Here is a 69,905-nt window from a genome sequence, read left to right as displayed (position 1 = left end):
GAGCACAGAAGAAGATTGCATGTTGGGAAGCCTGTTAAATTTGTGGGAAAATGTAATGCCCGGTATAGGATGATTAAATCTAAAGAAATTATCACGGAAAACAAACGGAGGAGAGGAGACGAGGGACATGGGAACAGGAAAAATTAAAAGCACAACCACTAATACCGGGGACTTACATATAGAGCTTCGAAAAGCATAGGATCAATTTTGCCAGCCAACACCGTTGGAGCTATTGCACAGTATCTGTGTTAAAATGCTAAGGAGATTGCAGGTTTAATTTTCGAGACGAATTAACAGTTTAATGTCAAAAATAGCAAGAAAAACAAAATTAAAAGAGCTACATACGAATGTGTCATTATGCATGTGCTTATTTGTTAGAAGGAAATTTGAATACTATGGAGCAGTTCAAGGATACAATAAGCCTCTGATCCATGTCTTTATTCCTAGAGGTTGAGAAAAGTAATAGATGATTGCTACAAGAATTATAGCTGCAAAAATAAAAGGAACGAATATCAGTAGATGAAACACAGAGAAGAAATGATAAAAAGATATATGATTTTATACCAAATTGCTTTACAGATGTACTCTACTACCTTGTTAACTTCCGTAGTCATAGATTACACGAGGCCTATAAAGAGTATGTTAACTTCCGTAGTCATAGTTTACACGAGGCCTATAAAGAGTATGTAAATTTCTGTTGATCAAGCTCAAAAGATTAGCTTCTTCACTCCTAATAGCCAATAGCCACAATGACCAAGAGACCGAATTTCAAGGGGAACTTGTATTATAGTGATGTTAGGAAATAAACGCACAAGTAATTGTGAATATAAACGAATAAACACATGAACGGTTTACCCAGTTCGATATGATATGACCTATCCACGTCTAGGGGCAATGCCAAGCTAAGGGACTTCACTATATTATTGGATACAACTTACAATGAGAGAACAACTATGTATAGACAATACAGAGAGCCCTAATCCTAATAGGGATAGGAATCGTATTGGGCCTTAAATACATGTATAAAAGCACTCAAAAATTAGAATGTCACCCTGGACTGATTCACTTCCTTTCAAGCTCCATATTCCAACAAATGAAACACAAAAAGTTTGTTTTTGTACTTGGTATAACAGAAAAAGGTAGTTACATCAAATTTTAGCTCATTATAATAATTCTTTTTCCAGTAATTTTCTTGAATTTTCTGCAACCAAGCAACAGTAAAACTTGTTTGATTTCTCTTTTTTCCCCATTTTCGGTGGAACCAAATCGGGGCCTTTGCAACAGTCACAACCTACAGTTTGTGACTTTTCTTGCTTTTGCTCCATTTTATTTATATTAATAGAAAGATAGATAAAGATTTGCTGTACGTACCCTGAATCAATAGGAATGCTAGCTCCCCATAAGCTGAAAACGGAAGCCCTTTGTGAAGACAGTATGCCAGGGCAATTGTGTAGCCAACAACTTCAAGTTCAAACGCCACAACACTAAGCCCTCTGACACTACTGTTTTGTAAGATTTTTAGAATCTGAAAAAAAAATCAAAAAATTATTTTTCTTAGGGAGAAATTAAACATGCATCTTCATACAAATTATTATGGCGTCTTGACCTATCATTATAAGACAAATGCTACAAATTCATAGTTCTGGTCAGGCTATTTGTTAAACAACCTATAATTGTTCGTGTCAATGACTCAATATATTTCAAACTTGTCACATCCCATCTTTCCTCATGCACAAAAAGGCCCTACTTTTTTCAAAAGTGATAGCATATGACAAAAGATTCACCTTGACCTAGAGAAACATTTCAGATCCATAACAAAAAATACAGATAAAAACCTATACCAAAAAATGAATAAAATTATAGACAATTCATCATTAAGCAAAAATGAATAATTTCTCAAACTTTGGCATCCAACAGATGTTCAAGTACATAACCGCATTTTCTCTTCATTATTCAAGAATGGGGAAGATGCTTCTGATTAATATCTTAACCACAAACATGCTTATTGATGGCCGTGATAAAATTCCAGGAAGAAACTTATCATCTCATCATCATCATCATCATCATCAAAAGCTATTCCAGCTATTAGCTGCGATCTCTCTCACATGCCATCACTTAACCCAAGGTCTAGAAGGTCTTGCTGGTTGCTACACGAACAAATCTTAATTTCCTATGGCATACCCTTCTCAAAGGCCTTCCACAAGCAAGTCAATCAAGGGAGAATTGGAGCTGTGTTTGATTTGCACATGACTAAACCCTTTTGAACGTCTCTATGTTATCTTATGGTCTATGGAGATGTACCAACTACCATTGTAATGCTTCAATTCCTCTCTTAACCAAAAAAACAATCATGGAGGAAACTAATGGGACTGAGATTCAAACTTGCAGGTTGCGGTATCAGATACTAACATAGAAGTTTGATGGAAAAAGGTTCTAGTACTCACTTCTTCTCATTTTTTCACACTCTAAGCTTCTAGATTTTGTCACACTGTCTATCGCCACAGAGCTACGAAATCCAGGTTACTGTGAAGTTAATACATAGACAACCTTACCAATCGACATCAAATTTTAATTTCAAGACCAATTAGCCATTCACGAAAGAAATCTTTTCATCGTATACAATAACTGAAAACTTCCAAGGAGCACATAAAAAAATTGTGATAGTCCATACAAATGCACGAACGGATGACAGTCCATTATGACCAAGGGATTCTATATTTAGCCCATCATCGAGTTGGATAAGTGAAGAAACTAAATTACAATGATTTGTTCAAATCCAAGTACTCTTTTTTAGGTTAGAACAAATACCTATTTCAATTACCTAACGCATTCGAAGAAATCACACATTAAATTTCCATAAAAGCTTCATGAATCGCATAACTTTCCACTCAACAGCAATTCTTCAGCAGCCAAATCACACTGTAGACTCGTTATATCAACATCTAAAGACAATAAACTCAATATCTACATATACAGAACTACATCACGCCCACGCAAAAATCAAGTCTTTCTTCAAATCATAACAGAATTTCAACAAATTCATCCAAAACCTAGTTTAAAAAAGAGACAATTGTCATCAGAAAGCCTATTGCATTTACCTGCGGGAGTTTAACGGTGGTGGAAGCGGCGACGATCAAGTAACCCAATAGCTTTGATATTAACGGAAGCAAGCAATCTTTTGGTGGAATTTCACCGCTTTGCAACGAACTCAAAGCGCAGGTGAAATCCATTCCGAGAAACTTCATCTCTATCATTTCGACTAAATCTTCAGTGGTCTCTGATTATTGTCAATTACCTTTGTGTGTTAATAATTTTGAGTGTGGAATTGCAGAGATGAATAGTCTTCGGATTGCTGGATCTACACTGCACGTAGGTTGGGTATATTACTTTCACTTTATTCAATTCAATGAATTTGTTTTTTGTAATTGGAGTTATTTAGTACTACTACACTATCAATATTTTACTATTTCTTAAGTTCTTTTTAAACGTAGGGATATTGATATTTAAAATCACGAACTTTGTCCAAAATTTATTATTTTTCATCAACTTTAAAATTGGTTTAGAATATTACAAACTTTGTATTTTGTTTGGTATTTCCCACAGCATGTTTATCATCATATTTGACTAACTTACGAGGTTTTTTAATCATACTTAACACAATTAAATTAACGTCGCTTTCTACGTGACTTTTTATCCTACTTGTTATGAACTTAAAAAGTGGTTTAAAATATCATAAAACGTATCACGATTGCTCACGTAAAATAAGATTTTGATAAAAATATCTTATTTGGGTCAGTTTGTGAAATACCAAACAAAGTGCAAAGTTTGTGATATTCTAAATCAATTTTAAAGTTTATGGGAAATACTAAATTTTGGGCAAAGTTCATGATTTTAGAGACCAACATCTTTTAAATGTATCTGATTTTAATAATCAAATGCAAAAAAGAATGTAAACTATAACTGAGCTTTAAAAGTTAAAAGGATTTATGCAATTTGAGATCAAATTAGCTATAATTATCACTTATTTATTGGGAATTCGTTTGAGCTTTTTGTAAAAAAATCTTAGTTCTCAATTTTTACAAATATGCAATGGTGGGTCTAAGAGAAAGCAACCTGACCCACCATCATCAGCAATAGCAATAAAAGCCTGTCACTTAGCTTTTATCTTCCGATGTTAGAGACGACTTTCTTCGTTGTATCCGATCTGACAAGTTCTATTTCTGCCATTATAAATGCATACTAGAAAAATGGAACTTGGTCTCATCCTTTTTCTATTTCAATTGCACTAATTTATGAATTGAATATTTCATAGTACAATACAAGAATTCGGTAATCTCTATCTATTTATAATGTATGTGAACTTTCAAATATGTATTGTATTATCTATAAATTATATTCTGATTTTTCCATTTCTTATGTCATTCACCACCAAAGTTAATCTCTACCTATTTATAATAAATTCCTCTCTTTAATGAAGCGAGTAGTATTATCAATTTTGCATTCGAACTAATGTCATTTCATTTCGTATTAAGACTACTTAGTATGGTAGTATGAAATATCGAGCCAAATTAATTATAAATCAGTAACTAAAAGTTAAAGCGGAAACCATTGATGATAAACTACAAAATCTTTCCATAAACACACTGATCATGAAAATTTGCTGAAAATGCTGATATCACAAATTTCATAATATAAAAAAACCAACTTGCTGAAAGATGCATATTCAAAATTTTGAGGTGGCTGAGCTTTAATATTGGGGCGGATAGACACCGCCATTGGGTGGCGGCATACTGTAAACACCATCACCGGCAGGCGGCGGCGGCGCTTGGCTTGTATTTATATTATGTGGATAATAGTTCCAAGCGCCTGCAGATTTATTTGGTAACATTATCATCAGCTTCACAACATAAATGATTGGAAATGTTTAAATAAAAAAATGGTGATTTTAGAAACTTTTTGTTTATAGAGGGAAACATTAATGTGTTATACATGTAATACAAATAAAAAATTTCGTATAGGCTATACATTCTATATTTTGAGATAATAAATTTCATACGTGTTATTATGATTATAGAGGCTTTCATGAAATCAAATAAGGTACCAAAAATTTAATAATATTATACGAATAAAAAGTTACTTAAATCTATCCTTGCTTCTATATGTGTTTCTACCATTGCAAGTACTATGGCTCACTACAAAATTAGCACTACTAGTATATTTTTAAGATAAAAATACTCCATCTCTTAATTTAATAACTACAAAATATCCTTGCTTCACGTGTAAATTAAATTTTAGTTATTAAATTAAGAAATGTTTTAATCTTAAAAATATATATATATACTACTAATTTTGCAATCTACTATCCATAATTCAGAAAATTCGACTGCAATATATACCTGCATAACCACTTGGAGGCGGAGAATTGATTGGTTGGAGTTGTGAAGAAAGATAACCCCGCGGCGGGTGATCGCCGGTGGTCGACGGTGACTGGGAACTGCCGACAAATATAATGTTGCCAACTATATTCACGAATTATATACTATTGTATTAGTAGATTTTTAAATACCACTACTACTAATATATTCACGAATTATAGTACTATCATTTTACACAATTTATTGCGTAAAATGTAGTCCCTCCGGAATAAGTCCCCTTTTAAATTGACACGACTTTAATTTTTTTTAAAGAAAGGTGTATTGAAAATATCAGTAGAATATATATCACATTTTTATATTTTAGATTTATACTAATAAAATGAATATATATCATATTTTTATATTTTAGATTCATGTAAGTGAATTGAATTAATAAAAGGTGAAACCTATTATCCTATGTTCTTTAAAATTATGCAAATTCTAACATTGGAAAATTTTTAAAAACATGTTACACATGCATACCATTTCATCTGCAACTTATGCTAATAAAATTAACAATTAAATATTTTGTAGACTTCACTATCTACTAACACTAATAAAATACGTGCTATTTCAAAATTTATTATTTTTAAGAGACAGAGGAAATATTTATAATAAAGTGATAAAGAACTAGAGAAAAAATATTTTCCAATCTAAACATATTATGGATACTTTTTTGATACGGAACTAAAATTGAGCCACATTTTGCATGTGTAACTTTCGGAAATAAAAATAGACTCTTATTGTAGGTGGAGTATAACAATCGGGAATTTCGATTAAAATATATACCTGGATAATCACTTGGAGGCGGAGGACTGGTTGGTTCCGGGTGTGAAGAAAGATAAGACGACGGCGGGAAAGGCTGAGCCGACGAGGGAGGAGGGTAATTATTATTAGGAGCAGACGCGTATGGAGGAAAAGGAGGCGGTGGGGCAGCGGCTGAGGACGGAGGGAAGGGAACGGCGGCTGGATAAGTAGAAGTTGCCGGATTGGGTTGATAAAGGTAGATGGTATTGATAGGTGGCGGTGTTGGGTAGGGAAGGGGCGTCGAGATGGGTGCACTTGGTGTAGCGTTCATCTGAGATTGCGGAGGAGCTATATATATATATATAATGAAAGCAGAATATTAGTAGTAATTGATTGATTGAAATTCAGAGATTTGGAATGCTGAATTAATGCAGATGGTTTAGTTGGTGGTACATACCGGCAGAGGGCGGAGGCTGAGGCTGGTTGCCGGGGTAAGAAAGTGGTGCTCCGACCATGGTGGCACATATGTGAAGGGATGCTGTAATTTGATTATGATCAACTTGTTTATATAAGTAGCAAATTTTCCTATTTGAAAAAGAAAACAACCAGCGAATTAGGGGAGGATTGGAAGCACCTCCTCCTCCACTACTGAAATTACAAATGTTACTCCTAATAATTGAACTTGTTATGCATTTAATATATGATTTTGGATTGTTAATGCTTGATGATGCATCTATTAATATTATTATTTATGGTTTTTGGTTGATTGAGGTGTTATTATAATACTCCCTCCGTCCGTGTTCCATTTTTCCTTTTTTTTTCACTCACATTTTATTATAAAATTAAAACATAAAAGTAAGACACATCTTCCACTAACTTTTTTTCTCACTTTTTTTATAAAATCAAACATTTCTTAAAATCTGCATAGGTCAAAATTGGGATATTTATTGGCGCACGAAGGAAGTAGTCTTGTTCGTTTGTTGAAAACAAATTCGCATAACTCTGAGAAAAATGAATAAATTACTACTCCCTCGGTCCAACATTTAAGAATTATTTTTGGGTTGTCGACGATTTATATGACCATATTACTTTATTCCAGTTTTAGTATGCGGACATCTCATTCTATCTACTTTTTACAATCATAATCTAATATAAAAGTAATATTTTAAATGAGTCTCATATTTCACTCGCTTTTTCCTTTATTTTTCTTCACATAAAACAAAATAACCTACGGAAAACCGTTTAAAACTAATATTGGTATGTGTAAGGTTTATAGACTAACTACACCAGTCATGGTTGCACGATGTCGTGAGCTGTACCAACGTACATGTCTGTTGATGAGCCGCCAGAATATAAGTGTAGGAAACGCCACTAGCTATATATAACAAAAATACATAGTCCTTCACACCACTCTAAGTAGAGTATTTCTGCATCGATACAAAATTTAAGAAATTGTATTAAAAGTGATTTAAATAAAGGAGAAATAAAATAGAAAATAAAAAAGGTATAGAGATGAAGAGAGAATAAAATAAAAGAAAGTAAAGTACTAGTAAGTGAGAAAAAAAGTTATTTTTCGCCCCGAAAAAATGACTCGGCTACAATTAATGAGAAATCTAAAGGGAATACGGCTCCATTACATAGAGACAGGGGTGGACACACATAGGAGAAGGGTGGGGCTTAAGCCCTCACCCAAAATGTAATTTTTTTGTTTTTTTTACTTCTAACTTCTTTTATATTTTTGAAAAATCATCCATAGCCCTTACAAAATAAGTGTCTTTGAAGACTAAATCATAAAAAATTATATGATAAAAGGGCTGAAATAAATCTAAAAATATAAACTGCCTACAGAAATTGACAACAATGACCGCTGAGTATTTGTGAAGAAGATGATTCAATTTATAATATAATAATACTACTAGTGTCTCAAAAACTGTGTCAAGTTATTTATTGAATGCAAAAGACTTTTTTTTATTGTTCATTTATTGTTATAAATTAATAGTGCTACTATTCTTTTCCATAACAATACAACAGATAAAATCATGAAATACATATGATATTTTTATTTTTCTTTTTCTCAATAGATTAAATGTACTATGATGGAATCACAAATTGCATAGTACGGGTATTAATTTTCCTTCCAAATTCATAACCTATTTCCAATAATCTGTATTCTATAGGTTCCAACAAAAATAAAATATTTTCTTTTTTGAGTTATTCCATTAATAATGAAAATACCATTATTTCTACTTTTCTCTCTCTTATTTTTATCTCTCTTCATTAACTTACAAAATAACATTATATCAAATCTTATGATAAAAAACAAATGTTTCATATTTACTGAGACGGATGAGTACTATATTAACAAATAATAAACCTATCAATAGATTTAATGTTTTGGGTTTAATGTATTTTTATAGTTGCTGTGTTTGTGATTTTTAATAGTGTAATATTTTTTATGTACTATTTTCGTTGTGTAAAAGTATACAATTTTGAAACGATACGAGTTTTTAATGTGCAATTTGTAAAATAAAAGAGAGATCGAAAGAAAATGACTTAAATATTGTTAGTGGAGGACTAACAAAAATAAAAAGAATATTTACTATTCCGGAATGAATAAAAATTAAAATAGTGTTTGTTTTTATGTAACGAACGAAATATAGTAATACTCCTATATATAGCGGTTATACGACATATATATATAGTCAACCCCTACTAGGATATTTTTCTGCGTCCGCCCACGAGAGAGTATTATCCCTATATCATGAGAAGAAAGCACCTTTTGTTCATTTCCTAAGTTTCATGCAGATCGATTTGTTTATATTTATTGTTTGCTTAGTTTCATAAAATTCTTTTGTTTAGTTTTATGACTTCTCTAATTAATTTGAACTTATCCTATATATTATTCAAAATTGATTTTTAATCTATTTATTTATCATTTATATTGAATTTCACTGACAAAATTTTATGCCGAAAAATAATTAGAAAGGATTGCGAAATAGTATTGCACTACTCCCTTCGTCCCACCTAAATTGATTCGTATTCTTTTTTGGGACATCCCAACAAAGTTGAGTCATTTCATTTTTTGACAAAAAACCAAACATCTGATCACTCTACTTTATTCAATCACCTACATTACTCTCCGTTATCTTGCCTACCTTTTCTCTCTCTCATATTCTATTTTATTTTTATTTATTCATTCAACACAATTTCTTAATCTCCTCGCCAAAAAATATACCCTAACTTAATTGGGACGAAGGGAGTATGATTTAGCAGATATAGTTTCTGCTACTTAGGTTGTATCAATTTTTTGGAAATGACGATATCGAAAATACCTTACAATTATGAATTGTAAGTTTAAAATTATGGCTTCACCACTTAGATACAATAATTAAAACTTCATAATTTAATTATTTTATTTTAAACTTGGTTGGATGTATGGTATCTGATTTTATTGTAATTAATGCAAAAAGTATAGTATAAACTATAATTGATCTTTAAAAGTCAAAAACGATTTATGTAATTTGAGATCTTAGCTGTAAAATATCACTTATCTATTGGGAATTCGTTTGACTTTTTTCTTATAAATTAATAATTTTACTTGGTCTTAATTTCTAAAAATATTCAATAGTGGATTTTAGACGGAGTTGGGACTCCGACAGAGTTTAATCATCAGCCCACAAGAACGGAGAACTTTAATAAATTCAATTTTTGAAGTTGGGTGTTGACATCATCACATCACGGATTGACAATTTTTCCAACATTTTTATGTTGTGATTTGCTTTTGTTCTACGTCTGTCATCCACATGAACGTCAACAACAACGATCCATCACCTCTATTTTCGATGTGAGCTGCGACCTTCATCACTATAAAAAACGGTCTTAGTGCAGCATTAGGTTTCTTTTGTACTAATTAAGAATTAAAATAAGAAATTTATTTTTAAAAATTATTTGGATTTCTCTTAGGTGTGAGAGTGGATCCTAATTATAAATGCACTCCGAAAAGTAAAAAACGGTACTTTGCAATTGTCTCCATCCTTTTTTTTTCTTTCTAAAATAACCTGAATTTTCTTTAATTTTCTAAACAATTTCAATCACGGTAGTCAATTGAATACCAAGTCTAATTGCAATTTGCAATTTTCTATTTCAATTAAATGTAATTGCACTAATTTATCGGTGAATGAATTCAACTTTAATTTCCAACGCCAATTTATCAGTTACTACTACTACTACTACTTAATTGCCAAAATTCAAAGTTCTATTCTAAAAAAACACTTATATAGAATACTGAAAATAAGAGGAGATCTTGACTAAAATTTATTAACAAAAAATCAAGATTACTAATTACTATGATATATCGAGCCCAATAATTAATTATGAATCAATCAATAACTCCAAAATCATTCCACAAACAAGTATGCCCAAATAAATTTACGGAAAATAATTTGATATGCCATCACATATTTGATAATTCAAATTTTTGTGGTTGAGCTTCAATATTGGGGAGGATAGACACCACCATTTGGCGGCGGCGCACCGTAACCGGCGGGCGGCTGTGGAGAAATATACACCGCCGGAGTGTAAGCGCCGGCGGTCGGTAGCTGGTAACCACCGCTAAAGGGCGGCTGACTCGATGAAGGATATCTATTATGATTCGGAGCAGCCGAGCATGGAGGAAAAGGAAGCGGCGGCGAGGCGGCGGATGACGGCGGAAAGGGGGCAGCGGATGGATAAGTATAAGCCGGCGGCGGAAAAGGCGTCGGCGCCGGATTGGGTGGATATGTGTTGCTGTTCGGAGCAGTCGAGTATAGAGGAAAAAAATGCGGCGGGGCTGTGGCCGACGACGGCGGGTAGGGGACGGCGGAGGGATAAGTCGAAGTCGGCGGTGGATTCGGTGGATAGAGGTTGCTCGTATTGATAGGCGCGGATGTCGGCGGTGGGGCCCCGTAAGGCGGCGTTTGGCCGCCGTACGGGAGGAGCATCGAGATGGGCGCGCTCGGTGTGGCGTATATTTGAGGTGGTGGCGCAGCGTATCTCGCCGTCGCGTCGGGATACGTGGCCGGATTAGTAGCTACATATATAGTGAAAACATGAAATTAGTACTAATAATAAATGATTACGAATATAGTTGGTATATACAGAAATTGAATTTGAATTTGAATTGGAATTGGAATTGGAATTGGAATTGAAATATTTTAATTCAATTTGAATTAGAGCATATGGTTTAGTAGGTGGTACATACCGGCGGCGGGCGGAGGCTGAGGTGGGTTGCCGGAGTAAGAAATTGGTGCTCCGACCATTGTGGCACATATGTGAAGGAAAGGAAGAGTTGAATATTAGTAATGCCTAGTGATTTGATTATGATCAACTTGTGTATTTATAAGTCAAATTTTTCCTATTTACAAAATAAAATGAAAAGCAAATTAGGGGAGGGGAAGCACCAAAGAAATTTCTTCTCTTCGAGTTGACTTTAAATGCTTTGTTTAATAGTAGTAGTATTAAATACTTCTATTGGATGTATATGAAAAATGACAAAATATTCCATTATTAACACCGCTGCATATATTTAATTGGGAAAAAAAGAATAATTAGGTCAACTACATGAAAAATTCAAAGGCAATTTGGCAAAGTTGATATATTACAACTTGTAGCATAGATTAGTTGCATGTGCAATAAACAATGCAAATGAAGAATTAGATACACTACCAATAAGCAATTGACTAAGTCAATTCAAGCTAGTATGCGACAAGATCCCAATATTGATCTGGATAATATAGTATGCGTGACTGTAAATTTTACATATATTTAATGTGAATCAAAATAATATGGAGTGGATATGCATATTACATTTCATTTCAACTTAATTATATGTATCCAACTTCACGAATTTCATTTCTAGAATCCGTCGTTGAGCCTAGCACAAATGGCAAAGGCGAAGCATCACAATACCCTCATTAGTGAAAGGTCTTTAGTCTAAACTGGAGGTGTGCTATTAGATACTTTTACACTATCAAGTGGAGTATCAACTATCAAATAATTGGGCTTGGTTTTGGCCTGTATTTTGCTTAATTAACGTTCTAGGATGAGATTATATCATGAAAATTAATGCAGAGCACATTCATAATTATTGGTAGGAAGTCAAATTACTACTATAAACTAAACTCATGTCACAGCTGCTTTTCAAGACTTTTTTTCCTAAAATGAACCATTATTTCAAATTTTCAATTGGTTGGCGCGTTGACCATAAATGGGACAAGTTGGCAATTTTCCATATTTTATTAAGTATAATACTAACAATTTAAATTCTAAAAGATTGAATCTTGTTTAGAATTAGACTAAAATCCTAAATTTAATGACTGATCATATTGAAAATACTGTTAGTATGTTAGATGGACTATTGATCATGGGAGGTGAAGTAACTAATATAAATAGGATACAGTTTAGACAAGTAACTTTAGGAGAGGGGTGCCTCCTCAGAAAGGGGTCGCCGTGACCAGGCTCGGGCAGCTGTAACACCACGTATGAGGGTTGATGTCTACCTAGAGTCGGAAGAACAAGGAAGTTGGTGGCCTTATGACACGGGAGCTGACGACCGAAGACCCAACGAACAACGGCCCTAACTCTAAGGGTCCTAAAGTAGAAAAATATACAGTACACATAGTTCAGGGAATTATTGTTTTGTACATGAAGTAACATTCAATTATGAAATAAATGAAATTTTAATTGTTTTGATTTTTCGCGTAGTTGGATGTCTATATCACTTCACGTAGGTAACATTAATGACATACTTACAGAACTTGCTATGTGTAGGAAAAATTAGAACAATTGAAACTTTATGTATTTGTTGTAAAATGTAGTTATTACATATGGAAAACTAAATGAGGTGAATTTCAAGTAATTAAGAACAATTACTTCTATATTGATTGTATTTGGAGGTATGATACAAGATTTTTCTTGAGCAAAGTTGTATGTCTAATAAACGGCTAATGCCTAAAGGGATATCTTCTTACATCATTCTAATTTTCTCCATTAATCCAGAATATAGTTTAGTATTATTTTTATTAGTTATTTCCATAAGTTGTTAGGATTTGATTTGTTTAGTATTGTGTGGAGTCTTTGATAATAATGTGTGGAGTCTTTGCTATGAGATTTTTTTGTACTAACACCTATAATTATAAATATGTGTGGAGTCTTTGATAATTATTAAGGATGAAGAAATAAAATATATTTTTATGATTTCCCTTGAGAGACACTAATCTTTCTCAAAATCACTTTTCTATTAAATTCCACGATACATATTAATCCTTTTAAGATTTCTGTTTTTCATTAAAAATATTAAATTCTACTATACATATTAATCCTTTTAAGATTTCTATTTTTCATCAAAAATACAATTCAAGTAGGGTTTAGAGTGAGTCAACCAAAAACTAACATACACCACACATTTTAATTCCATGATCCAACATGCAAATTAGATGTATTCCAACAAGAGGGGTTACAACAGATAAGAATATTTAATTCAGGAGTCGATTTTACATCAACAACAGAATGTGATTATAGTTCTAAACTATGAAGAATTTGTTTTTTTTTCTTAACATTTCTTCGCACGTGGAGTTCTTCAAGTTTCTCAAAATCTAGTCACAACACCCGACAGAGAGTCTAGAGGTCACAAGTGTGACATAGGTGCCTAATGTTGCCTAAGCAACACCATTCAACATTCACCTCTTAGATTTCTATTACATGAACTCCTGCTCAAACTTCTGAACATTGTAATTTCTGAGTCATGATAATATTTGAAACTACTCCCTCCGTTCGGGAATATGAGTCTCGTTTTTCTATTTCGGTCCGTCCATGAAGTGCCAGCCACTTAGCACCAACAGATCTACATTTACTTTTTTTGTCCGCCAATGAGAAGAAATGTGGTATATATAACCTGCAGTGAGAATTCACTCACACAAAATTTGCATCACATTCAAATATTATGAGTTAACAAAGTTCACATCACATTAAAAATATTATGAGTCAACCAAAAACTAACATACACGGCACATTTTAATTCCATGATCCAACATAAACTTAGATGTATTCCATATTCTTTATACTCCTTCGGTCCCTAAACAATATTCACTCATTCTTTATTAACAATGTTTCAATCAATTTTTTCTTTTTATTTCTCTCCTATTTCACCAACATCTTTATTTCTAACTTTGTTAACAATGTTTAAATCAATTTTTCTTTTTATTTCTCTCCTACTTTACCAAAGTCTTTATTTTTAACTAACCGAAAGAGTAGGCTCTTTCACAGCTCCATTCCACATAAATACTACTACTTAAGCTAAACATATTCTTTCTTATTATCTTAATTAGGATGTTTTGAGTAATATGTTAAAAAAAATTGTAACCGGCGTGATAGTCAATTTCCAATTCTGATCGTATATTCCTCCTTTAAAATGGTATATATAAGACATTTCCAATTTTCCATGATTTAAACTATTAATTAATATATCAAATAAAGAGCAGTTAAGTTTGGTAAATTATTTAATGTTATATCGTATGATTAAAAGAGTGGGTTAATTAATTGTTATAGCTTTGAGATTAAAATAAGAAAGAGAATAGGTAGAGAAATTATAGAGAGATATCCAAGATTAAGAATCAAATAAAATCCAATCCCAATAATTAATAAATATAGATATGATGATAGATTACACTTAAAGATAATGCTAAATAATACTCCCTTCGTTTCAAGAAAGATGACCCCTTCCTTAGTCGGCACGGGATTTTATGCAACTTTGTTTTTTTGTTAAGTGGAAAGAGTAAAGTGAGAGAGATGGAATAAAGTAGAAATAAAAGTGTTTCCATTTTAAGTAATGGTCATCATGGTTGAGACAAACCAAAAAAGAAAGTAAGTCGTGGAATAGATGAAGTACTAATACATAGCATGCCTAATGCGGTATCAAAATCCTATTTCAGTTAGGACTTAGTTTTTGAACATCCGATTATTTTTATTTTAAATTTGTTAATTATTGTATTAATATTATTTTATTTTATGTACTCTAATATTTTATTTTATTTTATGTACTCTATTATTTAATTTATTAATTATTGTATTAAGATTATCTTTTCCATGTGAAAGGGTTGCCATGTATCTATAAAAGTCTTGTTGCATACTTTTTAATCGCTAGATTCAAGCTATGACGGAAAGTAGACGAAGAATGCACAAGGTTCGTTTACTCAATCAATCCTTGAATATTTATCATTTATGCATATGTCTAGTCTCGTTTTCCTTGTTCTTATTTTTTATTGGATAGATTATTTATAATATGTGAAATACTGCAAATGGTGCGTGAAGATAGAATTAGCAAATTGTCAAATGATATTCTGATATCTATAATTTCCAGGCTGAACATCAAAGAAGCTACTTCAACTAGCGTACTATCGACTTGCTGGCGACATCTCCATCACTAGTTGATCACCTCGATTTTCCAAAATATAGATGTGGGATTCACAATTTATCAAATTACGTAGGTATGGTCGATCATGTCTTGGACTTTCATAGAGGCAGTTGGATAAAATAGTTGGTGGTAGACATGTCCGATCATTATAAAGGTGACGGTGGAAATTTTGAGAAGTGGTTCGATTTTGTCCTAACTAAGAAAGCTGATCTAATTTATTTAGATAATGTGCACCAGCATCGTCATGAGTTTCCGTTTCTAAAACTTCCAGTTACAAAACTAAAGTGTGTAAACTTATCTGGCATTGTGGAAGTTGAATCCATTGTGATTTGCGACGCGATTGACCTGGTTTCTTTGAAGCTCTGTGATTCGAGGAGTGGATGTGACTTCCAACTTTGTAATATTCCGAAGCTTACCAACCTCGATTTTCAAGAAAGTGATCTTCAACTCATACTTGCTGACTTCCTTGAAAGAATTCCATCTTTCATATGTAACCAGCTTCAACTAATGCGTCTATCAACTACGTCTGATGTAAGTAATCTTTATTTTCATTGTGTTTATGTGTTTGTGTATTAATATCAAATATTATTGTATCTGATTTTAATTTTAATTTGCAGATGGATATTTTTCCTCATACGTGGTTAGGGGTTGTTTTTGTCAATATACAACATTTGGAGTTGGTTATTGATATAGAGGATTGTGCCTATGACTCCGATCTCTTAAGCTATGTGCGTTGTTTGGTCGAATCATGTGGTTCATTAAGAGTTTTACAAGTTGGAAGAGAAAAAGTGGTGGTCCTTGGACAGCCCAACGACGCCACATCAAGCCCGCCACAATTATACGTTCCACCTCCTGCCCGTGGCTCAACGTCCAAGTCTCGGATTATCAATTTATTATAGAAGAGAGTCACGATATAGCTATATAAATATGTATGTAAGCTCAAAGAGTTATCAATTATATATATATATATATATATATATATATATATATATATATATATATATATATATATATATAGTTCCATTATTCACAAATTCACTCTTAAAGACCGAACCACTGAACCATACCAAATTAGGGTTTTTAGATCTAGTTTTTTATGGATGAGAGGCACAAATTTATGAATTATTTTCGCCTTCATCATGAGCCTATTTTAATTCATCCGAAGGTAAATAAGTCATACTAATATGTTACGAAGGTTTAACTTCATTCCAGTAGGTTTTTACTTCATTCCAGTAGGTTTTTACTTCATTCCAGTAGGATTATTACTTCATTCCAGTACGTAAATGCGGTTTCGCCGTCGCGTGCCGTTCTTTCTCTCTACTATATCTATCACCACCGCCACAACGCTCATATGGTGTAATAAACACATGGAATGATGTAATAAATTATTGGAATGAAGTATGTGTAGAAGCATTTGAAGTCCTACTGGAATGAAGTAAAAACATTATCCAATGAAGTAATAACGTTTCTGAATGAAGTAATAAACGCACTTGAATAAATTGCATTTTTTAATGTAAATAAAGTAAAAACTCAGGTCAATGAATTCAAATGAAACATATGTTGAATCATTTCAAAACCTACTGGAAGAAAGTAAAAACATGTTGTAGTTTCAAGGTATTACGTACGTAATGAAGTAATAAACCTATACAATGAAGTAAAATGGGCTTGTAATGAAGACCGAAAATTTTACACAGCAGCACATCTCATCAAAAAAATTAGATCTAATGGCCCAGATTTGGTCTCTAGTTCGGTCTTTAAAATTGGTTCGACATTGATCACAACTCTCTCTCTATATATATATATATAGGTTAGTGATCAAGATATAACTAATTTTAAGTGTATAACTAGAGAACAAATCTCAGCCACACATCTTAATACTTCAAATTAATCTTATGGCTTAACTATTTTTACATATTTTAAATAAAAATGTAATTAACAAGGGCATTTTTGGAAACTATATTCAACTCCAACGTCTCCTTCAAATTTCCAACTCCAATTTCAGAAAAAATGGGGCTTCTATTCACAATTCTTTTCCTCTCCCCTCTCTTCCTCCTCTCCCCATCATTTGCCGCTGAGCTCAAACATGGGAGGTGTCCGACCAACTGCTGCAGAGGTTAATGACGACATACATCTTGCTGTCGCCGGCGAAAAGGCGGTAGACGCCGGTGCACAATTTGTTCTGAAATCCAGAGGTGATCAAACAAGTTTGTTCTCAATATTTTGCATTATTAGAGAATGATTAAGATTGTGGATTTGGTGATAGTTAAATTAAAATAAAATAATTGTAGGATCGTGGATACACTGCGGGTACCACTTGTCGACGTCGATCGTAGCTCTGACGTTGCTGGGCCTTCCATTTGCATTTGGTTCATTGGGATGGACGGCTGGGATTTTATGCCTGCTCATCGGAGCGATGGTAACATTCGACGGGATCAGTGCACCGGCCGTCGGAGCGGGCCAGGGCGGCGGGGTGCTGGTTTATTAGGCTGTTGTGGAGTTCAACGCTAGGAATAATGCGACGGTGGTTTTCGATAACGCAACTGTGTCTACGTATTCGTATGTTGGAACGAAGTGAGCACAGATTTCTTATTATAGGTTACCATGGATATTGTACAGGTATTTGGGTTGAAGTGGGGAGGTCGAGTTGTATTTGCAGGGTGAAGTCGGCTTGCAGCTCTCATGGATGTCGAGTTGTAGAGTCCTCAATTATTAAGCATAGTTTTTGATTTAACATTTCTAGAGCCTCTCTGTTGTGGTATTTTAATACGGGATCAGCCATATATATAAGTACACGATACTCTGCGACTGTTAAACTCTTGAGTATGGTTTGGAGTTTTAGTAGATCTGGATTCATCTCGTCATTCATCTGCTTAATCATCGATTAGTTGATTAATGTCTGCATGTCATTCTCTTCATATTTACCCAAGTTCATATTCTAAGTAAAATCATGCTAATAGTGATATGTTTTGTAAACAATGGTGAAGTAAAATCATGCTAATAGTGATGCGTTTTGTAAACAAGAGTGATGTGTTTTGTAAATAAGAGTGAAGTAAAATCATGCTAAGAGTGATGTGTTTTGTAAACAAGAGTGAAGTAAAATCATGATAAGAATGATGTGATTTGTAAACAAGAGTGATGTGTTTTGTAAACAAAAGTGAAGTAAAATCATAATAACAGTAAAGTAAAATCATGCTAAGAGTGATGTGTTTTGTAAACAAGAGTGATGTATTTTGTGAACAAGAGTGAAGTAAAATCATAATAAGAGTGATGTGTTTTGTAAACAAGAGTGAAGTAAAATCATGCTAAGAGTGATGTGTTTTGTAAACAAGAGTGAAGTAAAATCATGCTAAGAGTGATGTGTTTTGTAAACAAGAGTGAAGTAAAATCATGCTAAGAGTTACGTGTTTTGTAAACAACAGTGAAATAAGATAATGCTAAGAGTGATGTGTTTTGTTAACAACAGTGAAGTAAAATCATGTTAAGAGTGATGTGTTTTGTAAACAACAGTGAAGTAAGATAATGCTAAGAATGATGTGTTTTGTCAGTTTGTTTTCCATAAAGAGTCGACAATCGACGTCATTCAACTCATGTTCACATAACAGATACAATTGCATGAAAAAACAAATCCAAACTTGATGAATTTTTTGACTAGATATATTAAATTTGAGGCACAACAAGGCTGAGTAAATTTCAATTTTATATTTATAAAATAAAATGACCAATGCCTATTCGTCACTTATCACTACTATATTTCTCATTCTCCAAAGACTTTGGCAGTTCCACCACAACTCAAATCGCCGCAAACGATTGAAAGCCAACTCAAGAATTACATCGCGCGCAAGAACATCAGACACCTCAATCAAATCCATTCACATATCATAGCATCGCCAGATTTATCCACAGATGATCGATCTTTCCTCATCTCTCGCCTCTTCTTCTACAGTTGCGTGAGATTATCACGAACTATTCTGATGCAGCGTCTTCCTCGACAGATCCATAGCCGTGATCACGTCTTCCAAGCTGCTTCTCATCAGCACGTAATCGACTGCCTCTATTGCAATATCCGTCCCCGCTCCTATCGCCATGCCTACATCTGCTGCTGCATCCCCCGCCGACAAGCTCGTCGCCACTCTTCTCAAACTTGATTTTAGCTATGCAATGACCATAATACCCCCGCTTTGTTATTATGGAGTAAATTTATGATGGAGGGAACTAATTTCTCCTTAAATTCGAAAATTAATACTAGCCCTTGATTTTTTTGATCTTGTGGCTATGATTTGTTCTCTAGTTATAGGTTTAAGGGGCATTTGCCATAGATCATGACCCTATATATATATATATATATATATAGGAGGATGATCAATCCCAAACCCCTTTTATTCCTTAAGCGCAGGCCTAATATAGACCTTCGGATTTAGTGATCCTACGGTCAAACAATTACCATAAAATAATAATTAAATAACTGATATCTTGTGTGTTATTTTCGTAGAAGGTTAGTTTAGACTTTGTAATCATTTGCATGCTATTATGATGAGAGATTATTATGGAAACTGCATATCACGTTAATTGCAATCAATTCATTCAACACTAATTACTTTGATGTTCATAATCTTTTATGAACAAGACCACAAATATCCCACACGATTAGCTTTTCAGAAAAAGATTCGTCTTCTCCATGGCAGCGTCGGCACAATTGAATCCAATCGATCTAGTCGAGATGCCAATCAATCAGACACCCATGTCAGACGTTGCACCTATACAAGACTATCCTGTCGAGATGCCAATCAATCATACACCGTCATCTCCGGAAGACATATCCTTCGATGCTTCATCACCCATAACTGACGACATAGTTGAGTCTGAAGGTAACTTGTTAACTCGACAAACATGGTTTTAGTGTCTCTCTGACTGAACTTTTTATAAATTATGTGTAAACCAATTTATGAAAAGTTTTCATTTGGCTAAAATGATGTTACATCTCTATATTAATGATATTAATATGTACGTCTGATGCAGTAGTTTTAGGAGATTGACAATGTTGTGATTGGGTACCTATATATTACAGGAACACACACGCCAGTTTGCTCTGACGAAATTAAACCATTTATTGGCCAAAGATTTCTCAAATTGGAAGACGCTACTGAGTTTTACAACAATTATGCTCGATTTGGTGGATTTGATTCACGTAGAAACGGTTCTAAAAAGTCAGGTGATGTGTTCACTTGGCTTTATATGGTATGCTCGAGAGAAGGCGAAAGGAAAATTAATGAGGAAGGTTTCACTCCAAAACGCAAACGGTCTACGAAGAAGTGCAGTTGTCCGGCAAGGATTTCCTTCAAATTTGCTGGTTCGTTGGGTTATGTTGTTAATGATTTCGTAGAAGGACATAACCATGAGATGGTTCAAGCTGAACATAAGCACTTCATGAGGTTGAATCGTTCGTTGGATTTAGTGCATCAAAAATTTATAATTGATTGTGCCAATGCAAATATTGGGCCTACACTTAGTTATAGATTATTGAAGGAGCTGCTCGGTGGATACGAATCAGTTGGATGTACTGTTGGTGAAGTTAGGAATTTCACGCGTGATGTCAGAAGGTATGCCGACGGATTTGATGTTCAAATGTTACTAAATGAAATGCAGAAAAAGAAAGATAATTGCGAGGGATTTACGTTTGAATACGAAAAAGATTCTGGAGAAAGACTCACGCGACTATTTTGGTGTGATGCTTATTCGAAGATGAGTTATCACATGTTTGGTGATATCGTCGCTTTTGATACAACATATTCGACTAACAGGTAATTTTTCTAAACATTTTTATCAATGATTCTGTTCTTATAGGAGTAATGATTGCAACTTTCTAATGTAATGACGTTTTGGATATCTTAGTAATGATGTCTTAATTTCCATTGCAGGTATCGCATGATTTTTGCACCGTTCACAGGCAAGGATAACCATGGCAAGCCTATCACATTTGCAGCTGCTTTGTTAGCAAATGAAGGTACTGAATCGTTCTCTTGGGTGTTCGAGCAATTTGTTAAATGTATGGGTTCAGCTCCTAAGCTCATCATAACCGATCAAGATCCAGCCATGAGAGGTGCTATTGAGCAGGTAATGTCAAATACTAGACACAGGTGGTGTATGTGGCACATTATGGTTAAGCTTGCTGATAAAGTGGGTAAGGATCTTAGAGCTGATGAACGGTTTAAGAAGGAATTAAATTCTTGTGTTTGGTCAGAGTTGATAGAACCTCACGAGTTTGAAGCTGCGTGGAATGAAGTCATGAACAAATATGGGTTGACGGGTGTAGGTTGGTTTAGAAAAATGTTTGCAACAAGAAAAATGTGGGTCCCTGCTTACTTTAGGGACTTCCCAATGAGTTCATTGATAAAAACAACTTCCGTTTCAGAATCACAGAATATGTTTTTCAAAAGATACGGCAATTCTACAGCGAATCTTGTTCAGTTCATCATGAATTTCAATCATGCATTGGATGCCCAAAGAAACAATAGTGCGAAGCATGATTACTTGGACTCGACAACCATCCCCATTTTGAAGACGAAGTTGTTATTTGAGAAACATGCTTCGACCATCTTCACTGAGAATGCTTTCAAATCAATTCAAGAGGAGATGGCTGACGCATCCTCTAACTGTGGTATGAAAGGGATGTCCACGGAGGACGATATTCAGTACTACGAGGTTGATGATCTATATGAGAAGACATGGACTGTCACATTCTGTGCAGATGACGATTCATACCAATGCAGCTGTAAATTGTTTGAGAGGATTGGAAAGATATGTAGTCACATATTTTTCATACTTAAAAACAACCACGTGAAGCTGATCCCTGACACCTTATTTGGAGGTCGATGGTTGAAGACACCACTAATGAAGGCTACACATGGTGTTTTATCTAAGGAGGACATGACATACGCATTTGCAGATGAGAAGAAAATGGCGATAAAGAAGTTGTATTCTTCCTTTTTTGAGTTGGTGCAAGCCGTGGAAAGCGACATTGAAAAAATTCATGCTGCCACTGCCCTCATTGATGATGCCAAAAAAGGTTTGTTCAGTGGAGATGTCGTAATGTCGGCCTTTGACAAGAAGAAGATGATTGAGAGCTTTTATGGCTGTGAGAAGCCGGAAGAAGTCGACGTTCATCCTCCTGAATATGTGAATACAAAAGGTTGCGGCAGTACTGCTGCAGCTAGGTTGATTTCAAAGAAGGAGAAAGCCATTCAGCTGTCAAAAAAACCTCAACGTCGTTGCGCAAAGTGCAAAGAGATGGGGCACCATGACTCGCGGAACTGCACCAGAGTCAAAGAAAAAGAAAAGGAGCTGCGCCAGAGTCAAAGAAAAGAAAAACGTCGTAGAAAGTCTCAAAGTTAAGAACAGTAATTGTTCATTTGTTCATTTCTGTTCTTTTTGTTTTCATGCAGTCTTGTGATGAACTTCGGATTTTTCATTAATGACAATTTTTTAAAATATTTTCATATTATGAACCAAGGTACAGTCACTGATGATATAACACCTAGTTTCTAATGCAGAAATTAAGTCTACCATAGTTCTCTAGTGTCTGGTGCTTTTTGGACATGCTAATGCATTGAATAGTATCATTCGTGCTCTATTGCAACAAATTAAGACTTTCACAGTTGATTTGTTTTTTCTAAGAGTAAAATTATAAGCTATTAAGAGTAAAAAGAATACTCCCTCCGTCCACCATTTAAAATGCCATTTTGCCATTTTTGTTTGTCCATGATTTACAGAACCATTTACTTTATTTCACTTTAGTGTACAAATCTCATATTCCACCAACTTTTTACATTCACATTCCTATATAAAACCAATATTTTAAATGAGTCTCACATTCCCCTCACTTTCTCCTTTTACTTTTCTTCACAAAGTCAAATAATTTCTTAAAACTCGTGCCGAGTCAAAAGGGCTCTATAAATTGTGGGCGGAGGGAGTAGAATCTTTCAACTATAATTGTTATAGTTCGTGTTATGCAAAGCCCATTCTTAATACAAAAATGCATAACCAAGCATGCAAATGTCATTTTTTAGTCATCGTAAGTTTATTTTTACGTCATAAGTACGACGTGCACCGTAATGACATTTAACTTCCGTAATCATGAACAAATAATGGACACCATATCCGATTGACTTTTAGATTTTCCTAATATAGACCTTGCAGACTAATTGATTATTCATTATTAACGATAATGTTGGGTCAACTTGTGAATGGGAAACCAAAAACATTAAACTATCACATAAAAAAGCTAAGCAAATATCAACGAATAACACAAAAATGAGTGGCAAATAATATGAGAAATAATCAATTCATATAGGTCATATGAAAAAAAACACCTCATGTGTAATGTCATTAATGATTATTCAAAATGTAGCGAAAACTTCTGAAACATAGTCTCAAAACTACTTAAAATGATGAAACCTCTGGTGAATTAGTTAAATAGATTCGTTCCTTCTTTTGCATAGTTGGCTATCAACTTTTCCACGTCTATCTTCTCGGTCTGTAGTGCATTTGCATAATATGGTATTACCTTGGCTTTATTCTTGAAGTGTTCGTGATTTATTTCTGCCAGCATCAGTGCAGTACAATACTTGGCTCTCAATATCTGCAACACCCCTTTGCTCTTCTTTGATAGGCCACAAGTCCATTCACACCCTTTCTGACCCATGTAAGTTTCAAGGTGTCTCATCAAATACACACCACTGTCGTCCTTGTTAGTTTTTGTACTCCATTTCAGTTTCAGCCTTTCAATGGCAGAATTTTCAACTGCTTTTGATTGCTGAACGCAGCCAACTCCTCCAAGATATTTCCAGAAAAAGGTTCTCTAGAAAAATAAACAGCTGACAGTTCATTACAAAGCAACACAACATACATTACTAATTATACATTTTCATCAATATTGCGTACCAAGGTTTCCGGTATCACACCGTAATTCACTGTGATGTTGTCAGAGTCTCCGCTACTTGAGTTGTCAATTACAATAACCCTTTTTGAAGCATAGTAGAAGCACACCGCATAGTAGTGTTCATGTGCACAAATTGGGAAGAATACCTAATGCAACAAATTGACTACATGTTAAGCATAAAAGTAGTATATTCGCATTGAAATCTGCAAATTTTTCAGATATCTATATACCATATCTATGTCCGCCCACTTGAAATTTGGGATTAGCTTCACCTCGTGATCTAAATTCGCCGCAAACGTCGCAAGCTGAGTGGCCACACCCTCATCCCATGGATTAGTGCGTGACACAATTGTGCTAGCCTGAACGTTTGTTACCACATATCAAATGACACAACTTTACACAAACAGTATATGATAAGAAATTTTACATTACTATGCAGTATAAAGATCTTACACAAGGGTATAAGGTGAAGAATAGCCTTTTTGGTGACGATGGCCCCCTGTATTCTTCCATGTTGTTTAGATATGAGCACCATGCACTAATCACACCCGAAGACACATACGTATGTGGCAGTAAAGAATAGAACTCTAGCTTTGTCACAACAACCACATCATCATCGTATACAAGCACATCACTGTAGTGATATTAATTTCAAATTAAATACAGTACATAAAAAATTCCAGATGGTTTGATAAATAAATGCATTAAACTCACTCGTAGACATCATGACACTTCAGAATCCAATAGTATGTTTCCCTTTCAGTAGGAGTTAAAGTGTTTCCCAATTTAATAGCTCTTTGGTTGTATGGTGATCTCAATGCATGAGATATCTTCTTTTCAGCTTTGGAACGCATTTCCATCCTACCATTCACTAACAATTCCTGTACATTTTCATGAATGATCTTCATTACATATGCACTGCATGATCATCACAACACTAGAAATAGATCATTACAACTTGAACCTGTTTATGTTGGATGGCAATAGCTTCATTGTGGCTAGATGGCCCCACTGATTTTTTACTGTCTCGCAGTCCACTAGTGGTGAACTATAAGAAAATGTTAAATATCTTGGTCAGCGAAAACATTCAGACAATTAAACATTTTTTGGGTAGAAACCTGGCATCACCTCACGTTTCCCAGGCGGGCTTACATATGGCGTCGCAAAATCAAAATCGTCAATTAAATTATGAACCACGTTGAGCGCCAATTGCGTATTGTCTTCCTCACTGTCATCCTAGACAAATGTATTAAGTAGACGTTATGCCATGATTTTATGAACATGTAAAGCATCAAAACTACCTTCTCTTCATTTGGTAAAACATCTTGAACTGCACTAGATATTATAACACCCCCCGTGTGTAAAGTGTGCTCCATGCCAGGTACTTGTTCCTCGACAATTGAATTGATCGGCTGGTTTGCATCCTGAGATGCGTGACACACAGTTAATAACGGAAGATAACAGTTAGTTCATTACAGGCAGACGTTAGATTAGCCAAAAAATATTCTCATAGCAGGATATAGTGATCAACTAACATCCTGCGAAGCGAAGCGAAGCCCCAAGTCGAATGTAGGGATGTCATCATCTTTGCACAGAGCAACGCGCTCATCAACCACCTTCATCATCTGCTCAACAGCCTCAATCCATGCTGGATTTTGAATGTCTTCATCTTCCATTGTCGGTGTCATCGATGCGATTGGATCTGCATGTTCATTGATGAGTTCAGATTCTTTGAAACCAATCATCTTTAGTGCAGCAGTTGAAGCTATTTTGAAGCATCCAGTGCCCTTGACATCGTCAGGTGCCTCCCTCATCTTCCTAAGCAGCTTTGATATAGCCTTTGCGGCGTTCGATGCAGCTTCCATCAAGGCCATCATCGCATCAGTAGCATGATCAACAGCATCATCTGCCTTGGTGTTCGATGTCCCTCCCTTTTCAGTAACACCTTTAGGTTTAGCTGATTCTCCTCTCTCAACAACAATAGCCCTCTTCTTCTTTTTCTTCGCCACCGTCAATCCAACCTCATTATCTCTGCTTGGATCATACTTAGCTTCATAGACCTCATAGCCAAATCCACCCAATTCCAGCTCATGTTTCTCCCTCAACCTTAGCAGCTTGGAATTCCAACCTTTTATGGATGGGAATGCACGCCGAACCTTTCGTGTTTCAATAATGAAGCGATCGACGTAGTAGGACTACATGAAATAATAAAAGCATCATTATTTACTACATCATTCCATAAATAAATGATTACACATCCAAAAAGAGATGTAGTAACATTTGAAATCAGAGCAAAGTTAAATACCATCAGAAAGACAATTGGTCCAGTGAATGGTGTGTCTGGGTTGTCCATCCAATTTCGTTGGGCCATAACAAGTACATCAAGGACGTATGCACACCAATTATAGTTTCTCACATGTGTGACATCGGCTAACACACCAAGAAGCTTAGTCTTGCAGTAACCATCAGCTGAAGGTTCTATCAAATGCGTCTCCGTCAGAATTAGGAATAGCCTCCTAAACCATAACCCACCATCCTCATCTTTAAGCATTTGAGTCTGCAGAAACTTAGGCAACATATTGTATCTATTCCTATATCCGACACTTGCAATCTCATCTAACATCATTTGATTATCCTGCCTAGTCGACCTCACAATCATTATTTCTCCCCTTGGGAACCCCATCGTCATGTGGACGTCCTCCTCAGTTAAGTGGACTCTTTGACCTCTCACCTTCACACTGCAGGTTATGGGGTCAAAGTTGTATAGAAGCCAGTAAGCTAGTTGCGACGGTATCGAAGTGATGTTAAAGTGTATTAGATGTCCAAATCCCATGTCTCGAACAGCCTGTAGCTGGTTCTCGTTCAACAACTCCATCATCTCTACTAGGAATTTTGGAGATCGTCTTAGCTTCATTCTGTTCACTACTTCAACCTCATCAGTAGGATTAGGAACAGCCGGCACAACTGATGGTTGCCCTCTAGGTGCTTGCTCAGTAGGCCCATTTCTTGTGGAATCTTGACCCCAATTCACTGCTTTGATGATTATTTTCCTTGCCAGTTTTTCCTTTACGAGGCTTCGCGGTGAATCTACACCATTCAAAGTCCTCTTGCGCTTGTTTTCTAGAATCAAGAAATACGAAAAATAAATGTTAATCACCTATACATATCAGTGCAGATACGAATCTGATCATTAAATAGTCCTACGTGTGATCATTATACAATCCACACATGCTCATTACACACACTTAGATTGATCACCACTCTTCCATTTCCATACCTGTTGATTCAGTTGCTTGACCCAAATCAGCTACTTACTCTTTTCCTTTGGATTCACCACCTACATCTATTTCAGTACGATAATGATAGCAAACATGGATATCAACACATACACCACATGTCATCATTACATATGTAAACACTGATAATATATGATCATTCTCTTCCATACCTGATGCTGCAGGAGCTTTGTAATCGTCATCCACTTTCTCTTTTCCTTTGCCTTTCCCACCAAGGACTAAAACCAACAATGTTAAAGGACTAAACATCATAGATCACAAACATCATTATACATATATTATATACATCATTACATAGTATCAATCACATCCTATGGGTTTCATATTTTCTATCAACGACACACCCTGATATATATTTGAGATGAAAATCTTCCTAATTAAACTCTAAGATATTTAATACCAAGTTTTGACGAAGATCTCCATGTAGCCTTCGCCTGTTCTTTTCCTTTAGCTTCACCACCATTCCCTACCAGTTAAAACACAAGAAAATAAATCTAAATGACTAAAATGCACACCAATATTTCGAAAATAACAAAACAGGTTCTCTAATACATGTTTTTGCCGACGATTTTCCATTATTTTGAGTAGCAACAGTGTTTCTAGAAGAAAAGTTTGGTATTACATCAGATTTCTTGGTAGCACCGGGAGCACCACCTCCTTGTTCATTGTGAAGAAAAGAAACAGAAAATTGTAAGATCAATGTGCAATATATGACTATGAGTAAAATAATAAACAATGATTTTGCATAAAAAACCTTTTCCCGCTAAAGAGTTCGGAGAAACAGCTTTCGGTTCTTCATCCCCTCTACGTCGGCGTGCTGAATCAAAAACCAAAAAATTGTCAGAAGAATGGAAATCAGAGCAGCAACTAGACATGCAAACTATCAAAACAGCAACCCACCGTCAGTCGAGTCAGCCACACCGCCCTTGCTTTGTGTTGGAGTCATTACTTGGTGATAGGTATCAGAGTGACAGAAAAAAGAGTGAAGATAAAGAGAAGAAGGAATGAGTGTGATTTGAAGTAATGTTGATTAGAATTGAAAAGATTTATATCTAATTCTACACATATTCAAAAGGAGTAATGATATGGGTGCGAAAATTTTGATAATCTTGGGAACTGAATTAGTGCAGACAAAATTTCTCTCCATGATGTCTGCATATCATATAATTTCCTAAATCAGTAACTGCTATTTAATTCCAATGGGACGCATATACCCTTTAATGACCAAAAACGCCATCATGTAATGACGACCGTCTGCATTCTCAAGCTCTAATCTCAGCCGTTTATCCTTATGATCCAATGTCCCAAATTAAGCTTGTGCTTAACACTTAATATATAGTGTACCTAGAATGCAACTCTATATATATATATATATATATATATATATATATATATATATATATATATATATATATATATATATATATATATATATATGGTAGTGATCTATGGCAAACACCCCTTAACCAAATAACTAGAGAACAAATCATAGCCACAAGATCAAGAAAATCAAGGGCTAATATTAATACATGTAGTTTTCTAATTTAATGAGAAATTAGTTCCTTCAATCACAAATTTACTCCATAATAACAAGGTGTGGGTATTATGGTAATTTTGTAAAAGCTTGATACCAAAATCAGGTCCTCCTCTGCTGAAGTCGTCTCCGCGCGATCGGGTTGGGGCTTCTTCTCTGGTGCGGCCTAATGTTCCTGACGCGCAGATCGGATTCGAGAGCGGAAACCTTAGCTTCGATGAGCTGGATTTTAGTCTCCAGGCTGCGGAGGCTGGTGGCTTCTCTGAATAGGCCGGTTTACCTTCTGCGGCTGGCGGAGGAGGAAGAGGAGGGGGAAAGGACTACGAGGAGGAGATCTTCGATGTCGTAGGCGACTTCTCTGGTCTCGGCGATCCAGTTGTGGATTCCTTTTTCGATTTCCTGCCTGGCGTCGGCGATCTCGAGGATGGATTGCAGCTGCCGGAGCTTCATTTGGATCACCTCGATTCGGCCGCGGAGCTCGGGGATGTGGCGTGCTTCGTATATTAGGAGCTCGCTGAGGCTGCGTATTACACAGAATACGACGTATTCCCCTATTGTTGGTTGGGGATTGATTCAATTCAACTACGGATTTGATTTTTGAGAAAATGGTTGTGTACTGCAAGTTGACTTTGAGTTGATGCCAAACCGTGTTGAATTTTGGACTATATTGTTATACTATTGCAAGTTCATATATTCAAGTTTCTGGAATTTGGAATGGTGATTACTAGTTGAGATTGCATTGCATGGCAGAATGTTAATTGAATTTTTAAGAACTTTTATACTCTCAGATACCATGCTGATAGTGATGCGTTTTGTAAACAAGAGTGAAGTAAAATCAGAATAAGAGTGATGTGTTTTGTAAACAAGAGTGAAGTAAAATCAGAATAAGAGTGATGTGTTTTGTAAACAAGAGTGAAGTAAAATCACAAGAAGAGTGATGCGTTTTGTAAACAAGAGTGAAGTAAAATCAGAATAAGAGTGATGCGTTTTGTAAACAAGAGTGAAGTAAAATCAGAATAAGAGTGATGTGTTTTGTTAACAAGAATGAAGTAAAATCAGAATAAGAGTGATGTGTTTTGTTAACAAGAGTGATGTAAAATCAGAATAAGAGTGATGTGTTTTGTTAACAAGAGTGATGTAAAATCATGCTAAGAGTGATGTATTTTGTAAACAAGAGTGAAGTAAAATCAGAATAAGAGTGATGTGTTTTGTTAACAAGAGTGATGTATTTTATAAACAAGAGTGAAGTAAAATCAGAATAAGAGTGATGTGTTTTGTTAACAAGAGTGAAGTAAAATCAGAATAAGAGTGATGTGTTTTGTTAACAAGAGTGAAGTAAAATCAGAATAAGAGTGATGTGTTTTGTTAACAAGAGTGAAGTAAAATGAGAATAAGAGTGATGTGTTTTGTTAACAAGAGTGAAGTAAAATTAGAATAAGAGTGATGTGTTTTGTTAACAAGAGTGAAGTAAAATCAGAATAAGAGTGGTGTGTTTTGTTAATAAGAGTGAAGTAAAATCAGAATAAGAGTGAAGTAAAATTATGCTAAGAGTGATGTGTTTCGTAAATAAGAGTGAAGTAAAATCATGTTAAGAGTGATGTGTTTCGTAAATAATAGTGAAGTAAGATCATGCTAAGAGTGATGTGTTTTGAAAACAATAGTGAAGTAAAATCATGCTAAGAGTGATGTGTTTTGTAAACAAGAGTGAAGTAAAATCATGCTAAGAGTGATGTGTTTTGTAAAAAAGAGTGAAGTAAAATCATGCTAAGAGTGATGTGTTTTGTTAACAACAGTGAAGTAAAATCATGCTATATTCATAACAATAGACCACTTCACCAATAGCTATACATTTCAATGCATGCTTATGTCAACAGTATCACTTCAATGAGGATATTCTAATAATGCCAGATACACTGACGGATACGAATTCTAGGAAATAAAATGATGATTGAGTTCGAATCTCAAAGCAGGAGAGTGAAACTTCTTCCATATCACTTTAATCATAGCGCAAAAATGATTCAATTAAACACCTGATTTATCTCTCCACGAAATTGAAACAGTAAAATTGACACCATTATGCCGAATTATGCAAATTAGTCCGATTATCGAAATAAATGCAAGAGCGTCCCCTTCAACTGCTACTTCATCATCCCCTTCTTCACCTTCCAGTTCACCTCTGGCGTCGACCCCTACGCCATGAACTTCCGCTTCCTCGCCGGAGACGTCGTCGCCAAAATCGCCGCCACCGCGGAACCCTAACCTCTCCAAATTCCCCGAGCTCGAGCTCCCGACTTGGCCGACGAAGGTCTGCGTGAGGGAAGAGGTGGAGATGCTGAGAGAAGGCACGAGCTTTGCTGCCGCAGCGGCAGTGGTGGATAATGTTGTGCATTACAGCAAAGGAATAGCAATTGGTGAAGCTTGATCGCAGATTTGGAAGGAGAGAATGAAATCCGCCATATTTAAATTTCAGAATATAATTTCCAAAAATACCCTTGGCCTATTTTGTATTATTAAAATAATTAATATTTGTTCCATTAAGATGTGTGGCTGAGATTTGTTCTCTAGTTATACACTTAAGATTAGTTATATCTTGATCACTAACATATATATATATATATATATATATATATATATATATATGGTAGTGTTAAACTCCTTTTCTCCCCTTAGATTTAAGTTCCGTCTTAATCTGGACCGTTAAATCTCATTCATCAACGGTCCAGATGATCTGCATTATTACACTATAATGGTGCATTATTAATCGGTGTGCATTATTCAACTGGAAATCTGCATTATTACACTATAACAGTGCATTATTAGTCGGTGTGCATTATTCAACTGAAAATCTGCATTATTAAATGACACGTGGCATCAATCTAACCGTCGGATGACAAAATCTATATAAGGATGTATTCATTTCCTTTTCTCATATTTCCTCCTATTTCCTTCTTAATATCAGCCATTAGATTAGAGAAATGGACGGTCAAGATCAACATTGGGTAATTAATCCCGTGTTGCATTATTGGTCCTATTTTGTGCATTATGAGGGTACAATAGTAATCTAATAATGGCTGGAATAGGAGATGCGATACTTTGTTGAATTCTGATCTTGGGAGTATAATGCGCAGTTTAGTTTCTGTAATGCATTATATGTGATATATAATGAACAATTATCTTGACCCGTTTAATTTAACTTATGTAGTGTTTCGATGTTTGGTTCACGTTTCTTGTTTTCCCTAAGGGTTTAACAAGCCTAGGGGCTAGGGTGTAGTATGTTCTAAGTCTAAATAACGTTGTCCAAATACACGCGCTGTAGTAATTCATCTGGGGTCGCACATTCATAGCATGTAGGTTTTTTACTGATATACATAATGTACATATTATATAGTATAATGCGCAGTTTAGTTTCTGTAATGCATTATTTGTGATATGTAATGAATATTTATCCTGATCCGTTTGATTTAAGTTGTGTCGTGTTTCGAAGTTTGGTTCACGTTTCTTGTTTTCCCTGAGGGTTTAACAAGACTAGGGGCTAGGGTGTAGTACGTTCTAAGTCTAAATAACGTTGTCCAAATACACGAGCTGCAGTAATTCATCTAGGGTTGATTAACCCATATACACAATAAACCAAATAATGCACATATGTAACCTTCATTGAGTTGATTAACCCATATACACAATATCTCTCATAATGCATAATGTACTGCAGATAATGACAATTAGATACTACATAATGCACTGCCTAAACCCAATAATGCCCATATGTAATCTTTACTGTGTTGATTAACCCATATACACAATATCTCTTATAATGCATAATATACTTAGATAATGACAATTAACAGCTACATAATGCAATGCCTAAACCAAATAATGCACGTATGTAATCTTCACTACGTTGATTAACCCATATACACAATACCTCTAATAATGCATAATATACTCAGATAATGACAATTAACAGCTACATAATGCACTACCTAAACCAAATAATGCACATACGTATATTCCAATAACAACAATTTGTTAGTAATGTCTACGTACTATACCCTAGCCCCTAAGCTTATTAAACCCTTAGGGGAAACAAGAAACGTGTGTCAAACATCATAACATGGTACATCTTATTCGTATGCATTGCAGTTCACATATTGTGCATTATATAGTTAATAACATCCATTACTCGTGACAATTTGGTGAATTATTCGTATCGTTTTATACTTTGTTATTAATGCGTACGTACTATACCCTAGCCCCTAAGCTTATTAAACCCTTAGGGGAAACAAGAAACGTGTGTCAAACATCATAACACAACACATCTTGTTCGTATGCATTGCAATTCACATATTGTGCATTATATAGTCAATTATATCCATTACTCGTTACCATGTGGTGCATTATTCGTAGCGGTTTACAATTCATTATTAATGTGTACGTACTAAACCCTAGCCCCTAAACTTATTATACCCTTAGGAGAAATAAGGACCGTGTGCCAAACAACGAAACATTGCAGTTCACATATTGTGCATTATATAGTCAATTATATCCATTACTCGTTACCATGTGGTGCACTATTCGCAGATACCAAAATGTGACAGTTCTTTTTCCGCCAAATGTCAATAATAATCCTGTAATGCATACAGCCACCTTCTATAATGCAACACGGAACCAGTTTTATAGAATCAATCTGATTCGTTGATGCCTTAGATCTAACGCGTAATATTAAGAAAGAAAAAGGATCTAAGAGGTGAAAAGAAGAATAAGGCTCCCCTATATATATATAGGGGAGCGTTATTCTCCTTTTCATCTCTTAGATCCTTTATTCTTCTTAATATGAGCCGTTAGATCTCATTCATCAACGGTCCAGATGATCTGCATTATTACACTATAATGGTGCATTATTAGTCGGTGTGCATTATTCAACTGAAAATCTGCATTATTACACTATAATGGTGCATTATTAGTCGGTGTGCATTATACAATGGAAAATCTGCATTATTAAATGACATGTGGCATCAATCTAACCGTCGGATGATAAAATCGTGGGGCTGAGATCAAGAAGGAAAAAAGAGAAAATATGCAAAAAGGAAATGAATACATCCCTATAATATATATATATATATATATATATATATATATATATCTATAGTCCCATTATTCACAAATCCACTCTTGAAGACCGAACCACCGAACCATACCAAATTAGGGTTTTTAGATTTAGTTTTTCATGTATGAGAGGCACAAATTTATCAATTATTTTCGCCTTCATCACGAGACTATTTTAATTCATCCGAAGGTAAATAAGTCATACTAACATGTTACGAAGATTTAACTTCATTCCAGTAGGTTTTTACTTCATTCCAGTAGGATTATTACTTCATTCCAGTACGTAAATGCGGTTTCGCCGTCGCGTGCCGTTCTTTCTCTCTACAATATCTATCACCACCGCCACAACGCTGATATGGTGCAATAAACACATGGAATGATGTAATAAATTATTGGAATGAAGTATGTGTAGAAGCATTTGAAGTCCTACTAGAATGAAGTAAAAACCTTATCCAATGAAGTAATAACGTTTCTGAATGAAGTAATAAACGCACTTGAATAAATTGCATTTTTTAATGTAAATAAAGTAAAAACTCAGGTTAATGAATTCAAATGAAACATATGTTGAATCATTTCAAAACCTACTGGAAGAAAGTAAAAACATGTTGTAGTTTCAAACTATTACGTACGGAATGAAGTAATAAACCTATACAATGAAGTAAAATTGGCTTGTAATGAAGACCGAAAAATTTACACAGCAGCACATTTCATCAAAAAAACTAGATCTAATGACTCAGATTTGGTCTCTAGTTCGGTCTTTAAAATTGGTTCGACATTGATCACAACTCTATATATATATATATATATTGAAATTTATGTTTTGCCAATTGTTTTTTTTATGTCTATGCAGGCTATGATTTTCAAGCGGACTTAGTTACTAGCATACATATATACATAGTGAGATAAATGAGTTTGTAGAGCCATAAATATCCAGAATCATACATAAAAATCGCGACCCTAAACAATCCCGGCCGTCGGCTAGCTCTCGCAAGGTCGCCCACTGTCCGAGCTACCTCAGATGCTGCTAACCGCAGCGTCCCTAGCATAGCTCGCGATCGGCCTAGCACGCGTCCGCACCATCGGCTTAACCCCGAGCGGGCTGTTGGCGCTGATGGAGCAGGTGCCGGCACGCACGTTGCAGACAGGGTAGTCGTGGGGGCAGCAGCTGCTGTGGTCCTTGCAGCACGAGGCGCCCTCGAGGGGGCAGCATCCCCACTCGAGGCACATCCCGAAGAACTGGAAGATGCAGCAGCAGGTCTCGCTCGCGGGGCACGTGTAGTACTTGCTGCACGTGTTTGGGGGCGCCACCGGGGCAGGCGGGGCTGGTGGGGCCGGTGGGGCCGGGGGCGGGTTGGCCCTTTTCTTGATCGGGTAAGACGGCTCGACTGCGATCCCGCAGAGACCTTCTTTCGCCTTCACGTTCCTCTGCATCCTCAGGTACCCTTTCTCCCCCCACGAGCTGCCCCACGAGTTCCTCACGATCCAATAGTCCATCCCGTTCTCGCTCCCGTACCCGACCACATTCACGCCGTGGTCCAAGGACAAGCCACATGACCCTGTGAAGATACCCTGAAGGAAAAAAAAACATAAGTGTCTGTTTCACTTCACCAATACACTACGTTTTTGAGCCATGTATACTTACTGACTGATACAGCTGGAAGTCCCACCCTCCGGCTTCGATGGCCACAGCCACTGGCTGGCTGGCGGCCGCCTTCTGCAGCGCGGCCTCATTGTTCACCGGAACATCTTCGTAACTGTCAATCGACACAACTTTGGAGTTTTTCTGCAATGAATCAACAAAGAAGTGCAGTTAGATGACTGCTCTCTCAATCAAATAGTACTAGTTTTTACTCAATTTACTAACCTTGTTCTGATTGCATCTCCCGTCCCTGCCAGTGTATGGATAGTCCTTCTCAGAATCAATGCCGCCGTTCTTAATGATGAACTGGAACGCGTAGTCCATCAAACCACCATTGCATCCGGCATTGTAGGAGGTATCACAATCCACAAGCTCTTGCTCCGAGAGTGAGATCAAATCGCCAGTAACAATGGCGTTTACTCCTTCCACCGCAGCAATTGTGGAGAAAGCCCAGCAACTCCCTTCACAATTCCAACAAGCATCAGATTGTTTAATTGTGAAAAATTCTACTTAATCAATAATCAAAGGGAACAGCTTCTAGACTCTACACAACAATATTTGGATGATTCGTCCTAATCAATAGGTAATTAAGTGGACCAAAGCTACAAAACGTTTTAGGTCCACAAAATAAATGATAGTACTATCATGCAATGGTAGGTAAGCATTAGTGAAGAAGATATTTCTCTATGTGAAACAATTTCACAAACACAAACCGTTCATCTTCAATTAGGGGGAAATTCATAATCCACACGCAATTTTTCCATCCACCACCATCAAAATGATCTCCTCCGCAACTTAATTTACAATACCAAATAAGTAATCCACTACTAATCACTCCAAATTCATAAATAGATCGATATATCAACTGAACATTACCATAAACATCACTTTGCTAAATTATGATTTACTGAAACCATCACTCATTCATCAGTCAAAGCAACAAATTAACACAGTGAGTGTGTGTGTGAGAGAGAGAGTGTGTGTACCGCAGCTGCCTTGGTCTTTGACATCAACGACGGCGCCTTTCTCTCTCCAGTCAACGGAATCCGGTAAGGCGTCGCCGAGCTTCGGCGCATAGCGATCGCTCTTCACGCGGCGGCTGCGGTCAGGTTTGGTTCCGAGATAAGCCTTCCGGTACTCGTCGTTGGTGAGATCGGCGAACCGGTTCGGTCCGAGCCTGTAGCTCCGGTTCGGAAGCGCGTTCTGCTCGTCGATGTAGCGCAAGTTCTCCTTGAAGATCTCGAACCGCCTCTCGCTCTCCCCCAGAGCGTTGTAGGTTTTGCCGTGATCCGCCATCCACGCCGCGTGGAGCGACCTCACCTCGTCGTCGGAGCGCTGCCAGACGATACGCATGTCCGAGGCGAGAGCGGCTGCGGAGAGAGAGAGGAAGAGAAGTAGAAGAGGAGAAGCCATTGTTGATGGTGTAAGGAACTGTGGAGAACTGAAACTTTCAAGTGTTTATATAAATTCCAAAAAATAGAATTTCTTTTTCTTTTTTGTTAAAAAATTAAAATACTGATATTATTGGATGTAGTTAAACGCACTCCAAAATTGCTTTCCACGCCCTGAACACTTTTTCGCAGAAGGCTTTGCTGGGCAAGTTTTGGTGTGTGTAAATTAATTATGGGCTGCGTTTAGTGTTTCAAGGGTGGATGAGGTAAAATGGTAGACGACAAGTGGTAAATATCAACCATAGTATCACTATATCAACGCTACCACATTTATATTTGTTATCAATGATTGATGAATAGAAGGCCACGTTGAGAATAATACACATGGTGAAAATGCAAATGACTAGTCCATTTCATATCAAATGATTCAAATTTATTACGGCCGACTATCCAATCCGACATAAAAATCTAATATAAATGCGCAGAAGAATTATAATTCGATAATTTCGGGTTGAATCAACATAATTCATTGAAAATAATATAGTTTTAATAATTTTAGTTCATTTTAAAATTATACTAATATTTTAATTTTATTATTTGGATTCGTGTAAATCATGTTTAAAAAATAATTTTAATTATGTAATCATGTTTGTATCGTAAGTGTGTTGTTATCTTGTCGTGTTAATTTAAATTGTATCGCATTGCTATTGTGTTTGTGTCTTGTACAGAGTATGTTCGAGTTTGAAGGTAGCAAGTTGAGTTTATATTCGGATTGAGAATTTTTTAACATATCAATTTCCGGCTGTGTTGTTATCAGATTGACCTGGCACAACTTGTACGATTTGGTAGCCCTAAATCTGGTATTTTACCAATAATGAGATATTAAGTGCTTAACTTGTTTATTTAAGGAGTTAGAGTACTACCAAATGCGTGTAAGATTTGACATGTTCTAAGGCCACCCGCAACGCGTTACGCGGGTGGCTCGAATCCCGTCCCTCCGTGACGAGACGGGCGCGGGACGTGTTGCAGCGTCTCGTCTCGTCCCTAGCCCGCCGAGACACCCGTCACTCTGAGACAGCGCGCGAGTTGTCTCGCCACGCGCTCGCGCGACGTGGCGCGCTCCGGTGCGATGCATGACGCCCACTTGCTGGCCCGCGAGTGTGTTTCGTCACGCTGACGCAATAATTCATTTTTTTAAAAAGAATTGAATTTTAAAAAAAATTTAATTTCGAAAACGGTATTATTACCATTTTTTGATCGTTTTCTAATTTTTTTACTCTATAAATACTCCTATTTCATCCTCATTTCACACAAAAACACACATCTATTTTTCTCAAATCATCTCTCTTTCCACTCCAAATTTCATCTCAAATCAACTCTTTTATTCATTCCCCAAAGTTAATCGATCTAATGGATCCATTTGAGCAAAGACGTCGAATAATGGAAGAATCACTTGAAGAAGATTGACGCCGGGAGGCGGAGGAAGCCGCGCCGCCCCAAAGACGCTCCCGGACTTACATCCATCGTAACCGGGAGGAAGCCGCCGCAAGGTTAGTACGCGACTACTTTTGCGATAACCCGGTTTGGGGAGATACCTACTTCCGTCCCTCCGTGACGAGACGGGCGCGGGACGCGTTGCAGCGTCTCGTCTCGTCCCCAGCCCGCCGAGACACCCGTCACTCCGAGACAGCGCGCGAGTTGTCTCGCCACGCGCTTGCGCGACGTGGCGCGCTCCGGTGCGATGCATGACGCCCACTCGCCGGCCGGCGAGTGTGTTTTGTCACGCTGACGCAATAAATCATTTTTTTTTAAAAGAATTGAATTTAAAAAAAAAATTTAATTTCGAAAACGGTAATATTACCGTTTTTCGACCGTTTTCCAATTTTTTTACTCTATAAATACTCCTATTTCATTTTCATTTCACACACAAACACACATCTATTTTTCTCAAATCATCTCTCTTTCCACTCCAATTTTCATCTCAAATCAACTCTTTTATTCTTTCCCCAAAGTTAATCGATCTAATGGATCCATTTGAGCAAATGCGTCGAATAATGGAAGAATCACTTGAAGAAGATCGACGTCGGGAGGCGGAGGAAGCCGCGCTGCCCCAAAGACGCTCCCGGACTTACATCCATCGTAACCGGGAGGAAGCCGCCGCAAGGTTAGTAAGCGACTACTTTTGCGATAACCCGGTTTGGGGAGATACCTACTTCTGTCGCTGTTTCCGCATGCGGACACCGCTATTTCTCCACATCGCCGTCGCCGTTTGGGGAGAGTTCTTCCAAGAAAGGTTCGAAGCCGTCGGCCGTCCCAGCCACACGACGCTGCAGAAATGTACTCCAGCAATCCGTCAGCTTGCGACTGGACAAACGGCGGATGTGTTCGACGAATACCTCCACATTGGAGAAAGCACTGGGAGAATGTGCTTGATCCAATTTTGCAAAGGCGTCCGGGCAGCCTTCACCGACGAATTTCTTCGGAGGCCAAGCACGACAGATTGTCAGTTTCTACTCCACCTTCACGAAGAAGTGCACGGATTCCCTGGGATGCTTGGCAGCGTCGATTGCATGCACTGGCAATGGAAGAATTGCCCTGTGGCGTGGAAGGGGTCGTACACGAGCGGCCACAAAGGCACCCACCCCACCGTTATACTCGAGGCCGTTGCCGACTACCGCTATGGATCTGGCATGCGTACTTCGGGGTCCCCGGATCAAACAATGACGCAGACGTGCTCCACCAATCCGACCTCTTCGCCGAAGTTTTGGATGGTAAAGCACCGACCATCAACTTCATCGCTAACAACCGGCGGTATAAAATGGGGTACTATCTTGCCGACGGCATCTACCCGAAGTGGCCAACCTTCGTGAAGACGTGCAACAAGCCTGTGAACGCAAAGCATGCTCTTTTTGCGCAGAAGCAGGAGGCTGCTCGCAGGGATGTGGAGAGGGCGTTCGGGGTTCTCCAAGCGCGCTTCAACATTATCAAAGCCCCGGCTCGTACGTGGTTTATGGAGAGTATGGTCGACATCATGTATACGTGCATAATCTTGCACAACATGATTGTCCAAGACGAAGGACCTGAGGCGGGAAATTGGTTCGACCCTGAAGCCACCAGAAGCTCTACCGCAAGTAGTCCGCCTCGCAGTGGAGTGCATCCGTCTATACAAGAACGGTTGTCTATTCGGGCAAGGACACGTGACTCTACCGCTCATGCCCAACTCCAAGATGATCTAATTGAGCACATTTGGGCAAAATTTGGCAACCTGTAGACGCACATCATCGCCGTTCTTCTGCTTCTTTGAGCTTTAAGATTTTGAATTTAGTGAGAGTGAGCGAAAGAAATTAAATTATGTATTTTTCATTTTTTTGGATTTTTAATTATGTTTTTTTTTTTTTTTAAAGAATTTTATGTTGTAATTTTATTTTATTTAATGAAATGTGTTTTTATTAATTGAATTTGTTGGAAATAAAAATAAAAAATGAAAATGAATGAATAGTAATTTAAGAGATGGTTAAGAGGCGGATAAGAGATGGTGGGTTGCAGGTTCTGTCCCTTAGTTAAGAGATGGAGTAAAAAATACAGTGGGGGCCCAAGAATAGTAATTTAAGAGACGGTTAAGGAACAGATAAGAGACAGTGTTGCAGATGGCCTAAAGGTTCATCGATCTATTCTTATTTTTTGGTGATTAGCTGACTTAATTGAATAAATACAAATATATTGAATTATTCTAATACAGTAATACCACCTTATTTTCTTCATCCGGAACCTCATTTTGCGTCTAAGTAAGCTACATGGATAAATAGATGGATAAAAAACAACTCGAACTTTGATCTATATATCATATATATATATATATATATATATATTAATTTTTTAATAATAATATTTTAAGTATTAAAATTAAATGAAATTAAATATATAAAACAAAATGAACATACTAACGTCGACTAAAGCACATGAATAAACTAACCCCCACTCCCCAAATAAAGTACACGGGCTAAAAACATAACAATAATAATAATAATAATAATAATAATAATAATAATAATAATAATAATAGCACTAAATTAATAGTATTAATAATGATAGTAGAATAGCTAATTTAGAGTTGGAGATTTAGACATTTTTCTAAAATGAACATTCAAAACTGAATAAGAATATTTGAAACGAATGAACAATTTGATCAACACAAACTTACTGCAAATCATAATACTGAAACACAACTAAAGCACTATAAGAAACATTCAAATGAAAACAAGCAAAAGATTAGATAAGTTTGATATAAGGAGATTGTAAGTAATTTTGGAAATCCGTGAAATTCAAATGAAAACAAGCAAAAGATTAAAAAGGAAATAATGTAGTTATTATAGTTACTTTTGTCTTAACTGAGAGGGTTGGATTCTGTAGTTTGGATATTGCTACTGGGCTTTCGAGCTCACTCCCCCTCTTTTCCCCCCTGCAGGTTAGAGTCGATACTATGTCAGTGGTGTTACGCAGCTTTGCATCTTTGGTGAGTCACTGGTGGTCAACTTGGTTTAGTAGTTGTGGCATGTTGTGTAATAGTTTAATCTTTAACCTTCTGCTGGATAAATGTTAAGTTTTTAAATGTAATAGATTTTAATTGTGTTTATAAGCTAAAAAGAAAAAGGAAAATTTTAGCACGGTTTTTCGATACTGAAACGTGACATCACTTATTCAGTGGGTTTACCTACCGGGTAAGGGGTGTTACAAGTTTTGGTATCAGAGCCTAGGTTTAGGTGGTTCTGTATAAAAGTGAGTTAATAAAGTGTGTAGAAACATGCCACATAGGAATAAATGTCTGTTAGTACCGGTGACTCGATGCCGCTGCCTAGGTCTGAAGTGGAATGAAGTTAACAAAGTACGGGACATAGTTTCCCGTGTGACCGAGAAAGATGTTATATGGGACTGGCCACCCCATATAGCTCGAATCTCGGTAGCGTCAGTGTGTGTAAAAGACTTAAAAAGTGCAGGGAGGGTGTGTCTGAAAAAAAAAATTATAAAAAGTGTGTCCTAATGAAAGAATGAGATTAGCCTCAATTATATTATTTGATAATATGTCGAAATAAGTATGTTAGTAACGATTATATGGAAATAGTTGAAAGGATAAGACAAATGTGAATACATAATGATACGAATCGATAATATCAATAAGATATGGAATGAAAGTTCTATTATGTGGAAACATTGAATGATATGAAAGCATACGATGATAAACATTGAAATGAAAATGTATGAAACTATATAGGGCACTATACGAATAAGAAATAAATGATATGATTTGAATCTGTGTGCCCTTGAATGGGTTATATGTGTGCTCGATATCGAGCTATGTGATGTGAATGGAAGTATGAATTCTGTATGGATTATATGTGTGCTCGGAATTGTGCAATAGGAAATATGATGTGATGTGATGTGATAGAGATATAATCTAAGTAAGTGTACATGATATAAAAAAATGTGATCTGATTAGAAATGTGAACTCCGTAAGAATTATGTGTGCGCTCGAAGACGAGCTAAGTGAATATGGAAATTTAAATTAGGATTTAGATATGAAATGGAAAATGAAAATGGGTGCTCTAAGTGAGCTATAATATATATGAAATGATATGTCTAAAAATGTGAGTTTTAAATGAAATAAATATATGAGTTTGAAATTGAACTATATGAGGAAAAAGGGGTATTATGCTTGAAAGTATGGAATCCAGTGAATCATATGTGTGTTTGGCAGAATGTGAAATGTATTGATGACCAATACATGGAATTTGAAAATGAAGGTGGTATTTGACATTTATGTGAATCGTTGTTGATTATTTGGGAGATATTGGAATTTTGCAGTGGATGATTAATTTGTCTGGATGATTTGTGTTTGAATTTGAATCATGTTGGTTTTTGAGCATGCTCCATTTTAAGGGAAATGCTGCCCAATTTTTGTTAGAAACTAATGGAACTTATGCGAAAATCTGTCGGATAATAAAATTTAAATACGTATGCGATATAGTTTTGATAAGTATGCTTATGTGTATTAATGAATCTGTCACATGATGGAACCAATAATCTTAATATGAACTTATGTGGCATTATATGTGAAAGTTGGATTATGTGATTATAAGTGCAATTTTGTGACTTGATGTGGAAAAATGAGGATACGCTACGAATAGGAAATGACGTAATGACATGAAATGGCATAAGAGAAACCATGACGCTTCTAGGAGTAAGCAAATCCGATGGAATTTCGAGGACGAAATTCTTTTTAGGGGGGTTGAATTGTAATGCCCTAAAACTCACCTTAGACGGAAAAGTGAATTTCCGGTGCTGTAAATCGCCGAAATTAGGGTTTCCGACGAATAATTCAAAATAAATAACAAAATAAATTCTGATAATTCCATAAATCATGGAATACTGAAATATAAGTTTTAAATAAGTGTTAGAAAGGATATGTGAGCAAAGAATTGAGTTTTAATGAGTTTTAGTACGTTTTTTTAGAAAAGTCGCCGATTAGAGTTTTTCGGCGAAATTGCCGAGAAATATTAGGAATTTCCATTGAAAAATAATGTATATGGAATCTAGAGATCAAAATAAGTGTAATGTGAGTAAGATTGAGCAAGAAATTAGAATTAAATCGGTGCTCGTATAGGAAACGTGATAGAAGGGCAACATGGTCTTTCTAAATGAATTAAACTAATTAAATGTCCTATACTAAAAGTGACGTTTTTTTTTAAGTGTATTAGGCATGAGATGACTTCATTTTTTTAAGTGGGAAAATATAAAGAGAATTCTAGACAAATTATATAACAAGTGGCTTAATAAAAAGGTGCCAAATGGCAAAACCATTTCCATATAATAAAATAATTGATGAAGACTACATTAAATATAAAAATTATCTTCTTCTTCCTCATATTTTTCTAAGTAAAAAACGTCCACCATGGGGAAGGAGAAACCGTGAGGTCCCAAGTGAGAACATCTCTAATTTTCCGTCGAAACGTCGATCCGATAGCGTAAAACCTAATAAATCGAGCGAAGGAGCCTATAGTGCGTTTTGGACACAAAAGGAATAGACCTAGAAGATAGCGAAAGGTAGGAAGGTGAATTAGGCTTATATTCATAAGCCTGCGAGGTAGCGTATCCTCTCTATGGTTTTTGATTCCCTCGGTTGAGATGATGTGTGATATAATGTGATTATATGTGAGATGTTAATTAAATAATGTGCTTATATATGCTTATGATTTGATATGTGAAATATGTCTGAATAGATTATGAAAAGATATCTGAATGTATATGAAAAAGAAGTTATCTGATAGGTAGACCTTGAATAAAATGAACACAAAAGAATAATATGTAAGGTTATAAAAGTATATACTAAATGATGAATTCGATACGAATGATTATCTAAAGGGATATTTGGAAATGTAATAAATGTGAAAAAGAGATTTGAAAGAAAAATATGAAATAAAACGTCCCGTTTGCTTGGTCATGTGTGTTGGGTACAATTGGCATGCCATAGGACAGCAGCGCTGCATTCTCTGTGATCACTCGTCTTCTGGATAACCGAAGCGATGATCGTCTGTTATCTGATGGGCCCCTATCTGATCTGTCTGATCTGCACCCTAATGGGTGGTCTGATTATCTGTCTGCACCCTAATGGGTGGTCTGATTATCTGCCTGCACCCTCATGGGTGGTCTGATTATCTGATATGCACTGTGCGGAGTCCTCTCGAGGGCAAAATCCGCGTCTGTATCTGATTCTGTTTCTGATCTGGTCCGTGTACCCTGCCTGAAACCAAGCAGATATCGGGGCTATATGATAAGATAAAATAATATCTGATGACTTCTGAATAAAAGGATCAGTAATCTGTAATCTGTGATATATGATAAGATAAAATAATATCTGATGACTTCTGAATAAAAGGATCTGTAATATGTAATCTGTGCTATATGATATTATAAAATAATATCCGATGACTTATGAATAAGAATATGTAATCTGTGATATATAAAATAATATCTAATGACTTCTGAATAAGGATCTGTGATCTGTGATATATAAAATAATATCTGATAACTTGTGAATAAGGATCTGTGATCTGTGATATATATAATAATATCTGATGACTTGGGAACAATGATCTGTGATATGTGATATGTGATTTGTGAAATATGATATATGATATGATTGTTGATTGGTCTTCACGCGGAGGAAATGATATATTATGTTGAACGGTCCCCGCTCGGGGTAATTAACACGGAAAAATTGTATATGAAAATAAATGGTAAAAGGAGAAAAATGTGATACGAAATAATATATGATAATCTGTGAAATCTCTGAAGAGACATAAGTTAGAATAATTAATATATGATGATCTGTGAAATCTCTAAAGAGACATAAGTAAGAATATATGAAAAAAATTGTATGACGAAAATACAGATAAGTTTGATATAAGGAGATTGTAAGTAATTTTGGAAATCCGTGAAATTCAAATGAAAACAAGCAAAAGATTAGATAAGTTTGATATAAGGAGATTGTAAGTAATTTTGGAAATCCGTGAAATTCAAATGAAAACAAGCAAAAGATTAAAAAGGAAATAATGTAGTTATTATAGTTACTTTTGTCTTAACTGAGAGGGTTGGATTCTGTAGTTTGGATATTGCTACTGGGCTTTCGAGCTCACTCCCCCTCTTTTCCCCCCTGCAGGTTAGAGTCGATACTATGTCAGTGGTGTTACGCAGCTTTGCATCTTTGGTGAGTCACTGGTGGTCAACTTGGTTTAGTAGTTGTGGCATGTTGTGTAATAGTTTAATCTTTAACCTTCTGCTGGATAAATGTTAAGTTTTTAAATGTAATAGATTTTAATTGTGTTTATAAGCTAAAAAGAAAAAGGAAAATTTTAGCACGGTTTTTCGATACTGAAACGTGACATCACTTATTCAGTGGGTTTACCTACCGGGTAAGGGGTGTTACATTTAATATTGCCATTGATTGGTATTTATAAGTATGAGAAATAACGACCTTTTGTTGTATGAGTATGCGGATTAACCGAAAGGTTGTAAAGTAAATTTTGAGATTATTGCTTCAATTGCCTTCCATTTCATTTTCCAAAATTTACTATACATTTATTCGTTACTCATTTCATAGAAATACAATGGCGGAAATTATTGTCATTCATTTTCCAAATTTTGATAACATTTACGTAACGCTTAGTTTTTAATTTTTGGGAAATTAAAAGGTTTAAAATTTTTAATAATAGGTGAAGAAAGTGAAAAAGTTTTGAGGAGTTATCTTCTATTCTTTGGATTATAAATATATGACATTTGGTAATTTATCCACTCACATATTTTTTTCATCACGTTTTCACTCCCTCCATATTTTCCAATACTCTTCATATTGTTTAACATGAAGTTATGATATTCTTTTTATTTTTTTCTATTATTAAAATTTGTTTTAAAGTGATTAACAAAGTAAAATTGAACTGGGACGGAGGGAGAATTTTTTTTATTTGGCTCATTTGTTGGTCAGATGATTATATTTTAACGTTAAGGGTTTAGGATTTAAGTTTCAAAGTTTGGGTTTTTAGTGTATTAGGGTCACTATATTGCAATGTAATGAAGCTCGACTGTGATAAAGTATAGTACTAATTTAAATGGATATAGAATACAAAAAAGATTACACACAATTTTGTGATAATATTATTCTGCGTCGGCGCGTTTATAATTCAAAATACAATTTTAAAACCGTTTTGTGGTTTGAAAAGCTATTGTCCAATTTTAAAACTTGCAATACTACCAATTTGTTTTCGGAATCAAAACTTGATCTTGTGCATTATTATTTAAATAATGAAGTTACAATTTTGTATTCGTGAGGAACACAAAATTACTTGATTTTTTAGTATAATATCATTGATAAAAGCTATACTATTTAAAATGGGTACATAAGTACTACTCCAAAATAAAATAAATTAACTCAATATATACATGTAAAATAATCATGCATCAAATAATAAATTAATTAAAATGTACATTTTAAAATAAATCTTATCAAATTAGTACTGTAGTACAATGCATTCAACATAAATTCGTGGATTAATATAATTAAAAATGTTGATGATTTAATAAGAACGTGATATCATCTCTATATTTTGAATTGTTTCATAATAAAACAATCACGGAATTAGTTAGAACTAATATATTTACATTTTAAATTGTATAACATAGTAAAGGGGAGTTTTGGAGAAATTTACAAGATTGCCATTTAATTTTAAAAAATTATATTAAATTAAAAATGTATAATTGAAGGTCTAAAAATATGTTTGATTAAGTGGAGTGAGTGAGAGGTTTTGCTGTGTCATTTAAATTTGGTGATATGGGGAAATAATTAGATTACCTTCCATTTTAAATCAATTAAATTATCTTGATTTGTGGATAATTAAATCATATAGTAAAACACCGATCTTAATTTATAATAATCCAATATCTACACTACATAAAACAAATTAATTATATATGTAAACAATTAGATATTAACAAATTCAGTAAAAATTGGTAAATAAATCAACACATGACATTACTTTATTAATATGATAATTAACCATTGGTGACAAAGTGAAAATATAGTTTAATTTATTAGTTTTGAATAAATTTATCGTACACAAATTTATTAGAAAGTAATTAGGACGCACGGGTCATTTTAATTTCTTCATATTTATTTCATTATACGAAATAAAATTTGTGAAATGATAAAAAAAAAATATTCGACATCCTCTTACTTTGGAGTATATTTTTTCAATCACATTAACCCCACATGGCCACTAGAGTGTGTTTAAATACTAACTTTTCTTAAAAATGTCAATACGATCACATTAAAATTTCAACATATATTTGTGTTGACATTTTAATAAACTGTCTTGACATTTCAATATCAGACTTAAAATTAAATCATTTTTTAATTCTGTGAAAATATGAATTAACCGTTGAGTTATAAATGTAGGAGCAAGTTTACGTTGCAATAATTTAAGATTGCATTGTGGAGACACTTCCTAGTCGAGCTTCATTTCATTGCAATATAGTGACCCTATACACTAAAAACCCAAACCTTGAAACTTAAATCCTAAACCCTTAACTTTAAAATATACTCATCATAACGAACAAATGAGCCAAATATCAATAAAATTCTCCCATCCGTCCCAGTTTAATTTTACTTTGTTGATCACTTATTCTATTTTGGGGGTTTTAGATCTGTATTCGATATCTTACATTGGGTCGGCCTACTTGATAATCCTTACTAATAGTAGAGGTTTTTTTACCTGAATTTTGGCTATAAATCTGACTATATGCTCATATCAAGAAAGTACAATTTTAATTAAAAAACATGATGACATTCTGTTTTTTTTAATTTTTGTGCAAATCTATACATATATAAAAGAGAGTTTTGGATCAATAAGAGTGGCTGGATCGACACATTTGAATCCTAAACCATAAACACTAAACTTTGTACTCTAAACCATAAATACTAAACCCTGGACCCTATTAGCTTCTAGATTTGAGATCAATTAGAATGGCTCGATACACTTGAACCCTGGATCTAAACCGTTACCTTCATCTCAATTATATGGAGATATGTATTAGTATTAATTTTCATAAACTTTCTCACTTCCGCTTTGCCTAATTATCATAAAAACAAAAAAATATTATTATGCATGTTGAAATATGCATAATAATATGCATTTGCTGGACTGTCTCTGTGAAACCTTCAGTTCATGACGACGATAGCACGTCTGAGGCAGCAACACATGAGAATCACCGCACTTTTTTTCCACCACGGTCATTACAATTTTAATTAACAGAATTGGTATTTATAGAAAATTTAGTAGCTTTTGGCATTCTAATTCCTTTTATATTCTTCTTTATTGACTCTTAGTGATTCCAATTTAATTTATTATAAATTAAAGTAGTAATAAAATGGCATAGAAATTTTTAATCATTCTCAATGGAATTTTTTTTAATCTGAACCAAATGGATGTAGAAGTTCAACCACTACTTATATTATTAGGTTTTAGTGAATTAAATTTAATTCCAATTGTCACTGTCTTCCATTTATTAAAGAAATACGTTGTTAGTTGCTATTAGAATTCTCCTAATCACACGTTTACATTCAATCATATGTTTAATCAGTCATTTTATCTTTAATCGTATTAATTTTTAACTTAAATGGTATTTCCATAAATATACAAAGGTGAAATGAAATACAATAATAAGTAATTGACTTCCCTTGGTAACTTAATACCATTTAGACGGTAACGAATTTTTCAGAAGCCACTTGTCGTGTAATTTACAATTATACACTACACTATTGAAGTTATAGATATAGATTTTATTATCAGCTAATATTTTATTTATTTATACACTCCCGTGCTATGCACGGGCTAAAATATTTTCAAAACAATAATTAAAATTATTAATTAATTAAATTAAATAAAAAAACAATGCTATACATGACACGTACTCCATATGACATCAAAAAAAAATTATGCACCGGAAAAATCACTTATTAAATAAACTCAAGAATATTAATTAAAATATTTTGGATTCCTAACACAAATTGTAATCCATATACAACTTGATATTTTTTATAGGCACAAAATAAGAATATAGAAAGATATGAAATTAAAACACTATAAACAATAAAATTAAGGTAATGAATGTTATAAGAAGTGAAAAGCCAAAGGGCTCCCCATGATCACATTCCATTACTCACGCGTCACGCCATTTGATGGAGTGTGATGACAATAGGAGTAAAACTAAAATTAAGGAATATGGATTGTTAATGAACTTACTATTTAGGGTATTAGTTACTGGTATTTTAGTTTTAAATGTTTATGTAAATGAGTTATAATTATTTGACCTTTCAAATAATAAAAATAATTTTAATTGATATATAAAATTTTAATTAAAATGACATTATTTTAAATTTTTTTAAAACTCCCCTTTTATATATGGAGTTATAATTATTTGACCTTTCAAATAATAAAAATAATTTCAATTGATAGATAATTTTTAATTAAAACAACATTATTTTAAAATTTTCCAAAACTACCATTTTATGTATGTATATATAGATATATTTTAAATATCCAACAATAATAATTATTTTACAAAATTATTTGAAAAATAAGAACATTTTGAAAATAAAAGATTTGTTCACACTTTACACACTTGCATCTTGAAAGCGCCAGCCGTTGTTAATTTTATTTATTCTAATTTCAAATGGTTAATTAAATTGAGTATAATTCAATAAGTTTTGAAATAAATTAATACGAACATGCATGTTGGTCACAACATGGTTGGATCTCGATTATAGAGAATGTGGTCATCGATAAACAACATATACTTATATTATTTTAAAAATTATAATTCTTATTCTGATTTAGTTTTATTTTTGAAAGGCCATGATCCATATAGTTCAAATTATGGAAAAATTGAGTTTTAATACAAAAATGTTTAAAAAATGTCCAAATTTATAGTATTTGAATTTGATTAACAAAAATGATAATCTATAAAAATTTAATAGTATTTGAACAGTATTCAAAGGCTATAACAGTCTAACAACATTTCCATAAAAACAACTAAAATAATTAATCGACATGAAATACATGATAATCTATATTTTTCAAGAGTTAAAAATTTGATTGAGAAAATTAATAAAAATAGAATAAAATATAATTATTTTTATACACAAAATTTGTTAGTAAAAATAGACAAATTGTACTATTTGTTTGGACTTTCTTAAGAATTGCTTTTGTGTGGCTTCATATATGTATATCGATATGCTTATTAGAGCGTAGTAACTGGAATTCTTATTTGTATCTTCTCATTACCATTGTACAAACAGCGCGGTAATAAGTTGGTGTAGTTTCCAAAGCATTTTGTTAATCTCTGTTGACTTGTCCTTTTATTACAACTCTTGTACAAACATGCTAATAATACATACATTCAATACAGATCTTGAAGCTCATTTAAAAATATTGAAGCCTTTACAACCCGGCTGTGCACATTCACACACAAATGGAAGAAAACAAATCGATCTTCATCATCTTCGGAATGACGCCGGTGGTCGAGGGAAGAGCAAACATGGCTGTTTTTGATTGCCTGTGCTCACTTTAAAATTCGCTATTTATCTTTTTTCTTTATCTACTTGTGCTTGCCATTTCAATACTGCATCCATTTATTTATATAGAGCCAAGATGGGGTAGATTAAAAGTTTTAGCTGTAATTCCCAAAATAATAGTGCATGCGTTTCATGCTCAATTGGAGTCCGTTGGCTTTCTATAATCTTTGTAATTAATAATGGCTTTTTATATTCATGTTCAATTGGAGCCTTTTAATTCTAATACCTGAAATAATAACGTAGGAGTATGCGTTTTATATTCATGTTCAATTGCAGCCCCATTTAGCTCTAATGGCTAAAATAATTATGCATACGTTTCATGTTCAATTGGTGGCGTTATGGCAACATATATATATTATATATTATAGTGTTTATTCTTAAATATCTAGATTATAGTATCTAAATTATATATTTAAGCTTAAATGGTAATTCCATAAATACCCCCAAAACTCTCCCTTTATATATGTATAGATTAAAATTGATCTACACAAAGATCCAAAGTTCGAAATTAAAATTATCTCTTATAAACCTAAAAATCTGTCTAGTTTCCTTCTTCGACTTAAACTTGCAAGTTCAAAACGGTCCCCACTTTTTTGTAATTTGATTGGTTGACATGATTTGTTGAGTCGTGTTTGGAAGAACAACAGGGACATGAGATCAAATTTAGTATTCAAAATACATATAAATATCATAATACGAATATACCATCCAATTAACATATATATATCTACACAAATATCCAGAGTTATGTATACACGTCATAGTATGAAGTATGTGGTCTGTAATTATATTTTTTTATTAATAATAAATTGGTAGTTACAATTATCCTGTTATCCTTAAATATCTGAATACATTTTTGATACTGAAATTTTTGTCAGTACTCACATATTTGTTTTTTAATGATCAAGTAGTTAATCATATATACTAATGTGACGAAGACAAGAGGTGAGGGAAAAAAATATTGATATAGATTGTGTTGAGTCTAATTTTTGGTGTAAATACATACCCCCTATAATAATAGTAGTATTCATATATATGACATTTTCTTGACCTTTTAAATATTTTCTATTCTTCATTTTAATATTTTATGCTTCCACTCTCAAACTAATTTTTTGAAACATGTTTCTTCATTTCTTTCTCTAGTTTCAGCCCTGGCTAATTCTCCAACCTCTAATAATTGGTCTTCATGTTAAGACTAACGATGATATTAAACAATTTCCACAAAATTAATAATAGAAAAAAGGTAGATTCCACAATTTGACGACTAAGGATCACCTATGACAATTCCTAATACATCACCTACGATACACACAAACATGAGTGATGGAGCCCCACCATCACTTATTATATTTGTGTGTGTAGTAGGTGATGCCGTTCCACAAGCTCAGTGCATACATCTCATCTCGTTGTCTCGCAGAAACTGTTTGAGCTCAACAGTAGTGTGGGTTTATTAGCCTACGGTCGAATCCAAGATATTGTTCCACAAGACTCACCACAGAATTAGCTAGGTGGTCTGCTCCTTCTTGGCTCGATGCTTCAGCGTACACTCTTACCACATCTTCAGTTCCCGAAGGGTGTATGAAACATCTTCCCTTCGGGTATTTATCTGAAAATAAGAAGAGTCCGAACGAGAAATTAATCATCATGAACACCCTCAGTACTTATGAATGTTTATTCAACATTATAAGAAGATTGAAATCCAATCTATCAATCCATTTTATTATAAACATATATACAAACAGATAAACTTGACAATCAATAAGTGTTAAATGGCCTTGCAATTAGAAGAAAATTCTTCTTCTGATGAAGGATGGTTCGAGCAATAAGGTGGAGTAAACAATGGCTATTGTGTTGTATCCGCTGTAAAACTTCGATATCAAAAGGTGGTATTTAGTTGTTGCCAAATCGAAAGAGATAAAGCTGCAGGGTGGGTCGTTGCAAAAGGAACTTGCTCAGGAAAATTGATCCACATAAGTTTAAGAAAAAGTTTACTCTACATTTTGCAGCATTATACATCTCACAGATTTTATCCCCTTTGCAACAAAATTCAATTATGTGGTAACATTTTGCAGGAGACACTTGGAAGCAAACAAATGCTTCAGCTAAGCAAGTATTACGGTGAGATTCAGATTGTGTTGCGAGATAAACAAGATAAACTTACCAGTTTCGGCATCAATAGCTTCTTGTATACCAGCAGGGCTCACAACTTTAGTCTCTGCCTTCTCAGTAATAACTGCAGTTCTGTCAACAACCTTTACCTGAATAAGGGAACGAAGATTGTAAGCCACATGATATTACACGAACGAACAAATTTAGGCTTTTGTTGTTTTGAAAACATTTTCCTATGAAAAATATTGTGTTTTCGAGTAGGAGCCTTCGATTTTCTTCTATTTCACACTTAAACAAGGTAAATTACATTGAAGAATATATGTAAGGGGAAACACTAACCTTAAGTTGTCTACTAGGTAAATCTTGATAAAGTTCATTCCATTTATGGATAGACCACCCCATATGTTTCAAGATAGCCTCCACTAAGAACAGCCCGCTTAATGCATCTCCAACGGCTTGATTAATCAATCTGCTTACCGCCAATAATCTCAAAGCAGCCTTGTGTTGATCCGAATCTGGTAATAAAACAGAAGATTTGCTTTATCAGAAGCAAGTGAGCACATAATAAAAGGTAACAAAAGAACTCACTTCACCTTGTGATGTTGATGTAAGTTCCTGGTTTTTCATCTCCAACCACGACAAAAAAGCATCTGAAAACAAGACGGTTCCATGCCCATTGGCCTTGAAGTAAATGCCAATATCATACTTGGCAGGTACTTGACTCCTGTTGGAGTCATAACAACTTCCAGTCCCATCTGCTTAAGGTAATCAGTGGATGCACCATTGGCATAAGCTGTTTGTACCACACCAAGAGAAGCTTTATAGAAATTGCAAGCCTTTCCATCAATGGGTCCATTGAGAATGCATAATTGCTCCTTGAGAAACAAAGCAAACAGAGACAATATTTTATCCCCATCAACTAGGTCAATCTTATTACTATTTGATATTACATAGAAATACACGAGCCGATCAGCATCACCATCCAAACTGGCACACCTGAAACACTAAAACCGCACAAGTTCAGGGTCTCACGCTTCAGTCCCCATTAACAATTATTGAAAACGCATGGTTTACTTACTAATGGATTAGTAAGGAAGATAGCTCAACTCATGCCAGCATCAGCAGGGCCAAAATTGCGAGGAGCCATCTTCTCTTTCTGCACATAGTCAGCACCTACACCTTCAGTAAGTACACCACCACCACAATTGCGAACACCAACTGTCAAATAACCCAACCTTGTCTTCAAATTATCAAGCTTTTCTCCTCCCACCCCATCAGCGCCATCCACAACCAGTTTATCACTTACATTTTGGGTGCTATCTCGTTGGGGGATATAATCCAACAAGCACCTGGGATGTGACATACAGACTTAAATGCCACCTCTGACAAAAAATCTCAAAATCAGTCCGATTGTCACATATGAATACTTAATACTAAAACTATCCTAAAGGATGTCAACATTTGGTCATAATAATTGAGTTCAGTCGCTTCAATGCCCTTATTTTTTGCACCAACCATCCAGTGCAGTTGAGGAGTTGTCACGATTCCCATATCTTAGGCAGCAGTGTCCATAAGTGAAGTTATGCCCTAATAAAAGTTAATCAGCTTGCCCCCATAAATACTTTTGAACTACAAAACCATAGGTCGAACAAAAAGACTAACTAGCTAGAGTCTGATATGAAATCAAAACACAAGGGCAAGTTTGGTTTGGAAACTTCTCGAGGATAGATATCGAATTTCAGTAAAAAACAAAGCAAAACAAAAACAATAGATAGATATCCAAATGCAGCATTATGTTAGATGCTCACAAATAGACCACTGACCACAGGTGATTAAGAATTATAGAGTACTGCATGAATATAGTGCAGAAAAATGGTAACAATAAAACAGAGCAGTACTTGTTTAGCGGCCACGAGAAGAGTCTCCCCGCTGGGCCGAGTATCTCTTCCCAATAAAACTTCCGCTGCATGGGCTCCTTCAAGTGTAATGTTTTCCTTCTTAATGAAATCATCCAGCAACTGTTTCACAATAAGCAAAATAAGACATGATTATCAAATGCAAATACATCCATCACAAAGCCAGCATCTCACAACCGCCCAAACATCGATTTCAGAACTAGCTTCTCCCAAATCAAAACCACGAGATCACAAAATTTTTAGCAAAAAAAAAACCTTTGTGCATCTTAATTTATTCCCAATTAGAGCTCGTCAATCACAATTACTATGATTTAAATATGACATGAACTAGTTTAAGAAGCATCAACCACAAGAGGTATATCCAATTGAATCAGGAGGGTGAGCAATCGAACCCGGAGAAGGGATTGGGGATCTGAGGCATTAGCCAGAGCCATATATTATACTATATATTGAATGATTATCTCCTTCTAGCTGATCATATAATTTTTTCTATTTCCTTTATCTTATTTTTAATTGATTTTAGCCTTTTTTCACATATAAACACACACTGATTCAATCTCTTTTTTCAAAAAAAATAGTAAAATAAAAATGAATGTGGTGCTGCAAGTATAGTAGTAGCTAGTTTTTGGATGACTTGTAGCACCGAAATGGCCTTCTTCCACACCAATTTTGTTATGCAAACTCCTCGTGAAGATACTTATCTATTTTAATCATGTTTTTAGATGATAATTTTGAAGTGAATACGATGAAAAATAAGATAAAGTAACGGTGTTAATGTTTTTAACGGAACGTACTAATTTGAATCACTAATCAAACTTTTTGTATGATATATGATAACTTAAAATTTTTTGTACTAATTTGAAACATTAATGAAACATTTTGTATGAAAGGTATAATTACCTGTGAAAATTCTATTGCATTATTCTTCAAAAATTGATGAAACCTATTTACATGGAGTCGTCGGGTGGCCGGGAGGCGCCGCCGCGTCAGCGAAACAGGGGAGGCGTTGCACCGGCGAGTAGGGGATTAGGCCCAATTCATAAGGGCCTAATTGAATTCTTGTGAAGTGGGCCGGCCCAATTTGGAGATGCATAAGTACGCCCAAATTCCCCGAAAAGAATTAAAATCATCAGAATCAAACTGAATTCACCAGAATTTGCTGGAAACATCTGCTTTCATTTCATTGCGAAAATATTTACCCCCCAAAAAAGAGGAAAATCATTGCGAAACAGTAAAAGGAGGAATCGAGAAACCGAAGTGTAATGCCATGAGCGGTGGCGACGCCGACATGATGGAGGCGGAGGCTCCGCCGCCTGCTCCGCCGCGTGAGGTCGGCCACGCTTCTGACCCTAACGGTATTAGGAATTTGCTGGTGATGGCTCGCAAGCTCATTAATCAAGGCAAGCCTTCCCAGGCACTCGAAGCGGTAATTTTTTGCCCTTGTATGCTTTCATTTTCTTAATGTTTTGATTACTTTTTTGTTAATTTTGAATGCAAGTTTGTTTGCAGCTGTGATCAGTTCAATTGTTGAAATTTGCCTTCTCAAGCACTTGTGTTTTTTGAATGATTTGTTTGTTTTTCGCTGTGATTTTTGTGTTTTTTTCCAATGGTTGTGGTATGAGGTAGCTATTGGACTAATTAGTGATATAGCTTTATTTGTTTGCGTTTGTTAAAATAGGTTACTGCTTTTGGTTATTGAACATAGAGAAGTTATCTTCGAGGATATAATTGTGATAGATTATTGTTGGTGAAAATGGATTGGAGCATTTGATGCTCAGTAGGCAGTTGTTTCTGAATCATTTTGCTAGCATGTTGTCACTGAAAATCCGAGTTTTCTTTTACATTTCCTTCTTTCTTCACTTCTCCATTAAAATGAGTTTCTTTTTGTGAGGTTTAATTTTAATGGCATTGGTGAATCATAGCATTGATGGGCATTCTAGAAAGAAAACCATAGCTCGGCTTTAGTTTAATTTGAAGAGATGTGGTACACCTTTATGACTGTGGATGAGAGTATTACTTGCTAACTCATGCATATGAAGCCTTAAGTCAATGTTATCAAATAGCGGATATGGCGGCGTCATGGCGCTATGGCATGGCGTTCTGTGGTGGAAATGCCATAGCAACATGGCGCTGCCATACCACCGCCATATCCGCCATTTGACAACATTGCGTGTGTACTGCATTTAGGAATGGGGCATTATGCAAGAAACATGAATGTTAGAGCTGTATTTTATGCTTTATTAATTGTTTTAAGATTTTTAGATGTTATATTTTTGTTATTTTCCAATTTTTGAATTATGTATAAATAATAAGTATTATTTTATTTATTTAATTATTAACCGCCATATCCGCCATACTAATACGCCATATCCCTGTGGCGGTTTTTAGGCGAACCGCCGTAAGCCGCCATACGAGATTGATAACACTGCCTTAAGTTTTATTTGAGTGAAATTCATATTCGCCATTCACTTAGCTGGATCGTGTCTTTGAGTGATGGTTTGTTAGTGATGGCAAGTTGGTGAGGTTGGCATGAGCAACATAATCATATAGATATGGACGAAATGAGGGATGCTCATGTATGTTAGCTGAATGATGCATCTAGAAAATCTCGTTACAGATTTAAATTATCACAATTGTTCATTTGGATAAGTTCTAGGCTTGGTTTGGAGTTAATAATAGGATGAACTTGCTTTCACACTGTAAATTTGACATATCTTCTGATGTTTTGGGATTCAGAATTAGTGGCTTGGTATTTTGGAAAGCATTCATCAATGTTATGTGCTGGATGTCTAACATGATATACAGAGCCTCTCTTTACTGCCCCAACTGTTCGATATTAAGAGAGAAAAAATGTTAGGCTGGGAAAGTAATTGGTTACATGATTTCATAAGTATACTCAAGATTGTGACCCCTCTGGGTTAAAAGGGATAAAATACATAGAACCAAGTTTAATTACCAGTGACATGCTGTGCAGGTGCTTCACTGATACATGAATTAGGTGATTAAAAAATACGAAGAGTTGTATATGAAAGTTACATGTATTTCGAACTGAGGAAGTTGTTTTTTGACTCAAAGAATATACTTTTTACAGAAATAAATTACTAAATCAATATTATCTACAATTTACGGCCAAGATTCTTAAAAAGGAAGATAAGAATGGATACTGATGGAAATTAAACTGATTGCAGATCTTCTTGTGAATGATTTTACAAGGCACTGATTTATGTTTCTTTATTTACTTTGTTAACTTCCCAGCATCTTATGACTTGGCATTCCCCAGATATATCCACAAAACAAGTTATCTAATTCAGCAATCTGTCCACAAAAGGCTGTCACAAATGATTTGTGCAGGCTTCTTTGGTAGATAACACATTTTTTATGTCCTGATTTTGTGCACTAGGCTGCGTGGTCACCAATGATTGTGCGACTTTCAATCTCCTATTTTGTGCTTGACAAAGACTTCATACTATTGAAGGCTTTTCATTTATATTGCAATATGATTATCAACTTTAAAATATTGGCATTACCTTTATTTGTGATCTTTTTTTACTGACACAAAAATGAATAGGAGGCTAGGTGGTTGATAACTTATCAACTGAACAAAGTATGTTATTCGCATTATTGCAATTCTTTTATGGTATTTGTAATATGTAGAATTAGTGTTTTCTTTTATCCTTATGTATTTTCATTCTTGCTCATTAAATTTAATTTCCGTGTAACCATTTGTAATTTCGAAGAGTGTTATGGCTATTCTGGGTCTAACTTATGTTCTATGAAGGTGATAATGGCTATGAAAATACAAGGCGGAGACATAGCTGTATCTCAAGGTCTGAATCGTGCTCAAGAACTATACAGGAATAAAATTCAAGCCACTTCTGCTGCTGATGAGTTGGCTTCACTGTTTGCTGAATGTGCAATTGCGGAGGCCATCCCTCTGCAGCCTGAAATATCCCACCAAACGATAAGTGAGGAGGAGCCAATCGAACCCGATCCTCAAGAGAGATCAATCCTCGCTGAGACAGGGAGGAGGCAGGTCATGCTTGACGCATTCTCTGATGGGAGCAGCTTCGTCTGCTTGCAGTGTGGGGGTCTCGTTAGCAACCAACGTAAAGAGGAGCACTATGCTTTCTGGTGTTATAAAGCCTGAGTCACCTTTCTCGTGTTAAGGTTAGTCGTGTTCATTTCTGGAGATGCACGTACCGATCTTGATATATGTTAGCCCTACCATTAGTGTGCCTTGAAATGAAATTTCTTGAAAACGGAGCACCACTTTTCTTTCGTTGGGTGCGGGAACAGGGTACCGGTGAATCTGGTGAACCATTTTATGTGAAATATACCTTGTATCTTTCAACTTTGTATCATCAAATTGACTTACTGGATGAAATAATACCGAGTGGTTATGTTGTATGTTGCTCAACTTTTTAGTTTGTGTGCAAGTAGTTGGACTAAGGATTCTTGTAGTTATTGTTTGGTTCTGTTCATTGTCCATCGTCGACAATATGCGCGACAAGTATTTTTGTCTCGCGTGCCGGATAAAGCTGCGCTGAACACTGCCTCGGCCGCTCCACCCTAATTTCCTCACACCTCTCATAATTGCAGAAGTTGGTACTTCACATAATGCTCATAGATGGCAATTCATGAAAAGTCTACAACAAATAAGCACAAATCAATAGATATATATTTTTGGCCCAGTATAACTGACTACTTTCTAAACAAAACCAATATTGTGCTTATACACAATATACAAAAGAGGAAAGAGATTAGAAAAAAAGTGAAAAACAGAAACAAACCTCTTCAAATAAAAGGAAAAAAAGGAATCACAAGCACTAAAACCCCCTACACAAAAAGATCTACTCTTGACAAGTATCTACAACAAAAATTGAATACTCCCAAGAGGACTAATATAAACCCATCTTCAGCCGAAATAGCAGTCTCCTCCGAGTATCACAGAGGCCAACGGTCCCCCAAGACGCGACTGATGAGATTCATAGCTACAAAACTCCACTCCTAAACAACCATTCCACTCCATATATATCTCTACCAATATTCACTAACAGCAGACAACGTTCTCCAACTGCCACTTATACCTCGACCTGCGTTTATGTAGTGAAAATTAAGTCAGACTATTCTACTTTCCTGATTTACAAAGTAATTTAAAGATGGAGTAGGTGTTTATTTGTAGCCCTTTTTTGTTACGAATATGTATACATCTCTTCATATAAAAGAGGCGATGGATAACAAACCTTCAGATATAAGTGTGTATGATTAATGTTCTAATTCTCTAGTTTTGATCAGTGTATGGTATATCGTGATCTCAGTCTATCTAAACGTAAGAAATAATCATTTAACGAACTCACCCGCACTTATTCAGTGTATTTCCCTGGGTCGTCTCTTGGGAGCTGGAGCGAGTAAAGGATATACAATGCAGAGATGTAAGCTAGTGACCATTTCGGTACATAACATCAGAAATAGGTTGTGGACGGGGCCTGGCTCTCATGATTGTTTCATCGCTGTGTCTGATCAATTCAGAGAGCTTCCATGGTTTTTGCCACTTCCATTTGAATTGTAGTAGCCACTGATGATGGCTCCTCTTCCATCTCCAGAGTTTCCCACCATGTCCAACGAGGGCTAATTTTTTCATCGATAACTGGCCAATAGGCACCATCTGGACGTAACGAAACTCAGCGTAAGCCAAAGAGAAAGCCCTATGCAGCAACAGTAAGTCAAGACAAGATAAAACAAACCTTCCGCGCCTGGTCGGCCGCGAATGCTGCTGACTCTTTACACGAGCCATTAGCGACCCCAGCTGTATATTTTAGTTGCTTCTGTGCTGGTACTGGAATTGGAGACAGTGGACCATTCATGTAATCGTGTTTGAGAGAGTCCTGTAGTAGCAGAAACGTCAGGACACTTGAATATACAAAGAAGAATTTTTTTGTCAAAAAATCTAAATAAAAATCTTACGGATGGTGGTGTCGACAATGCAGTAGCAACAGCTTGCTCTCTCGATTTTAGCTCTTTCTCCATTTCCTTTTTTCTGACTTCACTTTGGCGCAGCAATCCCACGAGTTCCTTCATTTGCTCTTTCATCTCTTTGATTTCGATTTCCTTTTCCCACAGTTCACACCTGTTGATGGCATGAAGTCCATAAAGTTGTGTGTACTAATACTAATGCAGATGATGATTTTGCACAAAAGAGACAACCTCCGAATTCTGTTTAATAATCACTTTTCGACTGTATCCATTTATGTTTTATATCATTAGCGTAACTTATCTACTCGTTACTATGTAGTGGCAAAATGTAGGTGACGAAGGAGCATATATACACTGCGTGAAAGAGAAACTGAGTGCTTCCATTTTGCCTACCTTGCATCACCAAGATGATTGAACATAAGCTGAAGCAGGCCTTTCGCCTCTCCCATAGAACGTAGCTGGTTCCAGCGTCCACGACTAATGACACCACGCTCTCGTTCTTCTGCTTCTGAAAGCTGTGAAGCCATTGCGACAAGCGAATTCGATGTGATACTCAGCATGCTCTCAAGAGAAGAAATTCTTGACATTCTTGCATTTGGTGACATTGAAGATGCCCTGAAATCGAATGAACAACATATCAAGTAATATATAGGTTTGTAAGATGATAAGTGGTTCAAGAATCAAGACATAGATGCAGTATGATAGAGAAATAAGCTTACCTAGAAAGGCCATTTTTCCCTCGAGGAGGGCTTACTCCCTTCGAAGCAAATTCATCAACTTGTCTCAAAACAGCCAACTCTTCTGCCAATGCAGCTCGTCTGGACATGATCCCACAAGAACATATACAAAGATATATAGGGTTAGCATGTAGGGGAGCACATAGGTATGCACTCATATATATGTGCATTCGACTAATGAAACAAATTTTAAATGCTACATACACTTCACTTTGCTTCTCGTACTCATAACGAACTTCATGAACATTGACCATAACTTCAAGCTCATGCGCAAGCCATCGCTGCAAGGACTTTTCATTGCTCTGTAAAATTAAAATGAACTTTATTTGGTTTGATCAAAATGTGGGAAAATATTGACATCTGATCTACGAGGTGGAGCAAGGCATTACCTGCCCATTAATTCCATTCCCGTTGGTTGTCACTGGAAAGAGATGTAAAATTGGTATCAAATAAAATAAGCGGAAAAGAAAATGACAGTAGGATACTATGTTAATTGTTAACCCACAAATAACGCATACCGGAGTTTTCACGAGCTGAAGATTTGCGTGCTTCTAGCAATTCTTTCAACCTTTTAGTAGCCATTGCAGCTTCCTCAGTCTTCCTCTGAAGAACCTGAAATTAAATTTAACATTTTGTGACGCAACAATTTAGATTCTCAAACATAAGGTGATCAGAATATTAATTAATGATCTTTACGAGAACATCTATGTTTAATGCAAAAATCATGCTAAGCAGAGAGTGCAACCAACATGCATCTGTAATAATTTCCTTGTGATTTTCTTATTTTCTTTCAAAAAACTCGAAACTTTGCATAGGCAAGAATCTCACCATTTTCTGGCGCTGGTTCAGTGCTTGTAGTTTATGTCTTTCATACTCGTTCCTTCTTCCCTCCTTTCTCAACTGCATACAAACAGTCGAGATAAAAGCTCAGCAAAAGAGGCATAACCTGATAACATCTCCCAAAAAACTTATCGATGATTTATGTGTATGAAAAAGACATATATAAGCCTCGTATTTAAAAGTAACACTTCTTCTTGTTTGGTTCTTTTGCAAGTTAGAAGATGATTTTCATATGGGATTCATTGTAAAAAAAAATACCTGTAGCAGTTCCTTCTCCCGAGATGCCTTCCATTGTCGAAACTGTTCACTTTCTTGCTTTATCTTGTTTTGCAGTTGAACCTACAAGAACAAAGAAACGTTAGAATCTTACATGCAGAGGTGAAGTTGAAAATACGTCGACAAAGAGAGTAAAATCTGACCTTCTGTGCCTTCATGCATTGTATTTCATCTTGCAACTTTTTCGCTGCTTCGTCACTCTTCTGTTTCTGTTTTAACAGCTGCACTTGATTCTCTTGTTTCTTCTTAAGATCTTGTATCTGTTGAGGGAGAAATGAAATAAAAAATCTTAGCAGATTAATAGAAGGAAAAAATGATTTGGAATATGTTTTTAACGAAAATAGGAAAACCTGAGATTCAAGAAATTTCAGTTTCTGCGAATGGACATCTTGCAATTTTTGAGTATGCCCTTCAGTATTAGCAGAAAGGTTTTCAACTTCTGCCAACAGCCGGTCCCTCTCGAGCTGCAGAAATAAATAGATGAAGATAAGAACTTTACTATTAAATATATCTATGTTCATATATATCCAATTGTTATGTCAGAGTATAACACCTGCACAGTCCTTTTTTCCTCTTCAAGTTCCATTAATTTCTTTCCAAAGTGTTGCTTAAGAGCGGTGGTGTCGTATCCACCAAATAGTTTCATCTCCGACTGCAAGATGTGCTCGTGTAAGCTAAACAAGTAACATGGACTGAGAATAGTAAGGATTTGCGTTTGAGAACTCAAACGGTACCTCTTTCTTCTCCAACTGTCGATTCAACTCACTCAACTCTTTATCCATACTATTCTGCAAATATGTGTGTTCCAACTCCTTTGCCGTATCTTCATCGATGTCTCCAGAATCACCTACAAAACCTCGATAACTTACTCTCCCAAATATGAAGTGTGAAGTTTGAGTGAATCAAGAAAGGTTTTATAATTCATACTACTAAAAATTGGTACATCAAGTATGAGCACAGAAACATACTGCTTTCACTCATCTGGTAGTCGCTTGACTCGATACTTTGCAATCCCCTCTTAAGGCCTTCACTTTTCATGGCACCATTGGTTCCAACCTACAAATTGGTAGTTCCTTCGGTGTTAGAATGGAATACAACACAGATACATTTACTCTTTGGGGTGTTCGCTTTTCATGATTAATAGGAATGATGGTTGAGTATTTTTGTCCTCATCCTCATTATAAGGAACTCTCCGACCCTACCCTTTCGATGGGATATGAATCAAACAAAATTAGCTCAAATGATAGGAGTTATCGAGGGCCTTGGGATATCCCAAAGTTCCCAGCCATCTATCTAGGCTGATCCTCAAAAGTAAACTCCCCCTTTGAGACTTATGCTGCCTATGCATACATATAAAAATACTTACTTTCACGTTGTCTGTGTATTGGTCTATCGAACCGCCTCTTGTTCGAAACTCATTTAGTTCTCGGCAGAGCTCCTCGTTAGTAGCTTCCAACCAAGCAATTCTGTCCTTGAGAACCTGCATAGTAATTTCTTTTAACAATTCACAAGTATATTTGGTAGATTTCTAAGGGTCATTTAAAAGAGGACTCTTTGAGAAATTAATGCAACAAATATCTTGGAATAGGATCTAAAAAAGTGAATTGTGGAGAAAAGTGCAAAGCAATCTTGAGAAAAGTCTACAAGTAATGCATTCAGGAAACGTACATCCTACCCGAAAGGGTTCGACAACACGAAACATGAGTTTACCTGTATTTCATCAAATGAAACACCTCCACCACGGGCACATAGTTCAGCTTGCAGAAATTCCAACTGCTGACGCATCTTAAGCATTTCATTCGATATGGGGTCTCTATTAACCTGATCATCAATAAGGAAAATGATCTCATCGAAAGGATTTTAATACAAAAGTAGTTTAAAAAAAGGGAATGCTAAGCTGAACTAGAAGAGAAAATCGAGCAAGCACACTGATACTTACAACTGGTTTGTTCTGGATGTTCCTAGCGCGATTGGCATATTTAAGAGTGTTCAGAGTCTCTTCGGCATTTATGTCAGCAGGACTAATACATGCTGGAGAAAAGGAGTTCAAATATAAGAGAAGGGAACTTTGTAATCTTTGAGTTTTCATTGAAATCTTCTAAAACATATGGTTGAAGCCAGTTAAAGATAATACCTATCATTACTGTTCTGCTGTTTCCACCAAGAGAATCCTGTCAACACCCGAAGACGTTAAACTTCAAAAACATAACAATTGCTTGGTAACATATAAAACTTGGCTACATTATTATGAAGCTGAAGTCCTTGTCATCAATGAGTCTATGTCGAACCTGCAATAGCCGAGTAAGTTTGCTGTCACGATATGGTACGTGAACGCCTTCTTTCCGCTTCTTATCATCTCCGAGTGCACTTATAACATTCCCAAGAGCAAGAAGCCCCTTATTAATGTGAACGCCTGTGCGAAAAAGGCGTTATAAAACTTTGGAACGAGAAGCAGATTGGAGAATCACAACAACCTTGCTTTTGCCTTACCTTCTTTAAAACGTAGACCATCAGATCCAGTTCTCTTCGCACGCTCTGATCCGGCAAGATCCACCAAATGCAGCTTTGCACAAAGATACTCTTCGGTCATACAGTCGTTGTAATTGCTGTCATTAGGATTACCGGGGTGAAGTTTACGCATCTGCTCCACTGTGATGGTGAAGATGGCATGAGAACGGCTGAAAGAAAAAGAGGAATATCACATTTATCGATGACTGAAACACATTGAGGAGGATGCTTTCTGCATCAGATTGTATCATGAAAACTAGATTTCTCCAGTGAAATCGGTATATTTGAACTTGTACAATCTAATTTGCAATTGATGAATACACACACAAACAACATAACTAGTCCAGTTTCCGTTGAAATGGTCATGAAACACTAAAAACCGGTGATTCTCAACCTGATACTGTGAAATAATAAGAATAATTAGCGTAATATTCAAAATTCCTCCAGTGCAACTCTGTAAGTGCTCCTTCCATCAAATTGTTGCTGCATCAAGTCATCAAAGCCTATTCAAATTTTCTTTATTTCATTCTTTCCTGGTCGAGTTAAGAGTTATTGTCATCTACTTGCAAGTTTTGCACATACTCGAACGATGAGATCCAAGGAACATTCGTCTCAAGGAAGGTCATAGTCAAGTGTTAAGCATTCTTTGGAAAGACAGAAGGGAGCTTAATTGCCACTGCATTACCAACCTCGACTGATTGTTCATGTTCGTACTCCCAGTCGCCCTGCTTAGCGATCCTTGTTCCAGGCAATCAGCCATTTCATTAAGCGTCTTCACACCACGCTCTGTAGATCCTGCAAGTGTAATTACACCATTCGACGTCTCACGAATTTGTATTGGAGGTTTCCCAGGGCTGGTCATTTTTGCAGCGTTGCCATTCGCTATCTCTTGTCTGTGAGTGGAACTGGGATCGAGCAGGTCTCTCACTTCCTCTTTATGAATCTTCAGTTGTCCAAATACAAAAAACGTCATATAACCACCACACGTAATCAAACACGTGACTACAAAACTAAGGTGTTAAAACGAACCTCAATGAAGGAAACGTTCAATTGGAATTCAATTTCGTGCTTCAGCGTTTCAATCTTGCTGAACAAAGCACTCATGGCTTTGGGAATGAGCCCGGTGTGGACTCCATCTTTGAGACTTGTACCCATGGTGTACGTTTTCCCTGACCCTGTCTGCAACATATTGAAAACCGCAGTTCTTTCAGATAGTAACTAACACATCGATTTTGCTACCATTGTTCTAACAAAAACAGCACCTGTCCATAGGCAAGAACAGTAGCATTGTATCCTTGAAACAAGCCATCAACCAGAGGCGCAACACTCTCTTCATACATGGCAGTCGAGGGGGAGCCGCTGCTGCCATAAACATGATCGAATGTAAACGAATGGGTCCCAATTTGCACCTGCATCACAGCCACAACCAACACCAATAAGATAAGACAAAAGTAATACACAATGCATAAAAACAGCCTATTCAACAGAAAAATCATTTCTGTGACCAAGCATTAGAATAAACAGAAAAATCATGCCCATAAAATAAACCAAATGCAAAAAATGACAATTTAGGAAAGAAATTTTCATTTAAATCAATTCAGAACTGGGAAAGAAAATCAAACAGTAAAGATTACCAAATTGAAGAAGCCAGATTGTAGAAAACATAAAACTTTTCCAGAAATTGATACCATCAAGCCCAAATTTCTGCCTTTTTTTGTCTTCTTGAAACCATAAAATCTAATTAGTAGTAATAAATTAAAAAAAGGTAGAAATCCAACTAAAAAATCCAGTACTGCTAAAACTCCAGATCAAGAACTCAGACTTCAACATGCATGGACTCCACAAAATCCCCAAAATCACAATGTTACAAACTCAAACCGACCCAAAGATCAGATCTTTCTCCCAACCCAACAATCCAATCAGAGCAAAAACAATGAATCCAAAAGGAATCTCAAGAAACCCAAAACACATTCTTCCCCTTTCAGCAAAAACCCACATCACATTGTAGTACCTGAGGCTTCCCAGGTTGTACAGTAACACAATCTTTGCATCCCTGAATCCTCTCATCTCCTATGAGAGGCCTTATATGCACCGCCACTTTCACACAGCAATCTTCACCAGATGAATTCGATTCCATTTTTTTTTACCAAGGAATCAAGCAAGATTAGATTTTGAGCTGAAACACACCCTCCCAAATGGAAATAAAAGCCAAATGTGTGATTTTTTTTACCAACAGTTAGCTGGACTTTTTTTCACAGAAGTGAAGGGTGAAAAGACAGGAAGAGAAATTCTTGGAGCAGAAAATGATGCTGCAACTAGAGAGAGAAGAAGCTAGGGAGACTGCCAACTAGATTGTTACTATAATGGAGAGAGAGAGAGAGAGAGAGAGAGAGAAGTAAAGAGTAAAGGTTGAGGAATGGAATGGAATGGAAGGAGAAGCTGTTTGAGTGCAACTGTAATGACAACCACTTTCACTTTATTATTAAATTATTAAATTTAATTTAATATATTTTACTATTTGTTTGCTTTTTCTGTATTTATGTTTCTTTCCACTATTTTATTTCACAACGGTCTATTAAACTCTATATTAGTATTTATATATTTTTACCATGTTTTTATAGTGTGTAGGCTTTTGGACAAACTTTAATAGACGTGGTTAATAAAACTCAATAATTATTTTCTGAACAAGTCGTGGTTGATTAAAAAGAAGAAAAAGATGGGTAATATATGTTCATGTGATTAAGCGTTTGGAATTTAGGAAAAAGAGTGAAATAAAAAGACAGAAAAATAAAATGAGGGAAAGGGACAGTGGTTTGGGGAAAAGGGGCAGAGTTAGACATAGCCAGCCTTGGTGGTCTCCTACCTCACATGGCAAAAAATAAAAGAAATTACGTGGCACTTCATTTTTAATATTTAACATAAATTAAAAATTAAAATGATTATGTGACATGTGTTGGTATTTTATAAGATGATTTTATCACAGGTTTAACATAACCACAATAAAAAAAAAGCAACGATATTAACATATAGTAGACAAATACAACAATCTACTAAAATCATATATATAGTGTAGTGTAGCTCTATATTGTGCCATCGACATTTTTTGAGAATTTAAATGTGTATTTTATTAGTGAACTAAAATGATAGAAATGTAATTACATAAATGACATAGCATCCAATATATAAAGAGGCAATCCACCTTGACTTTAGAGTTGATTTACATATTTGAAATAGATATTGTTAATGTCTAAGTATATCTTATGTTCAATCTATAACTTTAATTAATTAGGAATAAAAATTGGTTATTTGAGATATAAATTCCAAACTACTTGTTGGTCTATCAAATGTGCCTTCCACCCTCATAAGGCTGCTTTTTTTAATGCATGTGTGAATATGCTTGCCTTCTTTTTCACGATAAATATATCAACAAAATTAGGCAAGATACTTATAAGTGGCAATATTCGACATGCTAGCTCACCTCCATCTCCATTTGTCACACGCAATAAAAATTTTGTAATATATCTAATATTCCTTATCCATACAAATATACAATCACATGAGTGTTGTCTATAAAGTTTCTTTGCAATATTTGCATATTTTCTTATAAATTATAGTATAAGAAAATATTTTTCATTATGCTATTAGCTAATAGGTGTGACTAGGGGATTATTATTTTTCTTTGTTTTATCTTTGAGTCAATTGGATAATTAAATCATTGTTAAATAGTAGTTTGTTTTTTCTTTTATATATATATGCAAACAATGATTAAAACCATAGCTATGGTAACCCAAATTGTAGAAAAAAAGAGAGTAAGCAAGCAATAAAGACTTAACAAATAATGAAGTGTAGCTACTTTGAGA

The 69,905-nt window shown here is 35.4% G+C and overlaps 9 protein-coding genes, 1 long non-coding RNA gene and 1 pseudogene across 13 annotated transcripts in view; 3 read left to right on the top strand and 8 right to left on the bottom strand.

Moving 5' to 3' along the window:
• The window catches only part of LOC121761787 (mannose-P-dolichol utilization defect 1 protein homolog 2-like), a 4,264-nt gene extending 867 nt beyond the window's left edge, over nucleotides 1-3,397 (bottom strand). The window contains exons 1-5 of the mRNA XM_042157456.1: nucleotides 3,099-3,397; nucleotides 1,372-1,525; nucleotides 416-488; nucleotides 177-243; nucleotides 1-31 (exon numbers count right to left, since the gene is read on the bottom strand). The exon at nucleotides 1-31 is cut by the window's left edge and continues 29 nt beyond it. Of these exons, the coding sequence (XP_042013390.1) occupies nucleotides 1-31; nucleotides 177-243; nucleotides 416-488; nucleotides 1,372-1,525; nucleotides 3,099-3,254 (481 nt within the window). The 5' untranslated portion in view covers nucleotides 3,255-3,397. The remainder of the gene's footprint in view (nucleotides 32-176; nucleotides 244-415; nucleotides 489-1,371; nucleotides 1,526-3,098) is intronic.
• A 7,116-nt stretch (nucleotides 3,398-10,513) lies between these two features.
• Nucleotides 10,514-11,521, bottom strand: LOC121761230 (leucine-rich repeat extensin-like protein 3). Its single transcript, XM_042156857.1, has 2 exons — nucleotides 11,401-11,521; nucleotides 10,514-11,229 (listed from the first exon to the last, which is right to left on the bottom strand). The coding sequence occupies exons 1-2, from the start codon at nucleotides 11,456-11,458 to the stop codon at nucleotides 10,652-10,654; spliced, it is 636 nt and encodes a 211-aa protein (XP_042012791.1). The 5' UTR covers nucleotides 11,459-11,521; the 3' UTR covers nucleotides 10,514-10,651.
• An 8,805-nt stretch (nucleotides 11,522-20,326) lies between these two features.
• On the top strand, nucleotides 20,327-22,998 carry LOC121762239 (protein FAR1-RELATED SEQUENCE 5-like). The gene is made up of 3 exons (XM_042158054.1): nucleotides 20,327-20,474; nucleotides 20,675-21,407; nucleotides 21,525-22,998. The coding sequence occupies exons 1-3, from the start codon at nucleotides 20,327-20,329 to the stop codon at nucleotides 22,996-22,998; spliced, it is 2,355 nt and encodes a 784-aa protein (XP_042013988.1).
• Nucleotides 22,999-24,070: 1,072 nt separating this feature from the next.
• Nucleotides 24,071-27,850, bottom strand: LOC121762237. The gene is made up of 11 exons (XM_042158053.1): nucleotides 27,822-27,850; nucleotides 26,850-27,664; nucleotides 26,080-26,739; nucleotides 25,846-25,968; nucleotides 25,673-25,780; nucleotides 25,509-25,592; nucleotides 25,259-25,425; nucleotides 24,998-25,178; nucleotides 24,775-24,903; nucleotides 24,547-24,690; nucleotides 24,071-24,463 (listed from the first exon to the last, which is right to left on the bottom strand). Exons 2-11 carry the CDS (start codon nucleotides 27,456-27,458, stop codon nucleotides 24,071-24,073), a joined length of 2,598 nt encoding a protein of 865 aa, XP_042013987.1. The 5' UTR covers nucleotides 27,459-27,664; nucleotides 27,822-27,850.
• Nucleotides 27,851-27,855: 5 nt separating this feature from the next.
• LOC121762236 lies at nucleotides 27,856-28,845 on the bottom strand. The gene is made up of 6 exons (XM_042158051.1): nucleotides 28,741-28,845; nucleotides 28,595-28,657; nucleotides 28,393-28,497; nucleotides 28,241-28,306; nucleotides 27,993-28,058; nucleotides 27,856-27,887 (listed from the first exon to the last, which is right to left on the bottom strand). The coding sequence occupies exons 1-6, from the start codon at nucleotides 28,784-28,786 to the stop codon at nucleotides 27,856-27,858; spliced, it is 378 nt and encodes a 125-aa protein (XP_042013985.1). The 5' UTR covers nucleotides 28,787-28,845.
• Nucleotides 28,846-35,252: 6,407 nt separating this feature from the next.
• Nucleotides 35,253-37,556, bottom strand: LOC121762388 (low-temperature-induced cysteine proteinase-like). Its single transcript, XM_042158256.1, has 4 exons — nucleotides 37,103-37,556; nucleotides 36,342-36,577; nucleotides 36,120-36,260; nucleotides 35,253-36,046 (listed from the first exon to the last, which is right to left on the bottom strand). Exons 1-4 carry the CDS (start codon nucleotides 37,527-37,529, stop codon nucleotides 35,492-35,494), a joined length of 1,359 nt encoding a protein of 452 aa, XP_042014190.1. The 5' UTR covers nucleotides 37,530-37,556; the 3' UTR covers nucleotides 35,253-35,491.
• Nucleotides 37,557-43,907: 6,351 nt separating this feature from the next.
• On the top strand, nucleotides 43,908-46,419 carry LOC121761899. The gene is made up of 2 exons (XR_006042123.1): nucleotides 43,908-44,605; nucleotides 46,221-46,419. It is a non-coding gene; the product is annotated as an uncharacterized LOC121761899 (long non-coding RNA).
• A 6,469-nt stretch (nucleotides 46,420-52,888) lies between these two features.
• LOC121762235 lies at nucleotides 52,889-54,841 on the bottom strand (annotated as a pseudogene).
• On the bottom strand, nucleotides 54,652-56,377 carry LOC121762224 (phosphoacetylglucosamine mutase-like). 4 transcript variants are annotated; one of them, XM_042158040.1, is made up of 5 exons: nucleotides 56,104-56,377; nucleotides 55,694-55,813; nucleotides 55,031-55,144; nucleotides 54,874-54,951; nucleotides 54,652-54,791 (listed from the first exon to the last, which is right to left on the bottom strand). In XM_042158040.1, the coding sequence occupies exons 1-4, from the start codon at nucleotides 56,130-56,132 to the stop codon at nucleotides 54,903-54,905; spliced, it is 312 nt and encodes a 103-aa protein (XP_042013974.1). In that variant the 5' UTR covers nucleotides 56,133-56,377; the 3' UTR covers nucleotides 54,652-54,791; nucleotides 54,874-54,902. The 4 variants fall into 4 exon arrangements, with proteins under 4 accessions (XP_042013974.1, XP_042013972.1, XP_042013973.1 ...); XM_042158039.1 differs by having other exon boundaries at nucleotides 54,659-54,799; XM_042158038.1 differs by having other exon boundaries at nucleotides 54,874-55,144.
• Nucleotides 56,378-56,834: 457 nt separating this feature from the next.
• LOC121762223 lies at nucleotides 56,835-60,118 on the top strand. The gene is made up of 2 exons (XM_042158036.1): nucleotides 56,835-57,137; nucleotides 59,490-60,118. Exons 1-2 carry the CDS (start codon nucleotides 56,979-56,981, stop codon nucleotides 59,856-59,858), a joined length of 528 nt encoding a protein of 175 aa, XP_042013970.1. The 5' UTR covers nucleotides 56,835-56,978; the 3' UTR covers nucleotides 59,859-60,118.
• A 249-nt stretch (nucleotides 60,119-60,367) lies between these two features.
• On the bottom strand, nucleotides 60,368-68,478 carry LOC121762222 (kinesin-like protein KIN-4A). Its single transcript, XM_042158035.1, has 26 exons — nucleotides 68,057-68,478; nucleotides 67,308-67,454; nucleotides 67,075-67,224; nucleotides 66,735-66,988; nucleotides 66,028-66,215; nucleotides 65,826-65,950; nucleotides 65,672-65,708; nucleotides 65,477-65,568; nucleotides 65,248-65,358; nucleotides 64,904-65,017; nucleotides 64,506-64,593; nucleotides 64,272-64,384; nucleotides 64,091-64,189; nucleotides 63,888-64,001; nucleotides 63,681-63,797; nucleotides 63,520-63,600; nucleotides 63,250-63,321; nucleotides 62,940-63,033; nucleotides 62,811-62,842; nucleotides 62,626-62,723; nucleotides 62,404-62,502; nucleotides 62,078-62,299; nucleotides 61,676-61,838; nucleotides 61,456-61,596; nucleotides 61,069-61,376; nucleotides 60,368-60,804 (listed from the first exon to the last, which is right to left on the bottom strand). Exons 1-25 carry the CDS (start codon nucleotides 68,180-68,182, stop codon nucleotides 61,149-61,151), a joined length of 3,105 nt encoding a protein of 1,034 aa, XP_042013969.1. The 5' UTR covers nucleotides 68,183-68,478; the 3' UTR covers nucleotides 60,368-60,804; nucleotides 61,069-61,148.
• Nucleotides 68,479-69,905: the final 1,427 nt, after the last annotated feature.

The sequence above is a fragment of the Salvia splendens genome, chromosome 13 (assembly GCF_004379255.2).
Source record: "Salvia splendens isolate huo1 chromosome 13, SspV2, whole genome shotgun sequence".
Lineage (NCBI taxonomy): Eukaryota > Viridiplantae > Streptophyta > Magnoliopsida > Lamiales > Lamiaceae > Salvia > Salvia splendens.
This window is presented reverse-complemented; position numbering and strand designations above follow the sequence as displayed.

Coding starts and splice junctions, on each gene's coding strand:
- LOC121761230 (XM_042156857.1), bottom strand. CDS start 11,458: ATGGTCGGAGCACCAATTTCTTACTCCGGCAACCCACCTCAGCCTCCG. Junction 11,230..11,400: donor TCAGCCTCCGCCCGCCGCCG/GTATGTACCACC, acceptor CTATATATGTAG/CTACTAATCCGGCCACGTAT.
- LOC121762239 (XM_042158054.1), top strand. CDS start 20,327: ATGCCAATCAATCAGACACCCATGTCAGACGTTGCACCTATACAAGAC. Junction 20,475..20,674: donor CGACATAGTTGAGTCTGAAG/GTAACTTGTTAA, acceptor TATATATTACAG/GAACACACACGCCAGTTTGC. Junction 21,408..21,524: donor ACAACATATTCGACTAACAG/GTAATTTTTCTA, acceptor TTTCCATTGCAG/GTATCGCATGATTTTTGCAC.
- LOC121762237 (XM_042158053.1), bottom strand. CDS start 27,458: ATGAAGCTAAGACGATCTCCAAAATTCCTAGTAGAGATGATGGAGTTG. Junction 25,426..25,508: donor TTGCCATCCAACATAAACAG/GTTCAAGTTGTA, acceptor GAAAATGTACAG/GAATTGTTAGTGAATGGTAG. Junction 25,179..25,258: donor AAGTGTCATGATGTCTACGA/GTGAGTTTAATG, acceptor ATATCACTACAG/TGATGTGCTTGTATACGATG.
- LOC121762236 (XM_042158051.1), bottom strand. CDS start 28,786: ATGACTCCAACACAAAGCAAGGGCGGTGTGGCTGACTCGACTGACG. Junction 28,498..28,594: donor GAACTCTTTAGCGGGAAAAG/GTTTTTTATGCA, acceptor ACAATGAACAAG/GAGGTGGTGCTCCCGGTGCT. Junction 28,059..28,240: donor GAGATCTTCGTCAAAACTTG/GTATTAAATATC, acceptor TGTTGGTTTTAG/TCCTTGGTGGGAAAGGCAAA.
- LOC121762388 (XM_042158256.1), bottom strand. CDS start 37,529: ATGGCTTCTCCTCTTCTACTTCTCTTCCTCTCTCTCTCCGCAGCCGCT. Junction 36,578..37,102: donor CAAAGACCAAGGCAGCTGCG/GTACACACACTC, acceptor GGAATTGTGAAG/GGAGTTGCTGGGCTTTCTCC. Junction 36,047..36,119: donor ACTTCCAGCTGTATCAGTCA/GTAAGTATACAT, acceptor TTTTTCCTTCAG/GGTATCTTCACAGGGTCATG.
- LOC121762224 (XM_042158038.1), bottom strand. CDS start 56,132: ATGCCTCAGATCCCCAATCCCTTCTCCGG. Junction 55,814..56,103: donor ATCCCCAATCCCTTCTCCGG/GTTCGATTGCTC, acceptor ATTGTGAAACAG/TTGCTGGATGATTTCATTAA. Junction 55,145..55,693: donor TTCTCGTGGCCGCTAAACAA/GTACTGCTCTGT, acceptor GTCACATCCCAG/GTGCTTGTTGGATTATATCC.
- LOC121762223 (XM_042158036.1), top strand. CDS start 56,979: ATGAGCGGTGGCGACGCCGACATGATGGAGGCGGAGGCTCCGCCGCCT. Junction 57,138..59,489: donor CTTCCCAGGCACTCGAAGCG/GTAATTTTTTGC, acceptor TGTTCTATGAAG/GTGATAATGGCTATGAAAAT.
- LOC121762222 (XM_042158035.1), bottom strand. CDS start 68,182: ATGGAATCGAATTCATCTGGTGAAGATTGCTGTGTGAAAGTGGCGGTG. Junction 67,455..68,056: donor TACAACCTGGGAAGCCTCAG/GTACTACAATGT, acceptor GCTGTGATGCAG/GTGCAAATTGGGACCCATTC. Junction 66,989..67,074: donor TGAACGTTTCCTTCATTGAG/GTTCGTTTTAAC, acceptor GGACAACTGAAG/ATTCATAAAGAGGAAGTGAG.